This window comes from Dermacentor andersoni, chromosome 2 (assembly GCF_023375885.2).
Source record: "Dermacentor andersoni chromosome 2, qqDerAnde1_hic_scaffold, whole genome shotgun sequence".
Classification (NCBI taxonomy): Eukaryota; Metazoa; Arthropoda; class Arachnida; order Ixodida; family Ixodidae; genus Dermacentor; species Dermacentor andersoni.
The window spans coordinates 84610514-84671461 of record NC_092815.1 but is presented as its reverse complement, the minus strand read 5'-3'; the positions used below and the strand labels follow the sequence as shown (position 1 = coordinate 84671461).

At 46.7% G+C, this 60948-nt stretch overlaps 2 protein-coding genes across 6 annotated transcripts; one reads left to right on the top strand and one right to left on the bottom strand.

The window, feature by feature from the left end:
- Nucleotides 1–368: 368 nt before the first annotated feature.
- Nucleotides 369–42122, top strand: Pyroxd1 (pyridine nucleotide-disulfide oxidoreductase domain 1). Of its 4 annotated transcripts, XM_072286457.1 has the most exons (12): nucleotides 369–740; nucleotides 936–1016; nucleotides 1228–1347; nucleotides 1599–1670; nucleotides 1752–1808; nucleotides 1896–1969; nucleotides 3653–3843; nucleotides 4447–4526; nucleotides 7460–7675; nucleotides 9113–9376; nucleotides 41404–41465; nucleotides 41980–42122. In XM_072286457.1, the coding sequence occupies exons 1-11, from the start codon at nucleotides 609–611 to the stop codon at nucleotides 41425–41427; spliced, it is 1311 nt and encodes a 436-aa protein (XP_072142558.1). In that variant the 5' UTR covers nucleotides 369–608; the 3' UTR covers nucleotides 41428–41465; nucleotides 41980–42122. The 4 variants fall into 4 exon arrangements, with proteins under 4 accessions (XP_072142558.1, XP_072142556.1, XP_072142557.1 ...); XM_072286455.1 differs by lacking the exons at nucleotides 41404–41465; nucleotides 41980–42122 and adding an exon at nucleotides 10017–10783 and having other exon boundaries at nucleotides 437–740; XM_072286456.1 differs by lacking the exons at nucleotides 7460–7675; nucleotides 41404–41465; nucleotides 41980–42122 and adding an exon at nucleotides 10017–10783 and having other exon boundaries at nucleotides 450–740.
- krz (beta-arrestin protein kurtz) lies at nucleotides 10822–52719 on the bottom strand. 2 transcript variants are annotated; one of them, XM_050188635.3, is made up of 10 exons: nucleotides 52423–52719; nucleotides 21154–21261; nucleotides 20457–20548; nucleotides 19681–20053; nucleotides 18960–19180; nucleotides 17566–17638; nucleotides 15728–15871; nucleotides 14925–15011; nucleotides 13175–13306; nucleotides 10822–11401 (listed from the first exon to the last, which is right to left on the bottom strand). In XM_050188635.3, exons 2-10 carry the CDS (start codon nucleotides 21231–21233, stop codon nucleotides 11317–11319), a joined length of 1287 nt encoding a protein of 428 aa, XP_050044592.2. In that variant the 5' UTR covers nucleotides 21234–21261; nucleotides 52423–52719; the 3' UTR covers nucleotides 10822–11316. The 2 variants fall into 2 exon arrangements, with proteins under 2 accessions (XP_050044592.2, XP_054932856.2); XM_055076881.2 differs by lacking the exon at nucleotides 52423–52719 and adding an exon at nucleotides 51743–51986.
- Between the last annotated feature and the right edge of the window lie 8229 nt (nucleotides 52720–60948).

Below are 60948 nucleotides of genomic sequence, written 5' to 3'. Positions count from 1 at the left end.
CATTGGAGCGGAGGTCACGGCCGGATCGACTCACTCGCTTCTCCGCGCTTCTTTGAAGAGTCGAGCGAGTCGAGTAAGTTTGTATAGGTGTTCTGTGGTCGAGTCAGATCGCTGCCGACGCACTTCCTGTTGCGGAGGAAGTGACGATCACTAGGCTGGCGCGCGCTCGACCAATGGCTTGACGAGAGACCGCGGGTCCAGGCTCCGGGATCGCAAAAGACGCCGCTAAAATCTCGGAGGCAGGGCTACGTGATTTAGCTGTGCAGCGGCCACCGCAGCTAGCGCTCGCAGCCGACCCAGGTGAAGAGGAGGAAAGAGGAGAGGGGCAGGAACCAGCTCGGCTCACGCGGCGTTATCTGGGGCATTGGCAGGGCAGGCAGAGCGAGCTGGAAAAAGGCGGGAAAACGGGAACTGAACAGGGGACAAACAAAATCCACTTGGATCCGCAGCTCGCTGCCAGTCGTAGCCAATAAACCTGCATGCTCTTGCTCTTGTGTGCTCGGTTTCGGATATGTTCGTTCAGCGCTTGGTTCATTTTATTGTCACGTATTCCTAGACAACACCTATTACTGTTGTGACACCAAGAGTAAGGAGTCAAAGAGTTCCTCATGAGAAAAACCTCCAGCAATATGGAAGCTTTAAAAAACGTCAGTGATGTTATTACAGGACAAGTATTGCATCTGAAAAGCACATTTGTTGTGATCGGTGGCGGCATTGCAGGCGTGTCGTGCGCCGAGCAGGTGAGTGCATGGTCCCCATAATTCATGTATGGACTGGCATCTAAAATAAAAAAAAATATCGTCATGCTGTTTAATGTTGATCACGTTGCGCTTGCGCACAAGTGTTGAATATACGTGTTGTGCTGTTCGCTCGCTGTCCAAGGCGGCATACCAAACGGGCAGTACAGTGTTCAGTTCTCTGCCACCCTTTTCCAGCTCGCCGTTCATTCTCCTGAGGCGTCAGTTCTACTCATAACAGCGTCACCTATTGTAAAAGCAGCAACGAACGTTGTAAAGGTAAGTTATAAATTAGTTAAAGTGGTTTTGTCAAAAGTGCTTGCACCTGGGGATATCTCCAGCGTACGTGGCAGGATTACCAAACCAGTGACCCCAGAAAGCGTTTAATTCAAAGTAGATGTAAGCGCCCTTTGATCGCCGAGCGCTCAGTTCACGGAAAAAAATGTTTGTAACGTTCTGTATGTGTTGTATATGTTGTGCCAACCTCTAGCTTCGCAGAATCATCGAGAGTTTCGACATCGAGGAGCGCTCTTTCAACTACCTAGAGCAGCAGTACAGCAACATCAAAGTGCTTCAAGATGTGCTCATCTCCCTGGAGGCCAGTGCACGAGCAAGTATTGCACAACCTCATTGTTGCTCATATTTTCTAAAAACACACACACACACATCTATAGACTTAATCGCTTACTTCTAAATGTCGGGAGTACTGCGGCTTCAGAACTTCTCATTTGCACGCTTTCAAGATTTTTGTTCTGGCCTGTCTTTTGCTATTCTTTCTTACTTAGAAATGCTTTAGGTAGAGTTCTTGATGCCATTTGCTTTGAATTTTAGCCTCCTGCAAAACACGGGTGTATTTTTCAGAAAGCCTTGCTCAAGAGTGGTCGAGTGGTCAGTTATGGAATGATCTGTCTTTGCATGGGTGCAAGACCTCAGGTATAGCGGTTTGAGGACTTCCTTAAATTTAGAGGTGGCTCTTGTGGCTTAATGCATGACTGTTTTCCTGTCTACTTTCAGTTAATTTCCAAAGACAACCCACTGGTATTGGGCATTCGGGACACGGAGACTGTGCGGGTAACAGCAAATTCACACATTTGGAAGGCCCTCCTCCAGCTTGAAGCTTGTAGCACCACGGACATAGGCTCTGTTCTCTCTTTTCAGATGCTGCAGAACCGACTTGGTGGTGCTAGACTTGTAGCTGTCATTGGTAATGGTGGCATTGCCACAGAATTGGTGTAAGCATTGTTACAAATTACCATGCCTACAGGTGCACCCATAGTGCGGCTTTTTTAATGTAGCAAAAGGGCAAAAATAATTACAACTTTTTTATCTGTCATCTATTATTGCAATGTCTGGCTGGCCGCACTGGTCGTCATTATATTTCTGAAGTCTCAATCATGTGACCTGAGGTGGTATTCTATAGGAGTCCACATAGTGGACTGTCCATTTCGGCCGCTGCTGATTGGCTGTGGCTGCTTGAATCCTCCTCGCCCGTACAGCTGCATCCAATCAGCAGCGGCCGAAATGGACAGTCTACTAGGTGGACGCTTACAGGATACCACCCCTGCATGGCACTCTTCAGGTTTCCCCCAGTGAAGTTACACTTTTAATTCCAAAGCACTTATCAATACTTCCTCTGTATTGCAGTGAAACTATTGAGGAAACATTTCTGGGCAGCCTTTGTTTAAAAAAAAAAAAGAAAACAATCTAGCACTGTGAATACAATTGACTCTAGGTTTAACAAAATCTTACCTCGAAAACATTAAAAAAAAAAAAAAAACACTGCAGTAGTTGTGCCTTAGATGAGCAAATATTTTTATGTGTTCCCAGATGTCTCAGCTGTCACGTGAATTGAATTTTCAAATAACGGTTTAACACGAATTGATACAGTAGTGACTAGATTGAGCAGCTCATATTGTTGCTTGAGTGTTGGAGTAGTGCAAAGTAAAAAGAGGACAGTGGAAAGCACAGAGCGACAACAAAGACGGGTACCAGCTTTAATGGTGGCCGTTTATTTGAAACATTTGAAACGTTTGTTTGAAACAGTCAGCCATACGAGCAGGTACTGGAGCATGGACTAGTCTAACGTATCTCATTTGCTGCCAGCTACAGTCTTTAGAGACATGTAGGTCATTTATGGTTCATGGTATACGAAGTGGGCCGAGATGGAGCTAATTAGCTCACAGAAAAGACACAGAGTGGTTGTGGAATTTAGAGGTACACAGCAATGGGATTATTGGCCCTAAAGTCTAGATTGGCGGTATATGGGTGAAAGGTCTTGCAAGGCAAAACAGCCTTATGCTGCCACTGAGCCAGGCTGACTGGAGAAAAATTGCAAAGGCACTTCTGTCCTCACTATCTGCGGAATCGTCACCATCGTCATCAGCCTATTTAGGGCCACTACAGGACGAAGGCTTAGCAATCTTGAGTCATCCTTTGCTGTGTTAGCATGCTTGCTACTATGACTGCATAATTTCTAGTTTCGTCATTCCATCTAATCCTCAGCCACCCATGATTGTTTCCCTTCCCTCGGCATTTAGTGCCATAGACAACTGGTTATCTATATTACATGCTGCGTGTCCTTCCTAACTAAACTTATTCCTCTTATTCTCTCCTAAAATGTAGGCTACTTGTGTTTGCTCTGTAATATATACTTTCGTTCCTGTCCCTTTGTGTCACACCTGTCAATTTCTGTTCAGGGCGTGCGAACAATCCCAACTTTCAAATAATTAATTGATTATTGTTCTATTCGATTTGGTCCTCGAATGGAATAGTCGCCACTCGCAAATCCAAGTAATTTTAAAATGCTTTATGTCATCGACTGTTCACGATCAAGCCTGAAATCTGGTGCCATCCATTGTCCCCTCTTCTCACATGTGAAGTGAAGAGACTGTGTTTGCATTTTTTACTGTGTACAGACATGAAATGGGTGGCTGCCAAGTTCTTTGGGTTGTGCGGGAGAAAAGCATTGGTGCTACTTTCTTTGACCCTGGAGCTGCACAGTTCTTTCTGCCACAGCTGAGTGCCGAGAAGAGTGAAGGCACTGCAAGCTCTGCCATAGCAGAGCAAGACACTGCAGACTGCGGAGACTCCAAGTGCCCCAGCCACGGTTAGTGCCCAAAATAGACAGCCCCATCTCTACAAATCCTGGGTGCATGAAGGAAATCTGTAACCTTTTTATGTCACGGCCCAGCACGACTTTACACTATACTAAAGAAAGCTGCTTTTTTGCAGGAGCCCCATTCCTTTAACTTTTGGCACCGACTGTACACATTGCTTTGCAAAACAAGACATTCTGCACAATGATGCCTCCTTGTGCATGTCTTCAGCCTTTGTATTTGCAGTGTAGAAGACTGGAGAGCTGGTTGAAAGTGCTATCAATGCTTGCAGATTCTGTGGATTCACAGTTAGATCACAAATGTTAACACCACGGGAGACCAGGAAGACCAGAACTCAATTACACTAGCCCTCTTTGATTTTTATTCACCAATAAGTGATCTGGCACGAGCTATTTTTCATACTTGTGCTCCACAAGACCTAGCTCTAGCAGAATATGTATGATACATTGACAAAACAAGCACTGTAATTTCTCTTGAAAGCCGTAGTATTGCCAGCTTAAAACCTCATGTAAAATTTGTTAGACTATATAGTTCCTTCATGGCAAGCTACTTTGTGGTAAATATGCTGAGATCATCTGCCCTTTTTTGTGCAGCAAACCAGGATTCTTTGCCTCCAGGAAGTGCTTTGGGGCCAGACTGGGCCAAAGGTCGTGTTTTGCAAGGTGGAACTCAGGTTAGAGCTTGAGTGTTTCACAAGACCTCTGATTAGTGCACCATGGTTATAACGTTTATACACCATACATATAAACAGCACAAGCAGCGTGGCTATTTATTGTAGCATATCTAAGCAAGTGTGCTTTGATTGGCATTTTTGTGAACATAGTGTGGACCGTCTTAATCCAGTTTTTCTTACGAGTGTTATAGCATGACTCTGCCAGTGACAGGCATGTCTAATTTTTCAGAGCTTGGGATGTGCTGATCCGTTACATTGCTTACACATGGCAGTACATGACAAGGTGCCCATCCAGCAATTAATATTTCTTTATCAAGGAAGCCGATCGGATGGAATGGTCCAACAAAAACGCACTCTAAATCTTTGTAAAGAATGCACACCACTGAGCTTTTATTCTATGCATGTGCTTACCTGTGTAAACAAGCTGCCACAAACTAAGATAAAGCCAGAGTGTGCAAATCTGTACAAATGTGCTTGAGCCCAAGTTCATTGTGTAACTGAGCAGCCCACAATAACATTTTCCTAATGTTGTACTACACATTATTTATTATCCAAATGTTTCACGCATTTGTCTTGCTAACACTCAGTCTGTATTTGTGAGGCTTCAGCTGTAATATTGTTATTTTGTTCCTGTTATATGTGCATATTTTGAGGATAGCTGCGACATTTAGCACCTGTGAGCACCCGCTCACTATTGTCCTCTCTGCTTAAAGGGGCCTTGAACCACCTTTTACCAAAGTCGTATAATGTTAAAATACACCATTTCAGAAATACCTTGCTGCTAAAAGTACTTCAATGCATTAATCGGTAGAGGATATTGGCAGTCAGACATTCCCTACGGCGTGCTTCCACTCCTTCTTCAATGACTGCACTGCAAAGGCTGCGAAGGAGTGCGGTGTGCCCACAACGCTCCGCCTACTGAACGTCACCATGGCGAACAGTTCCAATTTGATTTTGGACATTCATAGACACCACTACTTTTCGATTTTGGCACCTACTACACACCAAGTGAGGTTGTTCTCGGCGAGCCACAGTGCACTCAGTCAGTGGACTCGTCATGGCACCCCGCGGCGGCCGTGGTGGCCGCGGTATCTACACTATGTAGCAGTCACATCTACATGCAAATGTAGTGCATATGCACGGCATTTGCTTTGTGCATTTGCTTTGAGTGCATGTGTGCACTCAAATGCTTTAGTCTGGCCATGCTACGTGGTGTGGACTGGCTTTGTCCTGCACCAGCTTGACCGACGGATAGCAGCCACATCCAACTTGCGCATTTTGACGTGCCATCAATAGCTTAATACGAAGCAAAGTCTGCCCATGTGCCTAAGCAAGAGTGGCCAGGAGTGAGTGCACACTGGCAAGCATACATGTGGTCCGACTTTGTTTTGCATGGTTCAAGGCTAGTAGAGTGTTCAAAATTAGTCGAATTTAGCGAGACCTGGTGGCTATGATGCTGATAAGCAGGGTGGCCATAGTTTGATGCATACGCAGGCAGCCACGGCCGAGCATGAACAGACGATAGTAGATTCTTTCAGAAATATGTAATTACTATTGAAATTGGAAAGCACATTTTCGCTTACTTCAGCCTGTTTATTAAACTGCGAGAATAAATATACACAATAACAGTAGGAAGAATTGCACTGATCCAAACACCCTTCTTGATTGATGTCAGCCATTCGCGAATGGGAACTTGCTATATTACGAAATAAAGCATCCAGAAAGAGTGAGGAGAAGGCTTCTGTTGAAAAGAACGTTTGAGAAAAAGGAGACTTCGTACTGCGCCGCGCACAATAGCAAAATTCGGCTGAGATGTTCACAGCAGCGTATGCTATCCGCGGACTGTTTTTTCATCAAGACCAAGGGTAGGTTCAGGACCCCTTTAAGGGTTAGTTTGATGCGACATGGCGTGAGTGAATACTCATGGCCCTTTGCGATACAAAATGAAGTACCAATAAGGATGCAGCTATGTGCTACACAAGTTCATGCTTCTCTCACACTGACCTACCTGCTGCTTTGTTTATGCCATTTTTTTATTTGTACTGTTATAATGATCACGAGTATTGAATGAAATGTAACTAATGTAATTATGTTCACCTGCATATAGTTTAATGCTGGCCGCAGTGCCCTTGATAGTGTGTCTTTACAGTGTTGGTCACAACTACTTTCAACATCTGCTGATCCAAAGCATAACCTCTGTACAGGACGGCTATATGCTGTACTGTGCTCACAGAATGGTATGCATCAATTTAGGGCTAACTGATGCACATACATACTTTCATTTCCACCATCTACAGTTCATCATGTGACATCAGGGTTAATTTGGCTCATACACATCGATCAGAGTCTGCATCACCTTTAGTGACCAGAATCGTAGTGACATGACAAGGTACTCTCAAGTAATTGCACGTACGGAATGTTCTACCATACTGTGGCGTGCCTAAATGAGACACCGACGCTCTGCCTATCTTGCAGAGATGTCTCTCATCCAGCAGTATCTTGCACATGGCCGCACCACACCGCCATGGCACTTGTTTGTTGTTGAAGGGCCTGGCTTCGAAGGCTATGTTGACCACGGCATAGAAGGCCCAGAAGCAGAGCACCGGCACACCCAAAGGAGCGAGGCTGAGCAACATGATGTGGGTGCAAGTGCAAATCATCCTCACCCGAGAGGGGAAAGCCATCCCATTCGAAGGGCAGCTTGTGCAATGGGAAACTGGCTGACATCTTATCAGTGCCTGTGACGCGGTCAGATGAAAGTGCCGTAGTCTGCACTGCCACTGAGTGTTGAGGAGCCCGGCAATATCCTCCGGAATTATGTGAACTGTTTGCTGCATCGCAAATCAGTGACAGATGCCTTGGCAACGCCTTGTCGCATGCTTCTGCATGCTTGAATTACACTTATGGGTTCTGTAAAATATGCCTCTTTGCAGAAGAATGTGCACATAGAGTACAGCTGTGAGGTACGTCTGTTGCTGACACCTGCCGAATTCAAGCAGAAGCATCTTGCCGATGCCAGCTGCGACTTCAAGTGCGGCTCCAACTGGCCCATCTATGTGCTCTTGACCAATGACAAGTGCTTTGGCGTTGACCTCATCGTCAGTGCAACTGGTGTCACACCCAATGCAGACACCATCACTGCACCTCAGGTGGGAAACTGCATTTTAGAAAGTACTAGTGCAATCTTCAAGGAGTGCTCTGATGAACCACCATGTTTTTACAGTAACTTTATAACAGTGGTTAAGGGGTTTTGCCGCCAGGACACTCGCACGGCTGCATGCCTCGAATTTTTGCTTGTGGATAAATTGATAAATGATTATAAAATGAAAGTCACCTGGTGTAGATTTTGTGCCTCCTCTCTTTGGTTCACCTCACACGAATAAAACATGTTTGGACATTATTTTTAGCCAATACTCCGTAATTTTTCTTTCTCGCATAGCGTTTTACCTGTTCCATGTTGGGGGTCAGTTGGGAGTTTTATAGCTGTGATGGTAAAGAGCAACCAGCAACGCAGTGAGCGTGGGAACCCCGATATGGCCATATGACTAGGTTGTCGGTGATGAATCATCACTAAGAATATCCAACACACAGATACCCTAGTACGGTACAACTTCGTTCATACGTGTTGGAAAAAAAAGAGCCACGGGAAAAATGTACAATCCGAAGTAACTAAAGAAATTTGAGAGACTAAACTATTGACATCTACGTAATGCGAAGCATAGCGCGGATCGTTGCGGCACGATATGCCGACGCGCGTCGAGCTGGTGGTGCCCTGGTGGCCCGAAACACGTTTTGTTGTTTTCCTATTGCGTGGTGTTTTAAGAGGGCGATGGGAAACTGAAATGAAATCGAGCTGGTGGGCGACGCTGAACGCTACCGAAGCAACACGTGATGCCCACATCGCGCCGCCTGCAGCAGGAAACGGCGACGTCTTTGGACTATCGCCTAGTATGCTGCCAATGGCTCCACGCACCATGCGATGCAGATAGGTAAAGATGCTTATTGTAATAGGTTTGGTGGTGATAGCTGTGAATATGCCGTGCGACGACCCGGGCGGAGATTTGCTGGTACCACAATAAGAAGCTGCAAGCTGTTGTCTTTAAGTGAGATGGCCGGCTGTATACTGTTCTCGATCACAAGCGCCTCCTGCCTTTCCTTGTTCACATCGGATGTAGCGACCGGAAGATGTATACGATCGCAATCTGCAGCAGGGAACAGTGGCATGTTTCGGTTATCGCCTATTAAAAGCCCGCGCTACACTTCTGGCGGCACCACGTGCTGTGAAACAGATAGTCGAAGATCGCAATATGACTCGTGGCGATAGCTGTGAATGTTCTTGTACCGAAACGAGAAACTGAGTGCACGCTGGCATTTTTGCGTGGGACAGGCGGGTGAGTATTGCGGTGAAGCCACAGTGGCGGGCAGCTATATACTGTTCTCGATTGCGAGGTTCTACTGTACTTCCAAAGGGGGGTGTGAAAACTCGCTTTGTGTAAGCACTTTGTATGAATTAAGTGTGTTCATACAATGTTGTATAACTGGAGAGAAAGCTGCACTCCTAAGCATCCACCATCATTCCACTCCAGTTGGAAGTGGCCACAGATGGAGGCATCCTGGTGGACCGCCACATGAGATCCTCACTAGCAGGCGTGTATGCAGCTGGCGACGTTTGTACAGCAGGCTGGGAGCCTGCGGAGCTGTGGTTCCAGCGGCGCTTATGGACACAAGCACGGCAGATGGGCCACTGGGCAGGCACCTGCATGGCAGCCCACTGGTCAGTCGAGCCTGATCCCCTTGCTGATGCCCGTTTCGACCTTTTCTCTCATGTGACACGCTTCTTTGGATACCGGGTGAGAACCTGTTTGTTTTGACAAGCTACATATATGCAGCACAAATGAAAAAGCTGTTTTGAATCTTTGAAGTCATTTTAGCAGTGCTTACCAAACCTGTTGTTTCTACATTATGTAAGACTTCCTTTTAGGGTGTTTTCTGGAGTTAAATTTCTTGCAGAATACGTTTGAGAAGCTGTATTTCTAAATTTTACTTTTTCATACAAAGGTTATGAATTTTTCAGTTCATGGTGCAAGTGTAATTTCTTTTTTTTGTTTTTCACAAGGGAGACTGCTCCACAATTGCACACTTTGGTCCCTCTTGAAACAATACACAATAGGAGACCAAGCTTTGTCATAATTTTGCAACAGTTTTCTTTTTCTTTAGCAGCTGCAATCGTAACTCCTGAAAAATAAACTTGGAGCCTTATACATGTAATATGTATTACTGCTGTAAACATTGTAATCAAATCGGTGGATGATAAAGTTGGGTACCTTATCCTGCATCTGCCCTTTAGCTTCCAGTTCTACCTTTTGCATAGTTTCACTGCCACAGCCATAGCTATGAAAACCTTGAAGAAAGACTAAGGAAAACACGTTGTCTATGGTAGGCATTTATTCACAGCAGCATTGCCGTTAGCTCAGCGATATGGTCTTGCAGGTGGTCCTTCTGGGTATCTTCAATGGCCAAGGCCTAGCCGACTGCCGTGCCCTTGTGCGCGTGAACCCAGGCCAGGAGTACATCAAGCTGCTTCTCCATGATGGGAGGCTCAAGGGAGCAGTGCTGATTGGCGATACAGATCTGGAGGAAACTTGCGAGAACCTTCTGCTTAACCAACTTGACCTGGGTCCTCTTGCTGATCACCTGCTTGACCCCGAAGTGGACATTGAAGACTTCTTTGATTGACCTCTTGTCAAGACACCCACGTCTGCTTGAAATGACTGGAAAATGCTCATTCATCACTCACAGAACTGTTTTCACGAACAATGAAGCACAGTCTTCAGCTGGAAAAACATGACAAGCAAGGATTGTGCCTTCAGAAACCATTCGACACCACACATGGCCGGCTGAAGAGCCTACTACTGTTGCGCGCAGTGCTACACTGCTTTCCATCACAGGTTTTTTGCTCAAGCGGCCGGTGATAGGGACCCTGATGAACCTGGTGCGAGCTTGAGCATGGCCGCTAAAATACAGTATGAAAGTGCCAGTGCAGGCAGAGGTGGTGCTCTTGCCCGCCAGCCGTAGGAGCACTTGCAAAAGGGACTAAAGTTTACATTCACAAGCCACACATTTCCCCACAGCGCAGCTGAAGGGAAGCCTGCTGCTGAACACCACGCACAGCATGCGTACGCCATAAGACTTTGAATGACGTTGAACAATGTCGCATGTGTACAGGACGGGACATTAAAGCTAGTGTTTTTTTTTTTTCAAGCATGGCATCGAGTGTTATCCAATTCTTCAGCCAAAGAATATTAATGTGGCCAAAGTGCTTCAGTGAAATGCGAGATGCGTGCATTATACCAGTCAAAGAGGAGCCAGCCACTTTAACGGTACATCCAGCGGCACCTTTCCCTCTCCAGCCGCACTGCAGTAAGCTCTACACCAAAACATAGATGGATGGACGTCCATAGCTTGCATGATCGCAAGAGTCCACTCGGAAGGTGTGTGCCTCGGATAAGTGGACACTGCTGAAGGGAGCTGGAGCACAAATGGGAGGTGTCACAAACGCCTTCGGCTGTTGGAACTGCCTGCCTGAAGGTGCTTGGTGACCTGCCTTGGACAAGATGCACAGTGAGGGACGGGAACATTGGGAGGGAGACTGTCGATCCGCAGCCTTGCCTTCTTGCACAGACCCTGCAGAGGCGGTGCACCAGGAAGTGGAGCCGCCAGTCAAGGTGGGGGACGGGAGCTAAGCTCGTCGACGGTTTGGCACTTAGGGAGCGCACAGACTGCAGTCCCCTCAGGCGTCCGTCTCACCGCGGAGCCGCAGCCGTGCAAAATCTTCGAAGATGATGTCATCATCATCTAGGCTGGCCGCAGCATCCCTGCAATTAACAAGAAACTTGTTTAGATGAGCAACGTTAGTAAAAGCAACTGCATAACAGTGAATCTGGCATTGAGGATATTTTGGATGTTGCAAGCATGGTCTGACACAGCAAAACAGTGAGCAAATGAGTTGGAAAATCTGCAGGGTGGCAACAGTTTTATGTGTTTATCTGAACGTAGCACAATATTACAGAGGAAACCTATCCAGTTTCCTCAAAAAGAACCCTTTGCAGCCAAAGAAAACTAGCAGATTGGAGAAAGTGGGATCTTTGGAACTTTTGCCATTTTGCTTGCAACATTATGCATTGCAAAGAAGCTTACATGTGGATTCTGAATATTATGTATTTCATTCAAAACATGTTTTACGCTTGCCACTGTTTGGTAATCTGCTGTACATCAAGCTATGCAGTTTTCTGACACTGCAGAGCTGCTCGATGTAATATCATGGAGTAATCCCCATATCTTTTTCTGCCATGAGTATTTGAAAACTGACTCGTGCAAGAGTACATATTTTTCCTCTTACTCATTTTACCAATGTGCTATTTCCTGCTTCTGTCAACAAGGTCACTCATTAACATTTTTTCACTGAAATAGCTATTGCACCAGCATGCATCCATCAAATTGCATGCTACACTCCCATCAGTTTACTGTACAAAAGTGCATAAGCACTGTAGCGGCATGACTATCACCTTTACAGCAGGTGAAGAAGGTGGGCTCACGTGCAGGTAGCACAAGATAGAACACGCTAGGCACTCGACTTGAGCGGCCGCTCCTGAGATCCCACGGCACCATGGCTGGCCAGCCTAAATAAACCGTGGCTACAGCGGCTACCTCTGTGCGCCACCTTCCACAAATTGTTGACCCGGATGTGTTTCTTGAGCTGAAGAAACCAGATGGCAGCACTCCTCCTGCAAAACTTCAGTAGGCCATGCATCCTTGGAAGTTGTGAACACAGAACATTGGAAGGCTTGCCTGCTGCTGCTTGCGTGAAATCTCGAATGCCAATAGCATCAGGGTTGCGGTGGTCGCTGAACACATCCTGAAGGTTGCGCTTGTGGCGTTGCTGTGCTTGCAAGTGAAATTTGTGCCTAGTGGAGCCGGTCAGAGAGCACCTGTATCGGTGATGAGTGAGGTGCCCCCGAACGGAAAGCCAACAGCTTGCAGGAACGTCCAAGCAAGGATAGCAGTGGACCGTAAGTAGCTGTAAGTGCTTAAGTTTGACCCATTGAATTCCCTAGAAAGAGACGTCGCACTACCTGTACGTGAGTCCACCTTCTTCGCCTGCTTTGGAGGCAATAGTCGCACCGCTGCAGCACTATGGCCAACTCAAATACCAGGAGCATGACAAATTTCTTGTATTTTCTAAAGCTGTGTTTAATGTACACATTTTCTACACTCAGGTCATGTAGATGTGGTAAGATCAGAGGCTCGTCTGCATAAAGTCAACTACAAGGAATAAAATGTAATTGCATTATACTATCAAGAACCCTCTCAGGAATCTGCGAAAGTAGGAGGCACTTTTGCCAGTATCACTTACGTCATTGCTTTTTCGGTAGCACAAGCTGCATAGGAAATTTCTTTAAAACTGCTAAAGTAACTATGGTGGCTATCTGTGGGTTGATATCAAAAGCTTGGAAACCAAAACGTGTCTTCACGGAGCTCTCTGTGTTTGATTAGCAAAGTATTTGTATCACAGCTACAAGTTGCCACCTGTGCAAACGTATTTTGTTCTGGCACACTGCACTGTGAAACAGAACAGACAAGAAACGTACGTGTCCAGCTCAATCAAGTTGGTGTCCAGTGGTACAGGGCCTGGAGCCTTGGGTTCACTGACAACTCGAATCGGGCTTGATTCTTCGGGTTTTGGGTGCATCAGGATGAAAGGCAGCTCAGCTACCAGGTCTCTGGGGCACACAATGAAAAATTTGCAAAAGACTGTAAGCAAAAATCCAGAAGTTGTATTTTCTACACATTTGACATAGCATAGCCAGTCTCATGCTTCAAGCACAAGTGACGCACAAGTACAATAGAACCTCATTCATACATTTTGGAAAAACCACAAGAAAAACATACCAACCGAGCAAACTTACGATCGAAACTAACTAAAAAAATTTGACAGACTCAACCATTGTTGACATCTACGTAATGAGAAGCGTCGCGCTGGTGTTGCTCCGGCGGCCCGAGAGGCGTTTTGTTGTTGTCCTACTGCATGGTGTTTTAAGAGGGCGACGGGAAACTGAAACGAAATCACGCTGGTGGGCAACGCCTAATGCCGCCGAAACTAAATGTGATGCCCACATCATGCCACCTCCAGCAGGGAACGGCGACACGTTTGGATTGTCGCCTACTAAAAGCGTGCGGTAAGCAGTACGCACCACGTGCTGTAAATTGCTGCTGTATGCTTATCGCAATAGGTTTGGCAGTGACGGCTGTGAATGAGGCGTGTGACGGCCTGGGCGGAGATTTGCTGGTACGTGCCAGAATAAGAAACTGCGCACCGTCCTTTTCACACGAGACAAGCGGCTATATACTGTTCTCGATCGCACGCATCTCAATTCTTTTCTTGTTCACATGGGATCTTGCAGCCGGAAAACGTATACGATCCCAGTGTTCAGCAGGGAACGGCGACACGTTTCGGTTATCGCCTGTTAAAAGCGTGCGCTACGCTTCCGATGGCACCATGCACTGTGAAACAGATAGACGAAGATACTTATTGCAATAGGATTGGCGGTGATAGCTGTGAATGCCACGTGTGACAACTCCGGAGGATCTTTTCTGGTGTACCAAAATGAGAAACTGAGACGGGCAGGCGAGTATTGCGGTGAACCTGCCGCGGCGGGCACCTATATACTGTTCTCGATCGCGCGAGCCTCGTGCATTTTTTTTTTTACATGGGATCTAGCTGCTGGAAAATGTATCATATGATCCCGGTTTGGCGACGTACTGAAAGTTGGTGCCGGAAGATCGCGTTTTCCAGGAACACATGAACCGATAAAAAATGAGCGTAACTCTACTGGGTCATTTTTTTATGTTCTCGATTGCGAACGTTGGTACCGGGCAAACGTACGTAATGGGAATGCATCAACGGAGTTCTACTGTACTTCTTGTTTATGGCTTCTGGCATCTCAGTGCTTCAAGCGAAAGCTCACTTGCAACTTTTTGCAGCTGCTAAAACCACCATTTGCACCACTTATGAACAGGCAATGTGAACTCACTCTCATCTCCTATGTTGAGACACAGACCATCTGCTGCACCGTGCTCTTGCTCTACTACATTCACTAAATATGTTAAGGATCAAAACACTGACATTGTAAACCCGAATGTCATAAAGCATGGTACTTTCTGATCAAAATGTAACAAAGCTTAATTTTTGTCTGACCTAGCATGATGATGAAAGAGTTTGAAAGTTACTTAGATTTCCCTTGTAAAACTGACCTAACACACTCTCGTTCAAGTAAATCTCTGTAGCCTTCGGCAGAACTTTAGAAGCAAGAGGAAAAGACAAGCAATGTAAAAACTGACCCTCCAAGTGGCCCCAGGCAGAGCTTCACCTTGACCTTGTACTGCACGATGATGCCTAGGTTCTCCTTTTGTGCTGGGTCTGTGATTCTGCGCACAATTTTCAGTGCAACCAGTTTGGATGCTGTTACAAACATGTGTTGCAAAACTAGTATCGGAAGGAAAAAAGGACGGCAAGGGCTTTAGTATAAAGTTCTCACTACGTATATTATGTGTGGTTTCTGTTATTCTTCTTGCACATAACTACACATGTGGCATATATTTCTTGTCTGCACATGTGACAAATGTACCTATTTTTCTCAGACCGTGCAGCATGCCTTCAATATTTGAATCCACATTCTACCAGCAACCGCTTGTGGCACTTTAGGTAGCAGAAAAGTTGTGCACACGTAAATGTGATAAATTACATAACAGTGTTTGCCTTAGCTTGTTTGTTGCACCTAGCACAAATGGTTTGAAGCAAAGAGCCCTGATCAGGACAGAAAAAAGACACATGTTGGATTAGCAACCGAGTTGCCAGTCCAGCATGTGTCATCGTCCCTTTCTGTCCTTGATGGTGCTTTCTGCTGGAAAGCTTTCATGCTGTGATAAATTAGCTTGTTTGCAAGATCTTGAACTAAGCAGTTACCGCAAAATTTCAAATGCACACACATGTAGGCACAGTCATAGAATACCGCTTTGTTTAGTGGATGTCATTTCTGTGCACATACCTACACAAAGCTTATGAGAGCAAATTTTGGGGAAGACAATATTTTACAAAAGATGCTGTGGCTGTTTTTGATTTCAACAAATGAAAATGAGCTCACATGGTGGATGAAGCAAGGTTGGTATCTTCATGCTTAAGCTGCCCATCCAGCGCCAGACCCCGCTTGTCCTTGTTGTTAGCAAGCAGGGGCCGCAGGTAGTACACCTTAGAAAGCGTAAAGCCCGGACTCACTGGACACCCCTCCCTGGGAAAAGAGAGAGCATTTCTATTACTGTGTGGTATATTTTGCCACTTATGTGTATGACCCCCTGTACGCGGTCATACACATGAAGGGGAGAATCGGAAACAGAATACCTCTAGAAGGGTTCACTCAAGTAAAAGGAAACACTTTATGGAAAGCCAGCAGCATAAAGGCATACACCTTTACACAAAAATATACAGAAACCATTCAAGGGAAATGTTGAAGTGAGTGAAGGTCTTCATTGTCCAACTGTCTTAGCCATCTCTCGCCATCGTCAGGGCTCTTGTCTTTTGGCTAAAGCAGCTCTATGTGCTGCCTCACTTGTTGGTGATCAATGGGCTACTCCATTTGGAACCAACTCAGTGTTGCAGAATGTGCCAACCACGCTGACACAGCAACACTCACCACTGAGGTGTGTCTGTTCTGCTACGATCGAGCGCATGTGTGCACCCTCCGTGGCGGGGACAACATAAGTGATGCAACCAATCACTCAGTGCCGTGCCTGGACACATCTCCCCCTTCCACAAAACTTTTTGTCTCCACGTTCCCTCTTCACAGTCCGACCACAGCATCCTCAAAACTTGTCTCAAACTTTGAAAAGAAAGCTTTCATTTAAAAGCTTATGTGTACAGCAGTTTTGTAACCACACTCTGGCAAGCGCTTGCCGATAGCAATGAAACACGCTGCATTGAAATGGTGCACGAGGCTCCCATGTGCGACTGCCATAGTCAGAAGAGCGTGTCTTCAGAACTGCACAATGTTAAGCGGCTGTCATTGCCCTGGACAGCTAGGCTGGTAGTGTAATGTTCTTCCAAACACAAATGTCGAGTTGATGTTCATAACAGGCACTGTTTTCAGATACTGATTTGGAAACTTCTGTATCTGTCTAGAAGAAAATTATTGCATGTTAGCAAAGAAAACGAAGGCCAGACATTCCTTTTCCAATTTTATGCCACATATGACATCAGTTTAGGGTCAAATACTTCCCAGCTTTTAACACATTTAGGTATTTTTATGCAGAAACAGCCTATACAAATTTCTTCCATATAGACATTTTTTTTGCAATGACGTAATTCTCTATGAATACTTACTAGTTATGGTCCAATGTTGTCAGTCTGTAATGTCACTGGGAGCTGGCACAGAATTTTCAAAGTGCTGTTCCCACCTGCCTCTCTCTGGCATATCAAGCTTCCACTTAGTAAAATTAGTACATTTAGTACTTCAGAAGCATTATCTACAAGCATATTTTAAATCAATACCTTTAGTTTACAGCAGGAAGAACGGCTCTAGATGCAGTTTCAATGTCAGAGGGACATTGGCACATGGAATTTTACTTTCATTAACGTGTCGCAGCTGGAAAAATGTAATTGTATTCCAGTACCAGTCCATTCCTTTTCACGCTTCCTCATTGGTTCCCACCTATATGCTATCAAAATTGACTAGCCTGAAGTAATTGATGGCAAGAAATGAACAGAATTAGATGTATATAATGAATTACTTATGGTATCGTGGCATTATACTGGCCCAGCACCGTAATTCCTTTATGCACTAGTATGTTGAAGGCAGAGGGAAAAGCAGCATAGCAAGGTGCTGTTTTCTCTGTGGCATGAACAGTGCAAAAACAAATGGGTATAGTGATGAAATGATAAGACACATGCATCATTGATTCCTTGTGCAACAACAAAGAAAATGCTCACTCGGAGTCAATTTCGGCCACTGTGCACTTGTACTGTGCCGTTGAAAAGAGGCAGATGTCCGCAAACTGGCGCACTGCAACAGAAAGAAGAGCAACAGCCTTTTACCTGCACCTTTTCAAGCTGTTCTATCAATCTGCATGACTTGCAAGGCTACAAAACACTAATGGAATGCATCTTCTCTCTGTATTACATGTACATGGCTCCCAAGCTACAATAGGCTCATCCTTCAGGCATTTTACATTGATGCTACCTAGTCTACTTGGAAAGGCTTCACTCAAACTTTCTGTTCACAAAGACAGATGTTTGTGGCTCATAGCAATTAAGTCCACACCCCTGACTCATGTTTGCTGCACTGCACTGACAGTTAACATGTGTATTGAGTGAAATTTTTTTTTGTTTTTTACTTTTGATGGAACATGATGTCTGCATTGTGGACACGGACTTGTCCTTGGTGGAGTGTGGACAAGGGATATTGTTATTGTTTAAAAAAAGTGCAAGAGTGCCTTCGGGAAAAACAATCTGTGCACAATTTGTGGGTGAGCAAGGTTTCAGTAAAGTTTTCATCTTGCACAAGATGGTGTGCAAGGAAGTGTACTGACAGGGTTTGCAGGGTCCGAACACTCTTCAGCAATTTACCCTAGAAGTAGGCAAACAATATGCAAACCTTATGAATGCTTCATGTTGTTCGCTCCCATTGACGAATGTGAGGATCTGATTGCAACATACTGAAGGGCAAGTTTCTTGTTCACACTGCACCTCTGACACCTTTGACAACTGCTAGGGCAAGTCATATGCTTTAGAAGCACCAAACAGCAGCTTTGTAGCGAAAATCAAACCTCTCAAGAGTTCACACATACATGCTCAATGTGTTGCTTGTGGCAGAACAAAGTGAGTACAGAGTGGTGCTGTCAGCATATTCTTTTCACCGTAATGAGATATCATGCAAGTATACTGCTGAAGGTTTAGGGCGCTCCTGAATGCACCCTTTTTATGAAGGCAAGTAGCTGAATGTGTATGACGTTAAAATTACACACCACGGGGTTTAACATTGCAAAAGTGCGAAGTGGATTATGAGAGATGCCGTAGCAGAAAATTCTGGGTTAACTTTGACCAACTGAGATTGTTTTACGTGTACCCAAATCACAGTACATGTATGTCTTTGCATTGGACCCCCATCGGAATGCAACTACTACAGCTGGGAGATGAACTCATGTTCTTATGCTTAGCCAAACAACACCACAGTCACTGCAGCGAGTCACGACACTATCTGAACATCTTGGATACTATGCTGGAAGAGGCTGTATGCACCATGGTGCATATGTAGCTTAGGTATATTATAGGACTGCACATGTTGAACTGTCTGATGCCTGCTGGGGAATGAATGTGAAACGCACCAGAGACCTTGACCTTCTTCACAGTGCGGTTGGAGTTGTTTGCAATGTGGACATTGACAGCAATGTCCTCCCCATGATGGTAGAGCTCCTTGTCAAGGGAGGCCTCCAGGTGCAGCTTGTTGGGTGACATGACAAACTCCTTGCTCACCTCCACGCTGGGTTGCTCTCCTTGCCGGCTGGGTGCATACATGATCTTGCGGATGGCCAAGCGCACAGAGTTCCTGCACCAACATGCTACTAAATTTAGAACAACAACAACAAGAGTAACCTTGTGCCAAATTTCTGTTTCTTTCACAATGACAATGAAAAGTACACTACCCTTAGGGACCTGTCGATTTTTTTTGCCTTATTTCTAGTATAAAAGGAAGAACCTATAAATTATCTTTAGCTCATTGATCTCAATCATCATAATAAGAATTAAGAGTGCAGTTACAAATATCCATAAATAGCAGTGCATTGATTAGTAAGGCATCATGAACAAAGATTATATGCTGCATTCAGGGCATCACATAGCCTCAGCTACAAAAGACCCTTGTGCCACATAATCTGTTCATGTATCATCTTCATATAGTCAAATTTTGATAGTGTGATTTTTGTGCTTCACATTGTTTGTAGCTGGCACTTAATTCTCAACCCATAGAATTACAGGCAGAATGCCACAGTTATTTCTGTGGCACGCTTGCTGCAACGGTGGCGTGGTGTCGATGCAAGCTCTGCTCACCGCTTGTGAGGCTTGTCTTCGGGGCTGTCTGCAACATAGCCCTTGAGCTCATAGTCGACTCCGCAGGGCTTGCCTGTGTCCCCTGGAGCGGGCTGAAGGGTTACTGAAGCAGGACAGTGTGGCGGTAGCTCAAAGTAGAAGGGGTATGCATTGGGGCCCAGCTTGCGCAGTAGTCGCTCCTGCAGCCGCGTCAGTGGTCGTCCTGCAGTCTCTGCTAGAGGCGGGTATATCTGCTCTGAGGCCAGGTACAGGTCCTTGCGGAACGTCAGTCCCAGCACATCCAAGTCCTCACGGCCATACCGGAAGGCTGCCAGTACGTGTCCAAATACCTTTCGTTCCTTCACATAGTCTGGGTCAATCAGGACTACGCCGTCTGAAATGCAAGTAGCATTGTGAATACTCTTGCGCCATGTTTGAGGATGTGAAATGGCTTAGTCAAAGTGATTTAAGGGTCGGCAAAATATGTCACTGGTCTTTCTGCGTTAGGCAAATAATCGGTCATTGGACACGGCCACTGTGTGAATTTATATTATTACAAGGGCCTGGCACAATGACTCAAGGCAAGATTTACCAAAGTCCTCAGTCCCAAAATAGCACCTATGAAGTTCAGTGCCTACATTTGCAGAACAAGTGCTGCTGCAGGCAGTATGAATGTCTCAACATGATGATGGCTGTTGCAAAGATGTTTTATAGAGCAAGAGGTGTGAATTACTCTGACAAATACAAAACCTGCATTGAGGTTATTTACCACAGCTCAATGTGCCACGGGCACTCACCTATTGGATCGACGCTGGTGATGTGGTCCACAAAGTCCCTCTTTCCCAAGTACATCGTAATCTTTCCATTTGGTGAGCTCTTCTTGAATACCCTACACATCGGAAAAATTACCATACACCAAATGAGCTAGACAGGTACAAGATGCTGAGAAAACGTATGCGTGTTAAATTCAAATTACTGAGCAGCAGACAATGTCTGTAATGGTTTGGTAACTGCAGCATCGGTGATGACCCTCGCTCCATAATTAAGTAGGCAATAATGTTTACCTGCAATGTCACTAAATGTTGAGACTCCATTGTGCTTTATTGTCTTATTACATTTCTAGACAGGTTTCGCATACTACAAATCATTGTGTTATGTTGTTTTTGCTATGTAGCCAAACAGGCTGCCTGCGCAGTCTTAGTCACTTCATGTGCTAAGCCACAAGTAGAGCAAAATAATTTGCCAGAACTCACTGTCAATCTCTTAAAGGGAATCATCATGTGCTACGACAAAACAATGTAGTAGAACTTAACACTGGCTGGGCTATTGGGAAAATCAACATTTCATGCATTTCCAGTACTTTAAAGAAATAGGAAAAATTAAGAGAAAAGGAAAGACGCAAGTACAGTGGATACTACTGTCACATTTCCCTCTAAGTATATATTTTTAACTATAGGCTTGGAATGAGCAATTTGTTCTGCTTCATGCACATACCGTGTGCCCCCTTGCCTCTTGGCTGACTCTTCCGCAGCAGCAGCTTCCGTTCCAATTGTGCATGCCGGTGTGTCGTCCATGCTCACAAAGCTGACCGTTGCGAGAAACCTGGAAACAATGCTGCCATGAAGAACTCCATTTGCCAACAGCAAGACTAGCTGCACTAAGTGCAAATTTACTGTAACAGAAAATGCATTCTGGCATGTGCTGAAACAGATGCATGACTACAAGGCCATAGTGAGAATGCACAATAAGCACAAAGCCAATGGACTGATTTGTTTTATTCAGACAACAGCCACAGTGCAAAGCAGTTGTCTACAGATGCTGCTGCAAAGATAAGCAAATACCTGACAATGCATTATACAGGGTGTCTCAGCTAATTTGCCCCAGGCTTTGAGAATTCCATGAGTGCATTACAAGAATGAAAACAAGTCAGTATTATTCACTGTCCTCATGAGGAACTCAAAGTATGTTTAACTATGGGCTTGGGTAATTAACAACAATTCTTGTCTGTTGAAGCAATGAGGAAAATGGAACCATGTGAAATGCTATAAGTCATGCATGACATTTCTTGAAGCTCTGTCAGCAGTTTTGCTGTTGATGGGCACTGTAAAGGGCAAGAAGGTTTTGGCAGTGGATGGCGATGTATGGGAGACAACTGGTGTGGCTATTGCCTATCATTTTCACTTGCGACGTATTCATGCCTTTGTTATGCATGTAGCATCGATCAATAATTGGTAGGATGTTTGATGGCACTAATGTTGCTGTGTGCAAGCAAGTGCCCGGTCACATGACATTTATTCAAATCTCGGGCACTTTGCAGCCCAGAAAAATTAAAACTACATCTAGCATCATAAAAAGAAACTATTTGGATTTTATCAATAGCCTCTACAACATCTGATTAATATTCAAGCTTATTGTTTCATTAGTGGTACATATATACAGTAGATGTTACCCAGAAAGGGGTCCCACAGTTAGAAACTGCAGCGGGACCTCTTGTCTTTAGTTACAGAATAATATATATAACTAAAAAGGTGTCAATTGCAGTTAGGAACAAACAAAGAGCGGATTACACAATTTATACAGTGTTAGAGCAATAAAACCTATAGCAACACATCATAACAAAAAAAATGTACATAATAATCAATGTAAAAAAATACATATAAGAGATGCAGTTTACAAGTTAGTAGTAAGACCTCTCAGTGAAAGCTGGTACAATTATAATGTAGGTGAAGGTTTCACATGAGCCAGTAAATTATTCCACATTCTGAGACTAGCAAAACAAACATTTTGTCATAGTTGCTGTGCGATTTTGGAAGTAAAAGATTTTTAAAGAGAACCTAATAGTGTTAGGGTTAGCAAGGCTATTTCTGTCAATGACATAATGTAATTGTGGGTTTCTAAGTAGGCAGTAAATAACAATGATGTGCTTGTACCAGATAATTTTATTTATTGTGAGGAGATTTAACTCAGTGAAGACGGGGGTAACCTGAGCGTTATAAGGAGCTGATGCGATGATACAGACAGCATTACTTTGGATGTGCTGCAATGGAGATTTATGACAGTGATATGCAAGACCCCAAGAACTGATGCAATAATTAAATGCCTATGAATAAAGGAATACGTAGTAATACAATGTCAGGAGAATGTACTTTGCAAAGTAGTGTCTGGCCTTTAAAAGCACCCTGATACCATAAGCGGTTTTCTTCTTGAAGCTGACATGCAATTTAAGTTTTAGAAAGAAGTATAATTGTACACCTAAGAATGAGCACTCATTAGTTGGTAATATTGGGTGAAATGCTATGTACACTGGTGGAAGGTTAGGTCAAGGTTTATTGCGTGAACTAAAAACCATAAACTGTTTTCTGAGGGCTAATTAGCAATTTTATTTTTTACACCAACCACTGATATTATTTAGTTCATCATTTAAAGGCTCAGCGTACAGATGTCATTATGGGAGGTTAAACAGTTGTGTTGTCCATGTACAGAAGACATTCAGTAGAGGTTCAGCAGTCTGGGAAATCATTAATGAATGAGTAATAGGGGACTGAGTATGGACCCCTGTGGAATGCCAGTGTTAATTATTTTTGTGTCAGACAGTACTTGTGAAATGCAAACAAGTTGCTATCTGACATGTAAATAACTTCGCAGTAGCTCTGAAGATAGACCTGCTATGCTGTATTTGCTGAGTTTAGTAAGGAGAATGTTGCGACTAAAAAAAATTGAATGCTTCTGAGTAATCGATAAAGACAGATCCTATGAATCTGCCCCCATCAATTTCCGCTTTGATCTTGTCAGTGAGCATGATTCAAGCAAGGTTAGTGGAACATCCAGGACGAAAACTGAACTGTCTTGGTGTTAATAGTTGGAACTTGTCCAAGTAGTTAGAGGCACTGTTCTATTAGTTTTTCTACTGCTTTACTAAAACATGGTAAGACTGATATAGGCCTGTAATTTGCTGATAAGGTGACGTCTCCTCATTATACACAGGAATTGTTTTCTCTTTTCGAGTCACAAGGGAAAACAGCAGTTTTAAAGATTAAATTGACAATGTGACTGAAAGCTTCACATATGCTGTCAATTTCCTTGACATGATAAGAGCGTGCGGAATCTAAACCAGGACTACAATTTTTAAGATTCATAACAGCTGCGCGAACTTCACTGGGTGAAGTTCGAAAAAGATAAAATGACTGTTGTGACAAGAGTGACATGCGAGTGTCATTACCACTGGGAATATCAGGCACAGTAGCAAAAACGGTGCTGAACACACACATAATATCTTTCAGATCTGTAAGTATGCTGTCTTTTTCTTCAATTTTCGTTATTGTACTCCTAGTAGTATTCTTATTCAGAAATGCATTAAGTACCGGCCATTGCTTTTAGGAATCGTTTTTGGCTTGATTTATCACATTTTCATTGCTTTTCATCGTTTTTATCACTTCGTTAAGTATGTATGACAGTAAGGTGCAAATCCTTTTGTACAGAAGTTTTAAGAGATTGGTTAAATTGCCGATTTTTGCATTTATGATACAGACTTTCTTGCGCATGCTCAACAACAACCCTGGTGTAAGCCAAGGGTTTGAAGGGGAGACAAAATGTTTACGGCACTTAACTACTGTGGTTGCTGAAGATAGACAAGCTTTAATTATGCAAGATAACTCATAAGAAGCGTCAGCATCATTTAACGATGTTACGCGTGACCAATCTGAACTGGCGACTAACTCTATGAAGTGTTTTTTGTCAAATATGGATTTCGTGTGCAGAGTGTCAAAGGCATGATTAAAATGTGGAAAACAGCACAATTGGAATGTGGTCAGTTACGTTGCTTCATAAAACAAAAGCCTCAGGGTTTGTTAATGTATGATCAATGAGAGTACCTAAGTTAGAGACAACTTCCCACTATATCTAGTGGGAAGTTGTAATAATATGTCAATACCATATCCATGACAGATGTTAAGGTATATTTTGTTGTAAGCACAGTCTTCATCCATAAGATTGATATTTATGTCTCCCATGATAACTATGTTTTTTTTTTTCATTTGAAACAGTATTCAAAATTTCGTCTAGAGCACAGAAAAACGTGTTTACACTAGTACTCAAGGATCAGTAGATGCAGCCAAACAGAGTGCTTTATTCACCGGTATTAAAACATGAATTATTTATTTTAATCCATACTGTTCTGCAATCAGACATACAGAGTTTTAATTCTGGTCTGTGTTTGTACTCTATATCTTATGAAGTAAAGATTGTGGAACGGCCTTGGCTGGATGACATGCGAAGGCACTATTCCAGAGTGTACGATGGAGATGAAAACAAATCTTATTGTTAATACTTAACCATATGTCTCTGTGATACAAACCAGTGAAAAGGATGACAACAGCAGGTGAAATTCATCATAGTGTTTTCTGGGACTCCTTGCATTAAAATGGATACTTGAGCAGCTCTAATTCGACAACAACGATGCTAGTTCATTTGATTCAACGCAAGCCATGTGGGAAGAAGTAAAGAAGTGCTATTACACATGGTTAGTGAAAATTCTCATATCAGCCTCATCTCGAATGTGAAAAACCCTGCTGTCAGTGTTCTTCCTTGCCTTGATTAGGCAGTCATCTGTCCATAGGAACTGCCAGTGATTCTGTTTACAGAGAGAGCTTTTGAAAATATTGACACGTGTACTTATCTTTATCGGGTGACCACGTTTCGCCGCCTAACAAGTGTTATCGCACAGCAGAGGGCGCGCCTGCATGTATCGGAAGTTTCTGGAATGTTATCGATGGTTCCATCCGCTGTCTGTGACCGAACCTTGTGTAAATGATTGCATGTGTGCGCGACGCGAATAATGTAGAACTTTGTGGAAGACACGCGGGTCCCAGCGATTAGTCTGGAACATTCGACGATTGATGTATAAAAGCCGACGCACTTGACCCGTTGATCAGATTTTCGCCGATCGCCGACCGTGTTCGCCGCTATCGTTGTGCTGTAAGTGTAGCCTGTCTTTGTGGGCACAGGTTCGCCCAATAAAAGTTAGTTTTGTCTTTCACAGTATTGCTACTGTGTTCTTCAACGTCACCACCATGTGACAATATCTTTTTGTTTTCCTGCGTCAGGTTGTCGTTCACATAGATCAGCTTTGATTCTGTTCCTTGAAAGCCTATAATGCTAGTCTGAAGACATGCCTTACTTACGAATTCTGCTTTCTTTGCCCTTGATGTGAAAGTTACGAATAAGTTTTTTGTACTTGAGGCAGATGGCACTCAATGTGCACTGTCGATGCCGTCCCTTGATACTGGGCAGTCTATTTTATTTCCAACAGCCTGAAAAATTGCCACACAGTCTTTGCCTTGAGTGTAGGGTACACCCTTTAGTTTAACATTATTTTTGTTTGAGTATGGCTCTAGCTCATTTACTTTCTTTTCCAAGGTTGCATTTCTAGTTGTAAGTGCCGAGTTTGCAATCTTCAGTTTTTCGTTCTCAGACTTCAATTCCTCAACAGTTTCATTTAAGTAAACCAGGCTCCCCTGGAATTTATTAGTCTTTCTTAAAGGCACCAACAATCGTTTCAGGTTCACAGGATATCTTCGATTTAACGCTCGCAAGAACTTGTTGAACTACAGTAGCCAGCTTTCCCTGCAGAACAGTTCCAAGAGTACCAAGATGCTTTGCGAGTTCAACATTTGAGGGCATGATGCATGCAAAGCACAGAGAGGAAAACTCTAGTAGTGGCAGCAGTTGCAATATGCAAGAGTTAAGAAAATATGAAAACCGAAGCCCGCCTGTGCAGGGAATAACAGATGCTTATTAGCAGGATTCGCAGATGCTCACTCGTGCACACTCACAGCCACTGCCACTAGTGTTAATTAACAGGACATGTCCGGCTATTTATAGGCTCTGAAGAGGACTGTGCTGCAGCTTCGCTGTGCAGAGTTTGGCGATCAGTATTGAGTCTACTGGAACATGTGCAGAAGCAGAATTCAGGATGCATTGTCACCGGATCTGCATGCCTTGGGATATCTGTGCAGGGAATAGCAGATGCTTATAAGCAGGATTTGCAGAGGCTTGCTCGTGCACACTTGCAACTGCTGCCACTAGTGTCGATGATCTGGAGGCGTCTGGTTATTTATAGGCTCGGAAGAAGGCGGTGCTGCCGCTTTGCTGCGCAGAGGTCGGCGATCAGTCTCGAGTCCGTTGGAACATGCACACAAGCCAACTTCAAGATTGTCACCGAATCTGCATGCCTTAGGATGTCTTTGCAGGGAACAGCGAATGCTTATTAGCAGGATTTGCAGAGGCTCGCTCGTGCACGCTTGCAACCGCTGCCACTAGTGCCACTTCTCCGTTGAAGATCTTGTGTTTAAAGCAATACTTCAAAAAATAGTTAATTTGTTACTGTTAATTGATAACCATAAGTTTATAGTAAAACATACTCAGAGTTGCTGAATGGGACAGTTCGTTGCATTCTCGTAATGAGACTTGCCACAAGACGGCTGAAACAACCCCCCACCCCCCCTGTAGTTCCCTATACATCAGTAATCTTTCACAAATGGTAGTATTGAAATAGCCACCTTCAGGCACTTTCATATTCTGAAAAATTTTCACCCATGCCTTCTGACACTATTACTTCCCAAGAAGTTCGCCTCGCGCGTTATGCTATTGGACAATGAGCAAATTTTTATGGTTGTGGCAGCATGTACAAAGGGCGTAAGGAATGGGGGGACAACTCTGGAATAATGCCTACCAGCTGGAGTTCTCTATTATAACATGCACGCAAGGCACGGTAAACGAGCGTTTTCGTATTCCGCCCTTTTTGTAATGCAGAAACCGAGGTCGGGAACCGAACCTTCGACTTCGCTGCACAGCAACAGAACTCCATAGGACGCTGCGCTGCGAGACATCACGAAAAAAAGATTACGAGGATGTAAACTAAGCAGAGATCTGGTTCCTCTGATTCAAGCGCACGGAGCCTATCAGCGACGCATTTTTAGCGTCGCGGCGTCAATCTTCCGCTACGGCTTTGATTCCAGCAGAGAACGTGCTCCGCTCCACAGGAAGGCCGGTCTGGGCCGCGATTTTGCAGCGATGCCTTTTCGCGCTTCCTCAGTGGTCATAGCGACGCTCCGCCCGCGTTATTAATCGGATCAGCCCGCCGTGAGCGATGGATAGAATCGACTGGCATAGAATCGAACGGAAGGCTGGAGTAGGCGCGCACAAACAAGCAAGCGCGTACTCCACACCGGCCCTGTCTTCCAGACGGCGCCGCGCGGAGGGAGGCGAAGGCCAATCAGAGGCGGACCTTAGCAAAGCCCCTCTGGTTCTATTGCTGGTTGGCTGATTCGATAGCTTGTGCTGCACGGCACATAGTTCGTGAGATGAGGCATACGGTAGTATAGAATATACTGCATATTCTAGGCACTACAGTAGTACGATCAGCGCGTAAATTGAAACGCGAACATGTAATAACTAACCAGAACGCCAGTTACGAGTGTTTACATAAAAACGGGATGCGCAATCTCTATTTGGCTGGTTTCTATAAACGAGTATTCCTACGATTTTGGGGAGATCTTAACTAAGCCGCTGTTACAGGTGCAGATAAACCTGGAAATGGAACGCATTGATGCTGCTTGCGACTTGTTTGCTTCTTTGGTCCGGCCTCGCAGCTCATCAGCTCGAAAGCCACACGAGCTCTTGCACAACACCTCAATGCGAGTGCCCGATTGTGGAAACGCCAATCATGCAGTGCACACGCGTATATAACCTCCCTGCACTTCCTTATTTCCCTCTCTCTGTCTTTACTAAACACCGGCAAAGTAAACCATGCAGCAGGGATTTACAGCCGGCTATGGCACGTCGCTCATTCGGGCTGACCGACTCTCGCTACAAAATCCCACCGAAGTTACACAGCTCCTTTAAACGCCAAAATGACGAGCACCGAAGCAACTGCACGGTCGTTTGGAGCCTCAGAGGGCGGCGAGCTCGATCGCTGCCATTCAGATATGCCGCGAGTTAAATATCTTCGAGCTCCAGTGTTCACCTCGCAGGGTGATAGTCGATATTGCTGCACTCGAGCAGCGGCTAGATGTTTCTGCGGAAGGACTAACTGCAGGGCTAGTTGGTCTGACATGTTGACGGGAAAACTACGCGCGGATGAATTAGACAAAGACGCATGGAACAGACGAGGACAAGCGCTGCCACCAACTCCCTATTCTTGTTTCTAAAACTCCTACAACTGATAGTAGTCGGATGACAGTTCGTGAGTGACACGTCATTCGGTGACCGCGCCCTTGCATTTGGAGACGTATCGCAAATGCTAAGCCCCTCATCCGGGGTGCCCTGTGGGCGTCAGGACGCCGTAACAGAGTATGTCGCCCATATCGTATCCAGAGAGCACGCGCAACCCGAAGCGGAAACGCCATTTCCGTGCCAATCTGTGAAGTGCTACAGTGTGGGTTCAATCTTGCGGCTCGTCACCGTCTGCGAGCCTTCGCATTAGCTTTCTTGTCTTTCCTTTCTGACAACAGGGGGGGAGAGAGAAAGGAATGAATGCAAGCAAGGCAAAGTTCTTTCGCTTAAAACTTATCCGCCCTTCGCGCGTCCACAGAGTTTTCGCAGGATCGCCAGTGTCTCGGGCGTATGTGTAATTTATTCCGAGGACAGCCGCGCGCTGGTGTATCCGATACGTTCGCGTCGATCTGACAGGCGGTTTCAGTCCCGCGGACCTGCCACAGCCCGTGGAGACCGCGGGCTGTCTTTCAGATAGGCACCGAGTAAACACGACAGCCCGCGCCCATACGTTCGTCTGCAAAGAAAGTCGATAATTCGATATCGGCTATGACTGCGCAGCTATGGAGAGAGACAAGGCGAAGGCGCCATGTACGACGCCTGGCGAAAACGGAGTCTTTATTTAGCATTTCTTTTTCTCTATTGCGGCTGCAGTGAGCGCTGTTCTGCCCAGCGAGTTTGCGCTGGAGGAAAGAAATACACAGCCGTAATGCACAGAGGAAAAATCTATCCAGCCGGGCACCACACGCGATCATGCACCAGACTCTCTTCTCTACAAAATCTGGGGGACATGGTGTAGAATTAAACGTGTGCGCAAGGATGAGGAGGAGATGCAGAGAAACAGCATCCCGCGCAATATACGTGCAACAAGAAAGAAAATATGACCAAATAAAGGTGCTGCTTCAAAAGCCGTACTACGTCCTCCGAGACTGCGCACCTGCACGCGATATCTCAATAGTACAACAGTTAAACGAAAAGTGGAATTTGAAGAAGACCTAATTATACAGTCAACTTGCCAGGCGTGATATATGTTCAGTTTCACATGCTTGACCGACCACATCAGTGAATATTAATTCCAGGCGACATTACTTCGCTTTTTGTGCTATTTACAGCTCCCGTGCTTTATTAACATTCCAGGCGGTAGCTCGCACGTGGTACTTGCGACCGTCAAAGTCGGTCCTTGCCTGCGTGCGTAGTGAAAACCTTCGTAGATAGCGAGATGCCAGCACGCTTTGAACAGCGGCGGCACACACGTAAGCCATCGGCCTAAAGCATTTAAAAAGCCCAAAACATTTAAAGCGGGAACCCGACGACGCTTGGCGCGTTCAGCTTTTCTGCAAAACATCGTTTTCAATCGCAACGTTAGCCTGCCTAGTATGTACGCCACGTCACATGACGTGCAGACGGTGTTTTTTAGCCGCCAAATAACACTCGCCAAAGCTTACTTCTCCGCAGTAAGACGTATAGTGCAGAGAAGCCCGCTTCACTCATTCACTTCGTTTTACAGGCGGCAAATTTTGTCTTGTAAACACTCATGTACAAGTGCATCCATAGTGGTGCAGCTATGAACGCCGCAAGGGTAACGGTAAGCGTCGCCGGGAATAAACTGACAAACGTGCGTCAGCCCTAGGTTGAAACTGGTCCCTTCTGATTGTAAGACAGGCGCCCAAATGAGTGCAGCCCAGAACGTTGGGATTAGAATATATCGCCGTCCGATAATTAAGAGCGTATCTGTGCAGCCACGGAAGCATTATTGCGGTAGCGTTAGGTGTGTCAAGGTGGAAAAAAGTGTGGGGAGCCGGTCACGTGGTAGAGGGGTGATGGGAGAGATTACAAGAGAGCACGCGCGCATGCATACATACATGTATGTATGTATGTATGTATGTATGTATGTATGTATGTATGTATGTATGTATGTATGTATGTATGTATGTATGTATGTATGTGTGTGTGTGTGTATGTATGTATGTATGTATGTATGTATGTACGTATGTATGTATGTGTGTATGTATGTGTGTGTGTATGTGTGTGTGTGCGCGTGCGTGCGTGTGTGTGTATGTATGTATGTATGTACGTATGTATGTATGTATGTATGTATCTATGTATGTATGTATGTACGTACGTACGTTGCAAATGACGGTGGCCTGCTCTGGACCACTGTCAGTTGCATTTCGCTCCTCGAAGAGGCAGGACGTGTGTCGAGTGAGCCCCTGAACGACACTTTGCAATGTGGTGAACGCGGTTTAAAGCATAGATCCGGAACCTCAAAAAGGCGCAACGTAAAGCTAATTCTGGCAAATTGGTGTACACAAAGAGAAGATGCTACGAAGATGACCTAAATACAAAACTGCATGTTCCAAAACAGGAACTGAGCACGTTCTGCTGGAAACAAATTACAAGTAAAGCACAAGCGCGACACACGCAATGTCAATGAATTTTCTGTAACATCGCTAGTAAGGCCATTCCATTCATTGATTGAGTTGACCATGTGCATAACGAACTCCACAAAACTGCTCCTGATATGGATCAGTGTTGGCAACCTTTCTTAAGAGAAAGTCGCAAGGTCGCGGCCCAAAGCACTCCACTTTTCAGCGAAAAGTCACTAGGTGATGACTTCCTTGTAATTTTCTTCTATGTTTTATTGTTCCTGGACGTCCTCAACATTTTCAGTTGTATAGTTTCAAAATACCTTCCGCGGTGGCGAGTCAAAGTCTGAGTATGAAAAGGAAATGTAACTGCGGTTTTCTACAACGGTGTCGCATCTTAGGATCGTTGTTTGCTTAGAAAAGCAGTTTTGCTGCACCCAGATAGCTCGCTATAAATTTCTTCGCCATGTCTATAGAAACAGCGAACAATGGAGGCGAATATGAAATAGAATGGAGACAAAGCATTATATCCGAAGTCCTTTAAGCAGTTTCACTAAGGCTGGCCATTTACGTCACTAAAGAAGTCACTAATACTCCAAAGCGGCAAATTTGTCGTTTATGTGGCTAAAAACTCCCTAAATTTGGCCACCTGGTCGCAAAGTTACCAACACTGGTGCTAACGCTTCTGTATATTGTACATTTGAGTATTTCAGAAGTGCGATGGGTTTGCGAAAGCCAGTCATTTGGCAAATTAGAGCCGCCGTAAAAAATAACTCGCCACGCAGCCGATCGTTATCTTCACTTTCTCTTCAGTGAACCCGCCGCATCACTAGATAGCAGTAAGAGGAATCTGCGAACAGTCGCGAGCTTCAACTCATGGCTAAGTAACGCGGAGACGCCGCGGATTATTTGACGCTCAGTGGAAAACGGCAAGAAACTTAAATTACAGAACTGAGGCAATCAAGAAAGGACAAATTAACGGACGAAAATACGAAGCCACCAAGCCGCGAGCACGTGTTGAGTGGGGATCGCGATATGAAAAAGAAAGGGGGGGGAAGGGGAACACTTGATCTGCACCGAAGACCGCGTCCTTGTTTCTGGACTAAAACCAAGAAAGCAAGAAAAGAGATACAAGTTCTCTCTCCCAGAGGAGAGCTAGCATGCGTTAGCGAGCGAGGTACGAGGTCACACGTCTGTCGCAGTTGCTTCATTACCGAATAGACATGTTTCGTTTCATGCCGATACAACCTGTATGCGAATACAAAATGTATCGGGACAGCCGCATGTCGTGTCAGCGCAATCCACCGAGAGCGTAGGCGGTGATGCCAGGGGCATTTGGTTGGTGCATACTGCTTCCTCTTATGCTTAAAGGGACACTAAAGGCAAGTACCAAGTCGACGTGGACAGTTTGAATACCATTCCAGAAACCTCGTAACGCTTGTTTCTTGCCAAGAAGATATGTAGTTTACGAGAAAATTGCATCTGTAGGGTCAGGATACCTTTTTCGAAGTTCAAATCTCCCGCCACCCAACCGGGGGAGTGGTGACGCTGCATACGCCATCACCGCCCTTTGCTGCCGCCGGTGAGTAAAACGGCGCCCGACAGACGGCGGCGCCGAGCCACGACAGAGCGGCGGATTCGCCTCTGCAGCTTCTTTTCCGTCAAGTAGCGCAGACCGTTCGGGCATCCCGCGACATCGCATGGAAGTTGAATTCTCTCATTCTCCGCTACTTGCGGTTTGTCCGAGTTTCGCGAGCCGCCAAAGCAGTGCAGCACTACGCGATAACTGCAGAAACGCGAAAGCGTGGGCGGCGCGGAGTGGAGCGAAAGCGACTTTTCGACCGCCCACGTCGTTGTCGAGGGAAATTTCAAGGAGTTATTCTTTTTTAAGTGAAACAGAACTGAACAAGTAGCATTTGATTTCGTCTTATAATACAATACAAGGATGTTTTGTGGAACGAGTGGTTGAGTACTAGTGACAGAATTTAACTGAACAGTACTTTCGCCATCGGGCAAGTACTTGAATGTTCCGGGTGGGTTTCTAATCATGTCCTGCATTTACCTCAATTTCTCGATTATTAAGGCTGTTTGAGATAACATTGAAGCCTATTGAAGATTCTCGAGTACTAATCTATCACTTTAGCTTTACTTAATATGTGCCTTTAGTGTCCCTTTAGAAAGTAAGGACAAAGACAGGCGCCAGCGTAAACACACACACACACACACACACACACACACACACACACACACACACACACATATATATATATCAAATTCTCGTGCTGAATGGCCATATTTAGCAGAAACCAATCATACGGTGGTGCCGCGTGTTCTATGTATACGTATACACGTCGTGTGCGGCGCCTTTGCGTTCGATATATCCAACCTTACTTTCTCCTCTTACCTGATCGCATTCCTCACAGCCTCAAAATTTGTTCGATGTACTGCGAAATTCGATGTGCGCGACTCCGATATACCGTAGTGTCTCTGCATGCGGCAAGCGAAGTGTATAGGTGAAATGAAATTTCGCAGAAGCGAAGCTGCGCACCGCAAGCACTGCGTTTTAGCTGAGGGAGCATGCACCTATATGGTGGGAAGGAAAAGGAAAGAAAAAAAGTCTGATCACCTCACCAGTAGTGTACCGAGATAAGCATCTGAAAAGCTAAGTACCTACAACCTTTGAGGCGCCGCCTCCCGCCATGTTTCTGCTAAAACGGTCCGATATCTGACGTCTGCGAGATAAGAGCTCAAAGTAAAAGCGCATGCAGGTACTTTGCTTCGCAGACGGCCACCCCGTGCGCGTGCCAGCAATCACGCGGTCTCCGTGCGGAAGCAGCGCGCAGCCTTCTCGCCCCATGCAACCTTTCGCTTCTCAATCAACGTCCAGAGGGCGAGCGCTAGAGGACGCGTTATTTCCGATGCGCCGTGTTTCCATTACGGCAACTACGTCTCGTGCGTAAACAGTCAGTTCGCCGGCGTCTGGCTCTCATCTGGGCTCCGGGCGTCAACAGGAGGGTGAGGACAGGCCGTTCAATCGCCAGCGCAGAATGGTCGTCGTGCGCTCCGCGCTACGAGAACACACGTGTACCAAGCGCCTCCCCAGGACGCGGAGGGCATGCAGAGCTTTTCTTTTTTTTCCCTCGTTTCGGGTCTCGAACAACGTATGTCGGGGGACGTAGCGCGCGGAAACCCACAGGGCGCGCACTTCCGACACATTTCCGACGTATATTTGGTGTTGCGTGCAGAGCGCGTTTATACGCTGAGCATGCATGACAGAGCCGCGGGAGCGATGTCGACCGAAGTCCACTCCGAGCGGAAACAGCATGACACGTATTTCGGCTACAGTTTTAAGCTTGTCTACAAACGTATTGCAACCTTAGCGCAATACGCCATTACCGGAAATGTAGACGTGCACGGAACTATTAATGGTGCCATTGGTGACGTGGAGTTTAACCATGCAGGTCGTACCAAACTCCATTGCAATTATGGGGTATGTTATGCTTGGTTGTATGGTGCAAATGCAGTAACTTCGTAGTGAGCCAACTGCTGGTCACCTTGGTGACACCCGCACTTATGGTCACGTGAAGCACCGTTTTTTCTGGTCTGGTCTCTACCGCTCCGTGCAACGATATGTCGCTAGCTACGACCAATGACAACGCCGCAAGCGGTCAGCTATGCTTCCTGCAGGTCTGCTTCATCCTATATCTAGATCCCTGCCGAACCGTTCTTTCGTGTTGGGCTCGACCTTCGTAGGCCCTTTCAAACCTCGATATCAGGCAACAAGTCGGTCGCCGTCGCGACACGCGACGCGATACGCCGTTACCCGTGACTTCACAACCAGCTGCGCTACGGATGTCGCCGACTTTCTTCTTTATGACATCGTCTTGCACCACGGTGCTCTTGGAAAGCCTCGGACCGACCTACGCCGGTACTTTAAAGCGACAGCTTTGCTAACCGCGTCGAGCCGAGTTTCGCCGTTGCCAGCAATTTGACCTTCATTTGACCGCAGCTGTGCCGTAGCCTTGGCAACGCATCACGTGACTCTCCGCGCCGAGCTCCGCCGCAGCCGCCGGCTTGGCGCATGCACTCTCCGCAGGTTAAGGTCCTGAGGGACTTAACCTGCGGTGGGTCGCCGCCTGACCACGTGACTCGCCGCGCGCCTAGCGGAGCGCCGCCCTCGCCTAGCCAGTGCGAGCTTGACCATGGTTGAGAGCGATGCCGGACCGTATTCCGTGAGCGTTGCGCGGCTGCGGGAGGCTTTGAGCCTTCGTCCGCGAGCGGCGTCTGACCATCCCGCGGATATCGCCCGGCCATAGCCTCCTATATTTTTCTGGCTATGGCCCGGCAAGCTGCTTCATTGGAGAGGGTCCGCAATGCAACAGGCGTCGCACCGTCGAGATCAATGCAGCGACCGCGTTCGCGCCCTGTCTGTTTGTGCTTCAACGCTGCGCATGTTCGTGGCGTCTCCTTGCATGTATAGCACTTGCACTTTCCCTGCGTCACAACAGGCGTCGCACCGTCGAACGATGCGTGTCTACCCAAGCCTAATCAGAGTCATGTCAAGCCACCGACCGAGGCACAACCTGGCCTAACGATGATTGTATACCTAAGTATAATAATTACAGCTAAATAAAAGGTTAACGAAATGAAGCCAAGATTTAAGCAGGCCAAACCAAGCTTTCACCTCGTATATCCAGGGTTAGCTCAGCTAAGCCGCAGCTAGTATTTTTGTCTGGCGTTGTCGAGGACATCCTTAGTTAATGCTTTACCCGCCGCAATTAAGCTCACAACCGCTTATCACCCGCAAACGAATGGGCTCACAGAGCGCTTGAACCGAACTCTCTCCGATATGCTTGTTTCTGCCAACGACCGCGATTGGGACGTTACTTTGCCGTATGCTACTTTCACCTACAACTGGTCCACCACTGGCTGCTCACCCTTTTATATTCTCCAAGGACGCGAATCTTGTCTGCCTCTCAATACTTCTCGCTGCTCTAGGATACAGATCCACTACGTACGTTTGCGATGGCACAGCGCGCGCCCATACAACTCAACGTTTTTAGATTCCTTTCTAAAAACGTTGAATACAACTCGTCAGACCGCTCGTGCACGGCTCCCAGTGTCCCAGGCTCCCCAGAAGGCCGTCGCCACAGAGGCGTTTGTTCCCCAGGTTCCCTCGCGCTACTGCGCTCCGCTGCGCTCCGCTGCGCCGTGTCGGTCTCTGAATATCCCGCTACGACGGTTGTTGCGTCAAGTCACCGGACGTTACAAAGGAAATTGAACCAGTAGTCGAGCCAGCGTCGTATACGCGACCGCCCTCTGCTATACAGAGTGCACGTTGTGAGGCTTAATCCGTATACGTGACGGCCCCCTCTGATTTGTCATATTATATATATATATATATATATATATATATATATATATATATATATATATATATATATATATATATATATATATATATATATATATATATATATATATATATATATATAACAACCGCCGGGTCGGCACTCTCGCTCCTACCAATTTTAACGCGCACCGACAAATGTGTGTATGCATGACAAGCGAACGGCACATGCACGCAATTTCGAAAGCTCAGTGCGGTATAGCTGCGCGCTGCAGACGGCTCGCGGACAGCTTGACGCGCCGAAAGACCAGTGTCATGTAACGTCAAATGGCAAGTTAACATCACATGTTCCATCCAGCGTAGCCTCTCAACTCTATCTCGCAAAAAAAAAAAAAAAACCGTCTCGCAGTCAGACCAGAAGGAGAGCACAACGTTCGCAATGCCCCCGCACTCGTAAATTCTTCACTCAATTACCGCCACTTTTCGCGCAGCGGTGTCCGCGGGAAATATCGAATCCGCGGCCTTTGCTGGCTTCGACCGCCGTCGGCATTCTTCGCAGTTCCTCCCTCACTACTTGCTGAGCCACGGCCGAACCTTTTATGCGTTTACAGAGTTGCATTCGAGGCACTCTCGCTTCCTATGATTACCGCACAGCAGCTAGGAGCCACCTCCCAGCGTTTTCCATTGCCTGCACCACCCCCGCGCTCTTTTCACGCTGCCAACCTTCTTCCACTGCTGCATAAAAGACGCCGGATGTTCCCACTCGGCACTATGTGCCGCACTTGTCATTCAGCAAGATCGAGGTTCACTGCAGTTGTTTAGATCACGGTTTCGGAAAGCGCTTCATTGATTCTTTTTTTCTTTTCATTCTGGGTTTCCTGCGAGGGTGTTATTCCTTCGACACTCCTCGCTGCATTTATTCCCGCTCTCCCTCCTCTGCCCGCTGGCTTATCCAGTGAAAAGCCAACAGTCCCAGCGAGCAGACTATGAAGGAGAATCAGCAGACCTGCAATCACGTGAACAGCGAGTGTAAGACGAAGGAAAGAAAACCTGGCAGCCACTCTTGCATTTGCCACGAAAATCAGCGCGAAAGTATTAAAAGAAAGAGAGAGAAAAAGAAAATGCGCCAGTGAGGAAGCAGACGAAAAGGGCACGGAAAAAGGGAGCAGTCTATAGCACCGACATTTCCTTTCTGCGTGCGTTTCGATTTTTCTCTATTCATTTCGGTCACCTCCTACCTGCCCTCCGATTCGCGGTCCATCCCTCATAGCAAGTTTACGCCATTGTCTGCAAACAACAAAGCGACGAGCGCGCCGTTTGCCACATATAGCGCGCGTGTACGAACGCTCGCCGACAAAGGACCTCCTGTCCTATACGGCACCGCAGTGCCGGTACGAATACACGCGCTCACGCGCAAATACACACACACGGGGGGGAGGCGGGGGGGTCTCGCATTTTCCGACGCCATATCTGTCCCCGCGCCGTGCGTCGATCGAGCAGTCAACACCACCGCCGCATTGCCGAAGGGGTTGCCACACACAGGCCCACTGTGCCCGCCACCACCGGGAAGTTCAAAAAAGAAAAAAGAAAAGCGGCGCGCGAATGCTAAAGTGACGCAGGCACACATACACATCACGTAAAAGCCGGGCTTACAACAACAGCTGTCGTCAGAGCAGGCGGCGTCGTTCCATAAACCGCACGTAACTGTCAGAGCTACTCGCAGTCCGTCTTTCGCGCGCATCTGCGTCCGTCACACGAACCGCGGCCCTGACAACTTCCAAAACACGGCTCGCGCTTGTCATCTTCAAGAACACTTAAAGGGCAACTCCGCTGTTTTTTTAACCACATTAGGATATTGTCATCTTCAAATGGCATATGCCATTTGAAAATCACAATATCCTAATATGGTTCGACAGTCTTGTCACCGGTAGGGTGGTTCAATTTGCTTAGAAATTCATCAATAATTTTAAATAACCAATAAATGAGATGCCGAAACCGAAACGGGTAGCTGCTTCGTGTGACGTCACCATCAGTAAATGACGTCAGATCCTACACTACCAAATATAGATACACAGAACGCGTGCTAAACACGCAGTACACGTGGCGCTAACGCCAAAGAAGCGAAGCTGATGATGTCTCCTGACGACACAGGGAGCTTTTACAGAGTTTCCGAACTAGACAGCGGCGATTTAAGCGACGATTTCAGCGACAGTGGCGGTGTAGTCTCTGACGACACGAACACAGAGTGGCCAGTAGAAAGTCATGAGTCGGCAACGCAACCAACCTTTACAATTCATTTTCAGGAAAGCTAAATGACTTACAGCCATACAGTTTGGCACATAGTGCAAAAGAGAATATATATTCAAAATTCCATTAATATCAGTGAACATCGCAAAATCGCCGGAGTTGCCCTTTAAGAGCGACACTGAATCACTTGAAACCATGGTAAAACATTCTTTGAAGATTATATCTGGATTTACTCAGAGAAAAAAGTCGCAGTTTCGCACGAAAGCCGAAGCACTGATTGCGATAGCAAATCATTAGACAACTATACGTAGCAAGATTAGTAGTCTTATTGTCTGTATAAAGTGCCGTAAACGCTCGCTTACTTACTAAGTTGAGGAGCACGATGTCACGCGCCGCACATGCAAACATGACCACATCTCGCTCGATGACCGTATACACTCGATGTCACAATGCTGGCACGACCGCTCGATGATCGAGAGGCCGTGATGCTGGGGTGGCGAAGAGCGTCCAGCAGCGGCGAGCGAATTCCCCTTCGCGCTGCTTCTCGCTTCAACGCGAACTAGGCGGGCGCGAACACGGCGCACACGAAGCCGCAAGCTTTCTAAGGTTAGAGTTCTAGTACACTCTGCTCAGGTCGGCTAGCCTTCGAACCCACCGCAGGGTATACCTCCAAGATAGGACGCGCGATCTTGCACGCGACAAGCGACGCGATGGAGATGGCTGTCGCGTTCGCTCGTTGCCTACAAGTTGTACCCCATGCGAGCGATGACTTCGAGCGACGTCTCCCCAGTGTTGCCGGTATGAGGGCAGCAATATAGGCGCCGAAACTAGCGTGACGCGTGCTTTATTAACTTAAGTTGATGTGTTTTACTGCAAAAAGCAGCATAAAATATTTTTGAGTCTTGCAGTAGGTTCTTATCCTTGCACGTATAAAAAATCAATCGTTTGCTCGTTATCGGAAGTACTTGAGTTATGTACATCCAGTTCAGGCTTCGCGCTATTGGCTAGTCGCCCATAGCACTTCCCGGCGACGAGCGACGAATTCTAGATTTGCAGAACCGAGCGCATATGCCAAGCGATCGCGCGACAAGATCGAGCGATCTGTTCACGCGACGGCCCGATCCGTCGCTCGAAGCCGTCGCGCACGAAATCGCGCTCATGGGGTTTAGCCTTTATACGTTCAGCCTTAAGTATGCAGTGAAGCCCCGCCCGCGCTCGTTTTCGCTCGTCTATTACAGTGGAAGGGCGAAAGCCTCATTCGATTAAATGCTACCGGGAACCAAACATTCCTGGTAAGTATACGCCTAGTATCAGAGGTTACATGCTGGGCCGACACTACAAGGTAAAAAGCGCCCTCATTACCGCCAGCCACTGTTCCTCCGCGAGGCTGCAAATAGTTCGTACTTCGAAACTTTCCCTTTTACCTAAATAAGGCGGTAACCACGAAAATAAAATTATTAGCGCGTAATTTTATACGTTTTCACTCGTATATTATAGTGGAATGGTGAACACCTAATTCTTTATTGAACTGGAATAAAACGCTTGCTTCACTGCAACTACTTATTGCCAAGTTGCATTTCAGTTGGCAGTGAAGTTTAATAAGTAAAACGGTCTCAGCGATGAACTGTACTGCGGAATTTTGAAGAATGAAATGCTCAGACTGCATACACTTTCTCAGGTCTGTTGCACAGCTCATCGCTTCTGCCGATGAAAACACTTCAACACCAGACGCTACGGAGGTATCAAGTACGTCGCCATCTTGAAAATGTCGCATGACGATTTTGTTTGCTTCGGTGATTGGCTGGCGGACTAACACAACCCCGCGCCATAGTTGTGTGCCTTAGTTGCCAACTGCCGTTTCTTTAACTTGTATCCTATACTATATAGCAGTTAAGTGTCGCCAAGAGTTGATATAGGCGGCATTATATTAAATTATAAGGCCGTAAATCGACTTTGAAGCTATGGCGGCTATAACGAATGCTATAGCGACTCCTGGTATACAGCTGAGCGATTTCGACCAGGCGTAGCAAAAGAGCCTTTTTCTTTCATTATAATTTTTAGTTTCGCAGCTAAATCTCAACACCGTAGCTATACCTTCAGTGTCATGTCACATATTTCAACGCATTTTCTCGGACATGTAGTTACGAGCAGAAAAAAAAAAGTCGACAAGTCTTGACAGCCCAAGTCTTTTTCAATGCAACACACTACTCTCGACAAGATTCTAAAAACAAAAAATCAGCGACGTCACGAAGGGCTGGCGAAAGAACTTCGCGGCTGCTTCGCCACGATCGCCTCGAGGTTTCGAGTCTTTCTTAGCTTTAACCAAGCCGCAACAAAGGCGAACCCTTTTGTTATTCCAGAAGCGTACCTTAATTTGCTAAGTCAGGTTAACTTGATAGTCCTCTTAAGCTGTCACCTCTGATGACCATGCGCAGATGACGACGATACGCTGCGCTTCCCCACCGGCTTCTGCGTGCTTAGCCTGATTTTCTTTTCCTTTCATTCTCGCAGGCTGCTGAGGAAGCATATTTGTGACAGAAAAAGAAAGGAAAGAGCTGAGAGGCGAATGAAAAGTAAGCACAATGGTTTCGTCCTATACACGGTTTCAGTGTGTTCATTGCATGCACGGTTCCACAAAATAGCGCCTCTTCCTCTTCACAATCTCTCTCTCTCCACACACACACACACACACACACACACACACACACACACACACACACACACACACACACACACACACACACACACACACACACACACACACACACACACACACACACACACACACACACACACACACACACACACACACACACACACACACACACACACACACACGGTTCACTGTGCCGTTCTTTGATGGCTGAAATGTCAACAAATGTTCGCTATCGCTTTCGTTTAGAGCAACAACCTTTGCTCCGCTCCGAGAATTTTACCTCTCCAATGCCTGTTGCGAAATCGGACTTTCGATCATTCCCCTATTTTCTGCTAGCGATCACGCTCATCTGTATGCGAGAGTGGCTTTGATCGACGCGTTTTGGTGTCCTCGTCAGCCAGCTCATATATGTTCGTTTACTTCCGCACAAGGAACGAGATACACAGGAAGATAAAGATCAACGGTGGCCGAACAAGGCGTGTCTCAGACTGGAGCCGACGTTTCGACAAAGGGACTTGTCCTGTTCAAGGCCTCTGAAGTTTCCTTCAAGGATACCGTGCCAATGCAACACAGAAGAAAGTTGCCACGAAAACTATATTCACGCACAGGCTAAAATAAAAGAAAAAGGCAGAGCTACGTTTCGCTTGAGTCACGTCCTACAGTTAGAATTGCGTATGTCGCCTTACATACGTTAAACGTAAAGCACCTTATTGGGACGTTACTGTGCGCGTACTTTCAAGACTTTTTACGCACGGAAACGTAAGGAAGACAATTATTATAAAACAGGGTGCCGCCTCGTTCCCCGTGCCAAACGTATCCAAGACAAGACAATCTATTAGCTGTTGCTATGCCGACGCGTCTCGTTAGGCCTACGGGCGCTGGAATCGCCGAACAACCTCAGAAATTGTATGTGCTATGCGCTCATAAGTAACGTTTCAGGCGAGTTTAGCGGAAGCGAAAGCTCATTTCAATAGCTACTGGCGATGAACGAGAGTGAGAGCGTAGCCATCACAAGAATCCAGAATGAAGCGGGAGCCATGGGGGCCGCCTTGTTCGACAACACTAGGGGCCCCAAACGTTTTGGGGCCCCAAAGAAATAGCGTCGAGGAAGCCACTGCGCACGCGCGAGACGCAAGCTGCGTTTGAGTTTTGCGTCGGGGGTCACTGATTTAGCGGGGGCCCCAGGAGCTGCCACAAGACCTTTGCGTCAAAAGCATGGAGGCACGCATCGAAGTGACGGCTCTAACCATGGAGGAAGACTAACCTAGCACCTTAGCACCAAACTAGGCTCGATTTGTGGTAACGCGTGAAGTTCGTAAGCTAGAAGAAATGACTGCGGTTATCGCTTTCTCTGAACTAATGTGCAAAGAAGATTGGTTCATTAGACGCCGGTGATTCCGAATTCGATTGTCGATTTCATGGCTTGTAGGCTAAGGCACTCAAAACTAAGCACAACATATTGCTTGCTGCTAACAGAATAACCTCAATTAAACGAGAAAACACGAAAGTCAAAATTACTCTTATCATAAAATGGTAAATTTTCTTTTAATATTTGTAATAGATATTTTTCGACGTTTGGTGGGGTTGGCTGGATTGGAAATTCGCTTGCTTCACCGGATCGATCGTCTTTGCATCACTGACGAACTCATCAGTAAACGGCTGCGCAGAAATATAAGTAGAACGGCTTTTGCTGCGCTCCATGAGCCCATGTAAGGAATGCGATTCTCGAAAATTTTATGTTGCAATACGGCGAGAACTGACCAAAAGAAAGGCAAAGGAAAGCACCGCTAAACGTTTAGTTGGAAGGAGAAAAAGAACGCACTCAAAGCGCTTTAAACTGCGAACGCGAAAAGACAGACGCGCAGTGCTTTTGGCAGCAAAAACGACGAAGCCAAGTAGACGCACCGTCGCGCTCTGCCCGCCCAATTGGCTCTGTGACACAACACATGATGCTAGACTAGTTCCAGGAAGTGTTGGTTTGGCCGCTTGGCTGCAACACGACACATAAAATCAAGTGGTCGCGTAATCACGCTCCGCACAATCGGCTTTGCAGCGAATCGCAAGGGCGCCGTTATGTCTCCCGCTGCCGGCATAAGGGTTGTGCGCCTCCATGGCATAAGGGTTGCAGTACGGTTCTAGCAGGGCAGCTGTGTGGAAAGCGGCCTCGGCACGTTCAACAGGAATCAGCCACGCAATCGCCGTTAAGGACGCAACAGACAGAGACAGTTGATGACGTCGTGTTAGAAACAATATAGCGAGCAAGTGGTAAAACTACTAAAAAGCAGGGGGAAAAAATTCTTGCGACGTGGGTGGCACCCACTGAAGTGCACGCCATAGCGCCTTATTTCGCGAAGCTGCATCTGCCGGTACAGTCGCAAAATATACCGTGGGTGAGGGCATCATGTCGATGGGCACCCCGCCGTCGACCATCAGGGAATACAGAGGCCATGGCGAACCGTATACTACGGGGCCGCAACCTGAGGGAAGAATTCATGCTTGAAGGAGCCTGCCATGGCTTCCATACTGAAGGGGTCCTCGTAGGACGCGGAGCACCGCATGGTCTCTATGTCCTCTTATGCATCACCACATAGGGAGGACGGATGGGGGATCGAAGGCGCGACATATGTTGCGCGACGGAACTCCCGGCTCGTCGATGGACTGCGTTTCTGACGTCTTGGTAGACACCGGCGGGAAGTCCGCTTGGGTGCTACGGCGACAACACACGCCCTGAGAAGAGGCTGCCGGGTCTGGCATGACTCGCAGTTCCCTTGTTTTAGGTCACCGACTCCGGTTTCGAGCTTCGGAAGCTGGCGGTCTCGGGAAGGGATATTTCGGTGGAGCTTCTGCTGCCAAAGCGCGCTGGTAGACCGTTCGTTCCACAGCTAGGGTCACGCGGAAGCAGCTCACGTGCACACGCGCTCGTCGTTGATGACGATGACGATGCGCCTTCAGAACGTGGCTCGTACCCACTACGGGTGCCTCGTACCCACTACGGGTGCCTCGCATTCCCCCTTTGCTTCCTTTTAAGTTTCTGTTGTGGCTATACAAACACATGAAACCAACAGATAATGAAGCCACTGAAAGCGCAGGTAACCGAACGCGGGAGATGTGCGTTAGGACCTCAATTGCGCCAAGTTGTCTTTCGACCTACTTTCATTTGTATTTTCCCTTACTATTTCTATACTTCAATTTAAAAAAAAAAATATCATTATTATTCTTTTTTATTGAGATGACAAATTTCTCCCAAGCTTTTCATGGCTTATTTTCTGTTGGCTTTATGCCATCGGTACTGACGTTTAGCGAGGTGAAGTAAAAGAAGAAGAAAAAACGTGGATACAAAGAAGACGCTCAATTATTCCTACGAGAAATAACCTTCTATCCGGCTTCAACTTAGATACGACGACCTCGTTCAATTCACTGCACTGTCATTTAGCACAAAAGAATGGAAAGGACAGACAAGTCCCCGTATTACTCATTGTCTTCCGTGCGAAATGCCAGGGCAGTAAACGAATGATGGGAAATATAGACCACACGGCACACAACGTCTCAATCAGCCCACACAACCGTTCTGCAGACTGAATTATCTCTGCCGCTTATATACAGCGCGTCTGCGTGCCGGTCATCAAGATCGCAGAGCGGTCCCGCCGTTCCCGATTTATACTTTTCCCGCGACTGTTCCCACCGCTGCCCTGCCAACGAGAAACGTGACGAACCGAGAGAGAGAGACAGCCAGCTCGTCCTCTATGTTTTTTCCCCCGCCCTCTTCCCGACGCGGGGCTCCTAAGATAACAACGACGCGCTCCACCGGATCGATGCACTCTCCCGGAGAGAAAGACGTGCGGCCGACACCATCAGAGGGCACATCGTGAAATGCTCTCGCGCAACCTGGACGCCTCGTATGAGCCACGATGCCTTGACACCCTTTTTCTTCCGCTGGCGGCTCATTTCTCTCCGATATCGCCCTGGATCCCGCGGAGATGGCTATCGCCTTTTACGAGGCTCGGGACAGTCGCAGTCTGAAGACCAGATGGCGCGGCGGCGTTCAGTTGGTCGGAGCCCCTTCCCCCTCCAGCCCCTCCCTCTTTCCCCTCTTCCCGAGTTCTCAATAAACCGGGCCGATGAACGCGCTGCATTGACATCGCTAGAACCCCTCAGCTAGAATGACGTTCGCGACATCGCCGAAGGCAGCCGAGACGTGAGGATGGACTGTGAGGATGGACTGCGAGGTGTCTGCTTCGACGGGTCGCTGTCCGACAGCGATGCTCTCGCCCTCGTACCGATCTCGTGCGCGCGGATCACAAGAGCGGCGCTGCCTCGCAACTCTACGCTTTATTGGAAAACAGGTAAAGTATAAACAAAATAAACAGAACATAACATGTCATATCGACATGTTACATTAGCGCTTGATCACTCTTCTGTCTAGGCCCCCCCTCCCCCCGCCCTCCCTTGATTTGTGGCGCTGAAGACCGTGCTTTAGCGCCAATGTGACACCTACTTCACAAAGTAACACCAGAGGACTCTGGTAACATTGAGCTCACTCGTACAAACCTAGCAGTGATCTTCACTGAATCCATAGCTACAAACCGTTGTCTGCATGTCATGCCTCAGAGAGAGCGAGAGATAGAAAGAAACTACAATTCTTAGCCCCGTATTCAATAATGCACCTTAACTTGAATCCCATGCTTGACTGGATCTAAATGGCGCCTGGCGTGAACGTGCCCAGGCGCTTACTGCGTTTTCTACGGCGCGCTCACGACAAACGTCATTTAGACACGGTGTAAGAGTATTCTTACACCGTGCATTTAGATAAAGTCAAGCATGGGCTTCAATTTAATATACATTTATGGATACGGCGGTTAGTCCACAAGTCCTCGCTGCCAAAGTCCGCCTGGGTCACCGGTCTCACGTGGTGAGTGCGCTTGTTTGAAAGTATTGATGTATTTGATGAGGGCCACCAGCAGTGGACATAGTGTAGGGCGCATATTCTGCGGTGCATGGAGCGGTCTAGCTCTGCCAGGCGCAGGGAAGGAAAGGCGGGATGTTTAAACAAAGCGTAGAGCAGAGAGTGCTCCGGGGCATTACCATTAAATATGGAGTGCCCCAAAGATCCGTCAGCGTTAACTCGACATTTCCTGAAAACGTTACAGCACTGTACTGTACCCGCTCTCACCATGCGCGCAGCTCGGTAGCGGGAGCGCGTTCGGCGACTCGATATGTTAAACCACACCTGTTGCTACAAATTGCCGAGACCCGTACGTGTACAGGAGTGAACTAAAGGTTTGCATATATATCTCCAGTTCTACATTTAAAGCTGGCGTACGCGTCGCTAAAGTATTAGTGGTGGCACCGAAATGTGGCCAGGGACAGCAGTATACAGCGTGGACAGCATGGCAACACGTTAAGAGAACTAAGTCGACGGGACAAGCAACGCAATATCACATACAAGGTGGGATTTCGTTCAGTTAATAGTATTACATTCCTTGTACTGTTCAGTTAGCGCTCTAATGTGTCCCGCCATTCCAGTTACACCAAGCTTTTCAGCGCGAACATTTATCAACACCCTGTGATGCTGTGCACAAGTGAAGCACTCTGAAAGAGAAGTTACGCATTTCGTAGTAATTGAAGCTTTAACCGTATACAGTCGATTCAGCGCACGACAGCGGTGTTCTATTTGTCTGTCGGTTTAATTGTTTCGGCAACGGGATTTAAAGCTACACTTTTTTCCCCACCAAGATTGAGCCTACTTATGGGTGTTAGCGTCCCAAAGAAATACAGCTTCTGCAAGAGGCATCGCAAAGGCGAGTTAGTACACGAGCTCTCTCTCTCTCTCTGTCTCTCTCTCTTTGGCGTTCTGTCTTCATTAAGATCCCTCGTCACAAAACAAAAAGAAAAAAAGGAGAGAGAGAGAGAGAGACACGAAACAGTTCCGGAGTGTGGGCGGTGCCTGGCTCCCAGGGTGTTCCCTCTGAATCCACTAGGCGCGAGCCCCTATATGCCTATGGGCGCGAGAACTCGGTGGCTTGCCAAGACGCCATCTAGATCGACTTCCCCTGCCTTGTATATTGAACGTCGGTAAGGGGATCGAAGGAACCCACATGAGCGGAACTTGGTAGTAGTCCAGAAGCACAGCCTAAAGAAGGCGGAGTACTCCATTAAAAAGAGCATTTTTGAAGGGATACTAAAGAGAAAAATGATTTCTTCTGGATCAGTAAATTACCTCTCTACGACACCAAAAAGACCACTCTTACCACGTTAAGATGCTTGGTAAGCCAGAAAAAGCGCAAGAACGAAAGACGGGTGGCGACACCTCCTTGAAGTTTCCGCACCTGGTCGCTGTGACGTCATGGATCTTGATGGCATCTTCTAGGGCCTACCTAATTATATAGCGGTACAGATTGACTACATTGCGTTCTAAAGGAAGCAAATATTAAATACGGCAAGTTTCGGGAACCTTTACTCAGCTAACGCGGCCCAAATGCAAAAACATACTTTGCAATCCCTGACGTCACACTGACATACCGACGTCGGGGTTTCGGCGCGAAATTCAAATACTGACACTTCGACCTTCATTTTGTCATCTAATTATGAAACTATAATTTTGAAATGGCTGCCTGCAGTGTTCTCAAATAATGTTTTATTAGTATAAACTGATTTACTATTTCGCTTTAGTGTCCCTTTAAGCTTCCAGTTGGTCTTAATTGACAACACTGTTCACATTTATAATCGTATAATGAGCGGTGGCAGAAATTTTCGTTCAATATAATGAGCAAATGAAATCAAGAACCGGTCGTCATCATCGATTGCAATGCTACCGCGCGCTATGCAGAGACACTGATGGTCTCTAGGGGTCGCTCTTTTTCGTTTCCCGACAAGAGTTGAGAGCCTAGCGAATTCTTCAATCCAAGTTACGCGAAAATTTGGCTATGCAGGTTATGCGAAACTACTCGTGATTCCATAAAACAATTTCTGCATGTACTACGGTAACCCGACAGCCAACAGCTAGGCGCGCAAACCCGCGGCAATTTAACGACTGGTGAAATTTAGAAACGACTCTGTTACCTGCAGCGATAAAATGTTTGTATCGAAGGTGCATTTCGGCCAAATCTCGTGAACTGCCAGAGCTTCTGAAAGCTGCTGAATGAACGACTGACCGATTGATATTATTTATTGATCCGAAACATAAAGGCTGGAGATACGGCGTACAGTGGGGTGACCCCGCATTAATTTTGACCAGAGGGGGTTCGTTAACGTGCACCTGCGCACACCTATATAGGTACACGACCGTTTCTGCATTCCGCCCCTTCGAAACATGGCCGCTGCAGCCGCGAGTATCAAATCTGCGCATCGGCGGCAGAGCGCCGAGCAGTGCCGCGTACACGGCCACACCGGTTGGCTTGATCTCAATAAACCAAATCAATCAAATCGCAATTGAATTCATCTCACTGAGAGAAATAGGTAACGGGATCTAGAGAATCCGCGACGGCGACAGTAAACGCGTCGGTTGTGCTTGGGAGGAACACGTGAGCGTGACGACGTGTTCGCATCGCGCACGCAGTTGGGTGCAAGGCGAGTGCTCTCAGCCAAACGTGGCACGCAGTTCGCATTAACGGCAACCATTAGTAAAAAGGCCTGGATGTCACATGAAAATTAAACCTGAAAAAAATGCGGTGCGCTGTATACTAAACGCTGTGTTCGTAAATTACCCTTGTGCACTATAAAAGAAGAAGCTGGTGGCGACGCCATGCTGAAGTTTTTGCACCAGCTCTCAGTGACGTCATAAATTTTGACGCCGTCTGCCCGAGCCTAGCATACGAGAGTATGCACTGAAATGCGTGATGTCACACCGACGATATAGCTGCGAAATTAACTCGAAAAATAAAGTTTTCAAAGGTGATTCAGTTTAAACCACCGTGGTCTCGAGTGACTTGGCGTTTCTCTGCATATGTGGACGGCGCATTTGTGACAACAGAGGCACGACAAGGTGTACAACGTCGCGCGACGCTCACGCGACATCCCACGCAAGACATGCGTCGCGACAGAACTTCGCCACGAACGCAACGGTTCTTGAATTGTAATGTACGTAGTGGAATGGTTGCCAATGGTGTGGGGGGAATCCCCTTGCCACCGTCTCGCTTATGCAGGCGGCAAGCCACCTGAATTCTTGCACGAGAGGTGAAGAAGCGCCACCAACGCGCCCAGAAGGCTTTTCTACAGAGACGGTTACACTTAAGAAAAACGCGCGTCATCTGGGGCCCCCAAACAATTAACAATCGTCATATACTCAAGTGCCTTTATTTAGAAGTTGCGCGACCGGTACAGTTTAGTACACCATACTTTCAGGTCACGAAAGGCATGCGCGCATCAGCGCGACACAGCGTTCTCGACAAGTCGAGTCTTAGACATGGAACTTATTATTTGGGTGCAAAAGGATATATATATATATATATAGCGTAACCGATGACAATGCGGCTTATGGCTTCGGCGATCTCGCGGGAACCGCCGTATATAATGTGACAATCGATTATACTTATCTGTACAATGCGGCAGAAGACCTAAAACAAAGCGTGTACGCGGACAATGTCTGCATGTAAGACGTACGCAGCGAATTTGCATATTCTCACTTTCCTGCCTTTCGACGTGCGGGCCGCCGGTCGTTGTCAGAACGAATACAACGAAGATTTATTTAAACCAAACCATACCAGTAGAATGGAGCGCTAGTGAGAAAAATGTGCTTGTTTGATATCAGTCCGTGGTACACCGTGTACCCCGGGCTTTTTCAAACCTGGTGACCTCCCTCGACACCTGAACGTGCCGGTATGTGCTCCGTACATCGACGGGGTGCGCAATGCCGAGATTCTTGGCACTCCACAAGTGTTTTCATTCCGCGTTCGTAGTACGTGCAGGCTGCGTTTCAAGGCTGGCCGTGACGTCTGCAACTGGAGAGCTGCAGCAGAACCCAATCCGAAACACAACGCGCGCGCGACGACGCGCAAAAAGCGCGACCGAACGTGAAACAATCTCGCAAGCTCAAAAAGGAAAACGAGTATATATGAGTAGGAGAAAACATTTTAAAAATGGAAGAAAGAAAGAAAGAAAGAAAGAAAGATAGAAAGAAAGAAAGAAAGAAAGAAAGAAAGAAAGCGAAATATGAACTGGAAATTTCTTGTTTTGCAGGTACGGCTGTTTATGCGCATTCCATGGGCGTTCAACAAATGTCATCCAATTTCCCGTGCGTAGTTCGCACAAAAAAAAAAAAACAAAGAACGAAAAAAAAAAGATCGCTTGGATGCCAACGATAAGTTTTTCGACGTCAACGACAAGTGACTTCCTTTAATTTGTTGCGCGTGTTTTGCGAGCGAATCTCGGCCTTCTGAAGGCTTGCTACAAAGCCGACGAATAGTTTCTTTTTTTTTTTTTATCGCTTGCTGAGAGGCTTTTAGTCAAGGCACAGTAAGCATCGCAAATAGTCGCTCCGGCGTGAAGCTGTCGAGCGCGCAAATCCAATAAACCTTTGCAATCAGTCACGAAGCGACAATCGTAATTTTTTTTCAGTGAAAACAGCAAACATTTGCTTCGTCTCCATCGGGCTCTTGCGCAAAGTATCTCATTTCCACGAGCACCCTCACAGCTAAAATCGGCACATTGTATATAGATTTAATTTATATAGCGCCAATTTTGCAGCGGGCTGCAGGTAAGCAGGTCGAAAGAGCTTTACATGCGGAATCACGATACTTTTCATGAGTTCTCAAAATTGCTCGACTGCATTTACTTAATTTACTTAAGGCTATAGAAGTGGTCCTGAAGAGGTACATTGTTCAGAATCTGCAAGCAAACGGTTCAAGCTACTGTTTTTTTTTTTTTTTTTCGTGGGACCTTTAACTGTTTCTCCGCAATGCAGACTTCGTCTATCTCGGGAACCGGACTGTGGTACTACAAGCACTACTCAGCCCCGAGACAACAACGGCGGAATATGTTTCTGTGCATAGGTTTAGATAACCAGACTTTCTACGTATGAACACTTATGCAGGATGTATTATGTATAACGAAAAAGAATAACATCCGTGCGCTAACCATATGCCACTGCTTCTCACAGAAATTTTGTGCCCTCGCCTCGGGCAAGTCACTAAGCCGTACTCAAGAGCCTCTAGCGCAAATAAATGGAAGAGGAAATTGCGCGCACCGATGAGAGTTTACCTTGCGAGCGAAGCAAACAAAGCTTCTCGTCCATTCATTTCCCCTGCATTTTGACACATAGCACTGGGGCTTCGTCGGCCTGCTGCGTTTTCTCTGTAGGGCCTGCAGAGCGGAGCGAGCGGACGTTTGGATCGCTTCTTTTCCGCCACTCTCCTCCGAAGGTGTCGCAAGGCACACTGAAGGCCTTGCAGGGACACCAGACCAACTGAAGCACTAACGTGCGGCCCGATGTCTTTGAAAAATACTCGCTCGTCGTCAGTGACGCACGCGCCCTGCCGTCAAATGGTTCCGGTCCCGAGCCGTTTCCTCGCCCGCAACGCTCGAAAGCCGCCGAAGGAGGAGGGGCATAAATTGCCGGTTTCGCGGTACGTTGTTGTTGCAGTAGGAGTCGAAGGTTACATCCGTTTAAAGCGCCGGCCTTGGGCCAGCCTACTTGGTCAGCGCGCAGTGAAAGGGAAAAAAGGAAATCGTAGCAAAAGCCACCGCCGGCACCGCCGGGCTGCGGTCTGCTCTGTTCCCGAGAAAAAAAAAGAAAAAAATGACGCGCGCGCGCGCTCGCGCAAACACACACACGGCTTGCAACCGATACGCCGTGCAAATCGCGCGCTTGTCTTCAGGCCGTCATGCAACAATGCCCTGACTGGAGAGTGTGCTGGAGAGTGAAGAGCAAGCTGTCGTACCCGAGATCCGCAGGTGGTGACGGATGGCTTCCGAGGTGGGCGCCGCAGCGGCAAAGTGGCTCGGCGCAATGGCGGATGCTTGTCAGTCGGGGCGAGGCGTGCTTTGCCGGCTCCTCGGGTGTGAATGCCCGCAGGCGGAGGTCCGCATCAATGCTGGTCACAGGGCCCGCGAGCCGCGCCCGACGCACACGTTAACACACGCTACGGCTCGGGCGGCGTCTCGTTAACGCATCCGACACTCCCAGCGGCGAAAATCAAGCGCGGACGGAGACTCGCGCAGGCGCTCGGACGGAAAGAGGGCGCTGCGGAAAACACCCGGATTGAGAGAGTACAGCTACTCGCGCGACGCGCTGCTCTTTTCGCCGATTGGCCACGTTGTGTCGCGTGGCCATCTTTATTCACCGTCTTTGTAAATTTTGGCGCGCATCATGCCATAAGTTGTGGGCGCTCGAAAATTCGAAATCGATGAAGATAACAGAGACCATCCGAACAGGCACTAAGTTATCGCCACATAGAATACGTGTCCTGCAGTAATTTTCTGTCAATCTGCGCAAACGTGAACATAGCACTCTTATGAACTTCGACAAACCCATCAAGTGGTCGGTCACCAAAAGGAATAATGCGCGGCTTATCAGCGAACATTCGTCTTTTTCATGGCGCGAACATATCAAACAAGATTGTACTGTGATCTAGTCCTATTTGAATAATGTATCTTTTTTATTTCGTAATTGTCAAATAAGCACGCAAATTTTATTCGTGGACTTGTATTCGCTAGAAGCAAGCACTTAGAGGAATAGCAGCATGCACGAGAGGCACTCGAATGTTGCAGTGTTCTGTTTTTGGTGCGTCAATTAGCAAAGCTTGCAGCTTAGTACACAATGGCGGGACTTCTGTGAAAAAAAAAAATGTGTGAGCTCAAGCGCGTTGTGTGCGCCGTAGACAACACCCAATAAGCCTATCAGATGGCAAAAAGGAGGAGAAGGAAAAACTTTATTTGCTCTAATTGGTTAGAAATTAGCGGTGGCAGATGTGGTTGGCCGTCTTCACGGTCTTCTTCCCCATCTGCGCAGGGTCGACGCCCCTATTCCAGGGCACCACTGAGGGTGGCTACTCGGTGAGCGTGCCTTACTAGTCCATGCTGGACTTTCGAGTCGCTGCTGGAGAGCACCCTCTCCCACTGCTCCGCACTCGGGTCTTTTATTTGAAGGAATTGTTGATTCTGAACGCATCCCCGTGTAATGTGATATAAGGTGGGCTTGGCGCCGCACCAGGGGCAAATGTCTCTATACTGGGTGGGAAACATCTTGCTTAGTGTATTTAGATTTGGGCATGTTCCTGTTTGCAGCCTCCTCCAAGAGGTTCCTTCATGCTGATTTAGGCTGTTGTGGGGTGGAGGGTATTTGATTCGGACCCCCTTATAGTAATTCAGAATGTCTGAGTAGCTTTGGTTGACTGGTATGGGTTCCTCAGGGTCGATGCTTGTGGCCGCTCGGTTTGTGTGGTCTCGAGCTGCCTTGTCCACCCTTAGGTTCCCTTCTATTCCAGCGTGTCCCGGTACCCAGAAAATTGTATGCCTGACTTTGTTGTTAGCCCTGCAGGAGCGGAGGATGTGAAGCGCTCTGCGTCCTATTCTGCCGTTCATGTAATTCCGACACGTAGCTTGCGAGTCGGTGAGTATTGTTAAAGACCTTTCGGATCGGTAGCCCTCCACTGCCGCTAGAGCTACGGCTATTTACTCTGCTTCAGTTACCGAGCACTCCTTCATTGACGCGCTGCTGATCTCTTTGTAGTCCTGGCTTATTACTATCGCAGCTGTCTTTACTATGTTTGTGCCTCTTTGCTTGGCGTATACTGCAGCATCTGTGTATACTGTTGTGTTTTTTGTGGCCAGGTACTTTTCGACGTATTTCGCCCTTGCGTCCCTTCGCGCCGTGTGGAGGTTTGGGTCCATGTTTTTGGGTAGGGGGCTAACAGTGTATGTTTTCCGATATTCATCAGGAGTCCCCTCCGTTCTTTGGGTTTCTTTGATTGATTACGCGAAGCCTAGCCTTATTAGCAGTTCCCTTCCCGTTTTGGTCTGCTGGAGTCTCATGAGCTGTGCGATACTTTGGGCTTCTTTTAGTTCTTCGAAGGTGTTGCTTAAACCAAGTGCCATTAGTTTCTCTGTCGATGTATTGTTCGGCAGGTGAAGTGCTGTTTTGTACGCTTTGCGTAAAATGGTGTCTGCTTCTTGTATTTCATGTTTGGTGCAGTTGAAGTGCGGGAGTGAGTATGCGACCCTGCTGACCACCAGGTTGCCAACCAGCTTAAGTGTGTCTCCTTCTTTCATCCCATATCTCTTTTGTGACACCCGCATGATCATGCGTGCTATTTGGGTTGTTGACTGCTTTCAACGTGTGGGTGCAGCACTGGTTCGATTGCACCCACATTCCAAGGATCCTGATTTGTTGGCTTTCCGGTATCAGCTGCCCCTTTAGCCGCATGTTAAGGCTTTCCTTGCTTTTCTTGCCCCGTGTAATGCTAAGAAGCTCGGATTTCTCCGTTGAGCACTCAAGGCCTCTTTCCCCGACGTATTCTTCCACGCAAGTGGCTGCTTCTTGCAGATAGATTTCTTTTTGGCACAGCGAGCCTTTAGTGGCCCAGATGGTGAGGTCATCTGCATACATGGCGTGTTGTATGCCTTCGATTTTGCTTAGTTTATGCCCTAGGCCAATCATTGCGATGTTAAAGAGTATCGGGGTAATTACTGAACCTTGGGTTGTCCCCTTGTTTGGTGTGGGGAATTTTTGCGATCGGATCTCTCCCAAACCTATTGTTGCCGTTCTATTGGAGAGGAAGGCTTTGACGTATCCGCGTACTTTCTTCCCGCAGTCTACGCGGTTAAGGCCTTCCAGGATTGCCGCGTGGCTGACATTGTCAAAAGCTCCTTTTATGTCTAGTGCCATTAAGATGTGTTCTCCGTTGTATGGTATGTTGCTGAGAACCTCATGTTTAATTTGGAGAAGGACATCCTGTGTCGAAAGCTTGGATCGGAAACCGAACATACTATGGGGGTATAGCTCGTTTTCCTCCATGTAATGTTGTAGTCTTTTTGTTACTATCCTCTCATATAATTTGCTTAAGCCCGATGTGAGGGAGATTGGTCTTAAGTTTGTTACCTGTAGCTTTTTGCCTGGTTTGGGGATCATTACAATCTCGGCGTGTTTCCATTCCTCTGGTACCGTTACTGCAGCCCAGTGTTGGTTGAGGAAGGTGGTGAGTTGTTCCACCAGTTCGTCCCCTAGGTTTCGAATAAGTGAATTTCTGATTTTGTCTGCGCACGCTGCTGTATTCTTTTTTACGCTTCTTATGGCAAAGAACTTTTGTGCCGAGGTCATTCCCTCTCAGACACAAGTTGTTTAAATAACGATTCCCCCTCCTCTTCCTTCTTATTCTCGCCATACATATCTAGGCGGGGGACAACGCAGATCGCGTACGACGTGAACGCGTCTTATTTTGCATAATGGGAAAGAAAGTGCTTCTGCCCACAAAATATGCCGATATGCAGGTTATTTTGCTTCATTATGCGAGTTCTTCCATGTAATCACCCGTGTGCGCGCTACCTAAAAGGAAATAGACGACAAGAATATAATCGATAAAGCTAAGTGCGTTTCATGAGACACCAGTGAAATAAAAGCACGTCCAGTTATCTTTCACTTGTACATTTTATCTTATCACGGGTACTTTCTTTTTTCTTTAATATGTGCGTGCGCAAGAGGTGGTTTGCAGGTTTGTTCCAGGTTCCCGATTTTTACGTTTCAGCGACGTCGTTTCTATGTGCTGTCGCTATTCTCTCACCATTTATCCACAATGACACCCGCTGTAATGTGCGATCATGCGGAAGTGTTCTGACTGTAGGCGCGCTGTGGAAATAGTAAATTGTGTTTTTTCTCTTTTTTTTTTAAGCGAAGGTTTCTTTGCTATTTCTCCCGACTTCCCGGGCACTGCTGTTGCTGTGGTTTTGCTCGCGCGCGCCGCTGGGTTTCTTGCACCCCCACCAGATGGCGCTCGCCTCCATGCATCCGAATAATCCGAAGGACGAGAAGTGGGCTGGCGACTCTGGTCGCGCGGTTGCTTTTTTGCAGGGCCCACGGGCGACCAGGAAGCCAGTGTAGGATGTAATGAAGAAGGTCCCCTAGGGGAACCTCGGAATAGCATCGCCGTCAATAAGATAAAAAGGAGGAAAAAAATACACAAAGCTCGCTATGCAATAGGCTACATAAACATGCAGGGTGGTAGAAGAAAGGAAAAGTGGGTAGAGATTGAGGAGCAGTTATATAGAGAATAAATAGGGGTCTATGTTGTTACAGAAACGCACCTTAGAGACTCAGAAGAGTCGCCAGTGATTGAGAACTATGGTTGGGAAGGGTGCAACAGAACTAAATCGGAAAGAAAGGGATGAGGAGTCGGAATGCTCATCCGTCAGGGAGCCAAATGGAAAAGAGTACATTCAAAATGTCACGAGCATATTTGGCTATCATGTACAATGAGTGGAAAGAAAATTTGGCCGGGCGTAACGTATTTGTGGACCGGAAATAATTGCAGAAAGAAGACTCAAGAGTTAGTGGAATGTTTAAGTGCCGATATGAAGGGTTTCGGGGATGGTGCCGAAATTATCCCATTAGGTGAAATGAACGCCCACATACAGGATCTAGATGGCTATACCGACAACAACGGGAAGTTAATGCTAGATTTTTGTCAGCAACATAACCTCGTTATCGTGAATACAGGGCCTAAGTGTGACGGGCAGACCACGTGGGAAGTGGAAAATCGGCAATCGACCATTGATTACTGCCTGATGACAGAATGAATGCATGATAAGTTGAGAGAAATGGTCATTGACGAGTAAGGGTATAGCAGCTTAGGGAGTGACCCTAAACTCATCATCTTGAAAATGGAATATGTAGTTGCGAGACAGATAAAGGAACACAAAATGGTCAGTCTCAATTTGAACGCTGAACAAAAAAATATAACCACAGGAGTCGAGGAATAACTTGGCAAATGGCCAAGCAGAGAGTGGGAATACGGTGAGCTTCTAAGTGTAATAGCGACAGAAATACGGAAAGAGAAGCAACATGCTCGTTGGAAAAGAAATTGAAAAGCTGGTGGAACAGGGAGATACGAGAAGCGATCGCCGAACGACAGCAGGCCTCCCGAGAGCCCAGGCAGGCAAAAAAAAACAAAAAAAAAAACGCAGTTGCCGCAGGATGAAGTAGCCAGAAAATGGGAAATATACCGAGAGAAAAAAATCTATGGTTCAAATACTGGTTCAAGCAAAGATAAAACGTGAGAATGAACGTTGGTTGTCAGAAATACGCGAGAAAAAGAAGGCCGCACCTCGAATATTTTGGAACCACATAAACTTATTGGGCAGGAAGTCTGGAACAATACAACATATCCTAGACGAAGATGGAAACAAACTGGAAGGGTACGAGACATTAAATTACATCCGGAAAATAACAGCCGAATCTTTCCAAGGCAATGACGAGGTTTTACTTGAGGAAAAAATAGACGGAAGAGAACTAGATGGAAAAGGAGCTGGTGCTGACAAATTTCAACTGGAAGAAAGCCGAAGAGAAAATTCCGAAGCGGACAGCCACAGGTCTAGACGAAGTTCCCTTTAGGCCGAACTAGATCCAAAAAGCAAGGAAGCTCTGTTGAAAGCAATAGAAAGAAGTCTAAAAGATAGGCGAATACCAGACAGTTGGCGACAAAGTAGAATGAATTTAATTTACAAAAAGTAAGGGCGAGAAAGAATTCACTAATATAGACCATTGACCATCACATCGGTAATATACTGTTAGCAATGCAGGTAATTAAATTAAAGCTGCAAGCATGGGCAGAGAATAATTCGTTTAGGATGAGCCCCGTCCATAAACGTCGGAATCGCTTAAACAAACAAACAAATAAATAAATAAATAAATAAATAAATAAATAAATAAATAAACAAGGCCCGTGAACAGCGGGAAGCAATGTTATGCTAAGAATTTTGCGGGTGTCCGGCTACTTATAGTCTGAGGTTAGCACATGTCCGTGAGAGTTGAGTCCCTATATATGTACTAGTGTTTCTCAAACTGCGGGTCATGACCCCCAAATGAGTCGTGACCTTTTTTCTGGTAGCCATGATGGAGGGTCAAACACACACACACACACACACACACACACACACACACACACACACACACACACATATATATATATATATATATATATATAAATGTTTATTATGCACATTATCTTATCGGCAAGACATACGGAAATCTGTACCTTCGTTCGCCACAAAGATAAAGACTCCGAACACGGGCTCCCAACAGCAGCCAGTTTTGTCTCACCGAAACTGTAGCATTTGGGCACAGCAGATACGGTTGCATCATGGAAGCATACACATCCTTCTCCTTCAAATACATGGTTAACTCAATCCTCGTTAAAATACATTAACAAGTGTTTTTGGTAGCTCTCTGTGCCGTGGCTGTCTTTCAATTAAAGTGCAAATGTAACTGCGTCATTGAAGAAAAAACCTATTCAGAAGGCTTATGAAATAATGAGGGAGGGTGGGGGGCACAGGCGGGTGTTGGCGTGCGTCGATTTATCTCCCTCGTACGCAGAAATTTCGGGGAGGGGAGAGGAACGCGTGCTCGGTGTGACTGCAGTGAATTTGCTCGTATCTTTACAATCCCCAATGAACGCTTGTGTCCAGCTTCACTTTCCACGTAAGTCTACAGGCAGACACATCTCATATGCGCGAGCCAATTAGTCGTAACTTAATTCCGAAAGAAGACAACGCTGCTCGGCGGTTCAGTCATGCCACTTAAGTGGACGAGTTTATGCTTGGATGCTTGGCGTATATAGTGCCGGGTGTCTTCTCGCTTCTTATCTGTCCTACGTAGCACGGTTAACAGTATGACCTGTTACAACCGCATCGCAGCATTTGACTCTTTCACTATCCCTGAAAGCTGCAGTCATGAGGCGAGTAAAAGGTGCTCCCATAAGGGAATGAACTATGTAAAAATTTTATTACTGTGAAATGCCGAAAAAAGCAATAAACAGAAAGCGTTAGTTGAAACTACAGAAAAACGTAACAGAGAAAAATAAATATGTCACTTGAAACTGATATATCATGTTTTTTTTTTCTTCTTATAATAGTGTATCTGCGCCAGCAACGTTCCAAATGTGCGCATGCATGCGGACGCGCAGAATCACGGTTTAGGCTCACTAACTGTCCCAAAGCTTTGTGAGAATTTCCGACTTCAACCTTTTTCTGGACATTCATTCCTTACTGATCGTAACTCTGTGGTGCGCAGAGTCGAATTTACCATCACATCGCGGGTGCGGTTAAATTAACGTACGGCTCACAAATCAATTCATTACCAGGAAAAGGTGGCCTTTAGAAACGAAAGAATCCAGTGCCTGTGGAGCTTATTATGACGGAGATTAAGAACAAATTGCCTGAAATCGTCATTTTATGATTACATAGCACAAAAGGAATTGCGGAAGAACCCATCTCACGATGACTGTAATGTGATCATCATTCAAGCAACATAATAACACACCGCACTACTTAAGACATCATTTTACAGCGGAGCGGTCTTAGGCCAGTTTCCACCGTTTCGTGATGTGCGTGTGCAAAAACTATCATCACGTGGGCCGCGTTTACGTGGGTATGAGCCACTGCTTAAGGGGGTATGAGCCTAGAGGGGGTATGAGCCTGGAGGTGATATGACCTCTACAGGCGAACGACGTACAGTTCACGTACAGGTTCCGTGGGCCGTTCGGCGGTCTGGACATCATAAATGTGCGGCGATCTGGACAACTGCCTTCGGTTCGCGTCATCGAGAGTCGGTTCGTCAGGGCCGATAGTCGTTGCGACCGGTGCTTTGCAACCTTTGCCAATAAGGGCGTCGATGCGTTCAACACCGATGTTGCCCTACAGGGTGTGGGAGACGTACACGAGGCTGCAGGATGTCCGGCGGCAGCTGCGACGGGGCGGCCGCGGCGGGCAGAACGTGTCCGCGAGGCTGGAGCAGTTGATATGTACCTCGGATACAGGTCCGACGACGAGTGTGTTCGCGCACAGGCCAAGGTGGCATGCCGAAATGGGCAATTTACCCCGTACGATACTGCTCGCTCGGGGCAAGAAGTGATCACGTTCAACATCGACCCGAAAAACGAACTCGTGAACGGTGGCGTCGGTGTGTACTTCGACAGATCCGAGTGCATGGAAGGCGGCGCGAGCGATGCAGTGCGCATTTGGGTGAAATTTGATGTGCCACATGCTGGCCGTCTGAGTGAGATCAAAGTGAAGCCTCTCGCGCATGCTGCTCGGGAACGGGGGATCAAGATCATGGCCGATTGCGTGCCCATCGAGTTGCGTGCCCTCACCCTTACCCTGGATAGAAAGACTGGACTGAGTTGCCGACGAAAGTGGTTCAAGCTGTAGCGCGTTCACCGTACACTCTTAAACAAAATTACACCCTCCTTTCTTTAATG

Coding starts and splice junctions, on each gene's coding strand:
- Pyroxd1 (XM_072286455.1), top strand. CDS start 609: ATGAGAAAAACCTCCAGCAATATGGAAGCTTTAAAAAACGTCAGTGAT. Junction 1,017..1,227: donor CAGCAACGAACGTTGTAAAG/GTAAGTTATAAA, acceptor GCCAACCTCTAG/CTTCGCAGAATCATCGAGAG. Junction 3,844..4,446: donor CTCCAAGTGCCCCAGCCACG/GTTAGTGCCCAA, acceptor TTTTTTGTGCAG/CAAACCAGGATTCTTTGCCT.
- krz (XM_055076881.2), bottom strand. CDS start 51,801: ATGTGTCAAAATGCAGGGGAAATGAATGGACGAGAAGCTTTGTTTGCT. Junction 21,262..51,742: donor TTGTTTGCTTCGCTCGCAAG/GTAAACTCTCAT, acceptor CATTGTTTCCAG/GTTTCTCGCAACGGTCAGCT. Junction 17,639..18,959: donor GAAGAAGGTCAAGGTCTCTG/GTGCGTTTCACA, acceptor TTTCTGTTGCAG/TGCGCCAGTTTGCGGACATC.